This window comes from Nuphar pumila, chromosome 11, assembly GCF_984573655.1.
Source record: "Nuphar pumila chromosome 11, dmNupPumi1.hap1.1, whole genome shotgun sequence".
Taxonomy (NCBI): domain Eukaryota; kingdom Viridiplantae; phylum Streptophyta; class Magnoliopsida; order Nymphaeales; family Nymphaeaceae; genus Nuphar; species Nuphar pumila.
This window is the reverse complement of record NC_143259.1, coordinates 2,106,810-2,178,898: the sequence shown is the minus strand read 5'-3', so window position 1 is coordinate 2,178,898 and position 72,089 is coordinate 2,106,810. Positions and strand designations below refer to the sequence as shown.

The window sequence follows — 72,089 nt, the reverse complement described above, 5'->3', positions numbered from 1 at the left end:
CAGTTAATTCAGTGCTCAAATGGCAATGAAACTTTACGGGAAATCTATCAGCTTCTGTTACAGCAGCAGCAAGGAGCCCAGAATAGAAGACCCATCTTGGGAGCCAATGGAATAATTGTATCATGAGAAATGGGTAGGTGCAGAATTGATGTGCCAAATTGATGTGTTAAATGGGTTTTTCTGCTCTTTCTGTATTTTGTTTCACAGTTTCGATCCCATAAATATGTTGAACATGGATGTGTTTTCGATGAAAAAAATGATATTTGGAGCCTAAAAATTTTACAAAGATTTTTTAAGGTTGATTTTTCGAACCTTATAAAAACTCACACGTGTTGGAATAGAACATTTCAAAAGCTGATCCCTATATAATCATGTACATAGATCACATCTGTACTGTTAGAATTAAAAAAATAAAATAAAACCCTGAAAAACTCATTCAGCATGATTCATTTAACACCAATCATTCAAGTTCACTCTTGTATCAGCTGTAAAAGAACAAAAACTAAAAGATCAAGTGTAACATGTGCATCCATTAAATTCTCATTACAACCACAAGAAACTCTCTCTCTCTCTCTCTCTCTCTCTCTCTCTCTCTTGCAGCGCTTAGTTAGATGATTGTTTCTGAAAATCCGCACTCATTCCACATCTGATCATAAGCAAGGATGTGGAGTAAACATACCACAGCTTTAAGCAAATAACAATGGAATGATGGTGAGATGTTTTCAAACTTATCATGCAAATGAAACGGATTTGCGGCGAGAATGACGTCAACTTTTTCAAAATCTTAATGAGTTGATACCTTCTGAGTAGTAGAAAGTAGAAACGTCATATCTGTCTCATCAAGAAGGTGATGGCTACAGATCCAACCTTCTGATTACTTAGCAATTACCCTTTAAGATCTTCCACGTGAGAAGCTTTGCAACCACAGAGATGCAATTAGCCTAGAATTGTACAATGGTGATGCTACGAAAAAATTATTGCAAAAAAATCGGCTGTCAAAAAAAAAAGCAAGAGATTGCTGGGGAATTTATGAGAATGATAAATTAGTGACCTGGTCTCCTAGGCAGTGTTAGTTCTCCTATATACCGAGGGCCATTATTCGCACAGCAAATTAAAATTTAGTGTTCCTTGAAGCTTCTGAAGTGGTGCTTCAAATCAGAGGCTGCGTTCCAAATTCATAAATTAGAACTCATTTTTCATATGGGAAGTGGGCAATGAGCCTACATCACTGGATTTATAAGCCGTGATTGTATAGTATGTTATTATTTGGCTCAAAATTATAATTCTTTTGAACCAAGTTCCTTGGCAAAATTACCTTTTCTTTTGCTTAGTTTTTCAAAAGAAAAAACCCATTTTATAAAAAAATATTTAGTCCAATTTAATCACCTTTGAAAAACTCTGAGTTTAAAATGTTGAGAGTTGGCTTAAGGGCTTGGATCTTAGGCTTGTCAATTAAAACTTGGATTTAGATTCAGATTTGGTTTTGGCTTTGGCTTTGGCTTTCGATTCGACTACCTTGATTTTACTTTAACCAAACATTTTATCACTTATTTTGAACAAATTTGTACCTCATAAGATCACTTTATAGACTTTCATTTTCTTTTAACATTTTGATAAGGTCATTTGCGACCTTATCGAGAAGCAACACCTAGCCTTAGTGGCTAACCTCAGCCCATTGAGGATGATCGTTTGGGTCTTTATGGGTGCATGCTACTTATTTGGCCTGTTATGGTCTTTTATAGATCTATGCTTATTGCGGTCTATATAAACCTGAGTTGCCGCATGTTTTTCATTTGCCAGTTTTATTTTTCTTGTCTTCTTGCAAAGTTGTTCAGGGTAACCGTGTTGCGGTGACTAGCCTAATAAGAGCCAGGGTAGCTAGGCATTGCACATGTAACCCGTCTGGAGCAACTGTCGCTTTAAAAAAAAAAAGTCATTGTTGTACTCCAAGCTTCAGTCTCATCTATTACAATAAAAAAAGTTCTGAATTTTCAACATAGGACACTTCCCAACAAACTGCAGAAACTAATTTTTTCAATATATTCTCCTACCATGAACTATTAGGCCCGTTTTACTATATAGTACGGAATGTTGGGCTGCCAAGAGACATCATATTCAAAAAATGAGTGTAGCTGAGATGCGTATGCTGAGATGGATGTGTGGAAATACAATAAAAGATAAGATTCAGAACGAGGAGATACGTAAGAAGGTAGGCGTTGCACCCATTGAAAATAAGATGAGAGAGAATCGTTTACGGTGGTTTGGACATATTCGACGAAGGCCTAATGATGCTCCAGTTAGAAGGATGGAGAAATAGAAAAATATATTAGTTAAAAGAGGTTGGGGTAGTCCTAGGAAGACATGGATGGAGGTGATAAGAAAGGATATGAATGCTTTGAACCTCACCGAGGACATGGCATTGGATAGAAATGAATGGAGGAGAAGGATTCATGTGGAAGACCCATAATGATTTTCTTTGTTGATTCATATCGCCGACCCCAATTGTTTTGGGATGAAGGCGTAGTTGTAGTTGTAGGTGTTGTTGTTGTTGTATTCTCCTACCATGAAAAATCTGTAAGGTGAATGCTGCTGCATGTGGTGCAGCATGTCGATGGCTGGGCTTAAGAAATTAATAAGATTAGAAATGGATATATCAGAATGGGATTGGGAGTCGAGTCCAAACAGAACATATAAGTTAAAAGACTGTTGTTTAAGATGATTTGAACATGTTATACAGAGACACCTCTTACAATACCAGTATGAAAAGCTGACATGATACAGGAAGGAACTAGTTAAAAAATAAAAAAGATCTAAAACTTGAAAGGAAGAAGTCAAAAGTGATATAAATGAAGGATTGGAAAGTGACCAAAAAGATGGTTGACATAGGTGACAAGCTCCTAAGGTCGCTGGTCATCTGCACTAAGGGTAAATTGTTGGCTCTTTTTTTGAGTAAGTTGTTCATCTTCAGCATCCACAGATCACGGTATTCGGTTTGCACTCATTACCTATGTCACCCCCTCATCTTCGTACCCTCTTAAATCTTATGATGCAAGCTGTTTTGATCAGGTTTGTCTGACCCTCTAGATGAATTCAGCATGCTCGATTTAATAAGAATCAAACCTTGGATTGTATTCTTTCAGCAAAAAAAAATATGTTTTTTTTAAATCACAGAATTTTGTGTTTTGTCAACTGTTGATTATTGAATCACTAATTAGACCTGCACACAAGTCGATTTCAATGTCGATAATGAATGATGTAGATCGCATCTATGAAGTTCGATTTGATCAAAACAACTTGCATCGATGAAATCCGAGTATGATGATAGGGATGACTTTGGGGATGAGTGAAACCGATTTGAATTGTAAGTAATCTAAAAAGTCAAAACTGACTTGGTCAGCTGGGCTCGAACCATCAAGGCTCAGTTGGCTTCCCTAGAGAGCCAGAAGGTAAGCTGAGTTCAACTCAAAATGCTCTTTGCCTCAAGGCTCTAATTGGTCTTATGGCACGAATGCCACTGTCAAAGATTTGGATCCGTTATACCCAAAGGTTTTGTACACTTGGCTAGGTGGGTCGGCTTAAAAGCTTCGAAGATGAAGGACATCACAAGTTCGACACCTGGAGTATGTGTCCTTTGTTGCATGACTGAAGCTAGAAGTATTGCTGGGATCGTGCAGTGCACATTAAGCATTTTCTTGGTGGAGGACTGCGCTAGGGCCAACCGGGCTTTACCCCACCTGGTCGCAGCCGATGACAACCTGGTTTTCCTTTGGCTTAGGAGCACGACTTGACTGAGCTTAACTCAAGTCAACCAGGGTGGTTCAAGCAAACGGACTGCATACAAGAGCCTAATGAAAGATGCATGGAGTCGGTCACTTGAACATTGAGTTCCGAACAGATTGAGGTCCCTGTCTTAATTTAAACTGGAGGTCCAAATCGGGGTGAGTTTTGACCCCTTGTCGAATTGGATCAGACCCATATTGTTCTGACTTTCCGGTAGTACGTACAATCAGATTTGTGTGGGAGTCGAGCAAACAGATAGGGTCCGATCTTAGTAAAAAATGCATCTAGCCAACCGGAGAGAAGCCGCCTCACTTGCCAAATTCATTAGTGTAAAACACCAGGTCTCCCTTGTCCACTGGAGAGTGCACCCAGCTTTGACCACACCCATGGATTTCGAACTCATGACATCGATCCTGTCAACTTGAAGTTTACCATCCATACCAGGTAAGGAGAAGAGCGGATCGTATAAAACGGTGGGTGACATTATCCAATTTGCCATTTTGCACTGGAAAATTAGTACTATACCTTACCCATTTCCACGGATCTAGGACCAGAGTGGATTAGGGATCTTGGACTAGGGGAGCAAGTGGGTCGGATCTTGAACTGTCACCAACCCAGCTGATGGTAATTCAGGTGGGTCAAGTCCATAAAATTAAGATCAATCTCCTAAAAGGGTCGCGTTCAGAACAAATAGTGTCAGCTTCAACCGAATCCAGGTCAGAATTGAACAAGTATGTATGTTTGAATCAGGGTTAGATCTGGGTCTGACCTGACCCGTTTTGCATATTTTACAAGAAAACCCATGTACCTTGATCCGTTTTCTGCAGATGTAGTGTCAGATGGGATCAGATTCATATCTGGATCTGGAATTCCACCATATGTCCCGCATCAGATCCAGATCTGTAAGTTGGACCCCCTCATTGAAAGTCAGATCCAGTGTTGGGTCAACCCTGACCAAACTCGAATCCAACCTGTTTGCAGCCCTACTTGGATTCTACCATGAGTTCCCAATCCAAATCCAGAACTAGAACCAAACTGATTCATCAAAAGACAGATACATGGATCTGATCAAGAATGACCCGATCCATCCGACCCTTTTACATGCATATAAAATTTTAAACAATAACAGTAAGTATATGAGAGACGTGCTAATGGTATAAGCAAACTACTAAAGAAATGAAACAATATGGTTTTATGGGAAAATTTCACCAAATTTACAAGAAATTCACAAAAAAATAAACTTTTTTGTTTGTTTGTTTTTGTTCTTATTTTTTTCTTCCCTTGTTTCTTGCAAAACCAATATCATTTATACTTCAAGCCGGTTGATTCTCCTCTGGTGCTTTGCTGGGCTCATCTTCGGTCAAAGTCGACGCGGCCTTAGACCTGGAAGCTCGAGTGGACCCACCTGACCCACCCTTGGTCTGCCTATGGCGATGTCTCGGGATCACAGGGTCCCGAGACGGAGAGTCTGTTGCATTTGGGCCCTGAGTCGCCCGACGTCTTGAATGCCTCGACCCTTCAGAAGGCTCGTGAGCTGGCGAATCAGTTGGGGTGCAGGAGGACTGATGGCGCCTGGACGGTTTCTCTGAAACCGGAGAATCTCGCGACGGAGAGTCGAGCGGCACTCCACCCGACGATTGGTGGCGTCTCGACTGTCTCAGAGCTCTTGGGGAGCCTTGAACCGAGTGTTCAGCTTCTAAGAGATGTAAATCTGCATGTGCAGCACTAGTTGTTTTGAGTTTCACAGTCAAACCCCGTCACAAGGACACGGCTAGAAGGACATGGGACACACCATTTTTGTGCAACTTTTTATTAAAAATTACATACAAAGAGACACGACACGGAGGAAAGTTAATCAAATCATATTCTGATTCTTAAAATTTTGATATTGGACACCCCAAATCATGGGTGCATAACAAACACAAATAAGTCCAAATTTGAACATCCTGAAATAAGGGCATGTTGGTTTGCATCTCATGTGATTTCCAGTCATTGGTAGGGATGCAAACGGATTGGATCTGGTTTCAGCTAAATACATAGGAAAGTCTGATCCAAATTGAGTTGGAACAGCTAAAAAATCAATAAAACTTTCATACTGGATCCGGCCAGTTTGCATCCTCCCACAGCTACATTGAGTGCCAAAAAATACAATAACCTTGTAAAACTGCATTTTACCTTATCTGCTCTATCAAATAAGCGTAACACCAATTACGTAGTATAAGCAATTATTTATTTATTAGAATTACATTAATACTAAACTGCAGAAGTCCTTACCTTGAGGTGCAGATTTATGTCCAACCGATCCCATTACATTTCCAGTAGGGCTCAAAGGAGCAGAAGAGAATTCCCGGCCTGTTTTGAACTCATTCATCTGCATTAAGACAAAAAAAAATGCAAAAACATTATTTTTTTTCTTTTTTGATAAGCAAGCTAGGGTTAGGCAGACCCGTGCCATTGGATTTTGAACTTGCAACATCCCAACACAAGGTGACGTGCACTAACTGCTTTTACCGGACAAGCGACGTGCACTAACTGCTCCTACCGGAGAAGCGGAGCCCCGGTTAGAAATCATTACTTAAAAATTAAGTTGCAAAGAAGGAGAAATATTTGTTCATATCAACCTGACAGTCCGAATGAGCTAGAAATCACAGGTGCGAGTCATGTTTTTTTTTTTTTTTTGAGGAATAGTAAATTTTTATTGAGTTGAAGAATGTGACGAGGAATCACATTATATCATATCAGCTGGAATAAGAAAGGAGCAAAGTCAAGTCATGGTCTAAATGCTAGAGAACGGCTCTTGAATCATGTTCTTTTGTTTTTATGAATAATACGGTTCTATGAACCAACCGGGGCTCCGCTTGTCTGGTAGGAGCAGCTAGTTAACGTCACCTTGTGTTGGGATGTTGCAAGTTCAAATCCCAATGGTATCTTTGTAGGACTGGCAAGGGGTCTAGCCAACCCCAGCTTGCCTATAAAAAAAAATAATATGGTTCTATGAGCTGAGAAAATATCGCGCATCGTGCACCATTGATTTTTCAAAGCTCATATAAAATAGTGCTTGCATATCGTAATCTAACAATCCAAGAGCCTTTTACTATAAATTTAAGAACCGATTCTCAATAACCAAATCATGTAGATCACATCTATATGTTTAGTTTCATGAAAAATAACTAAAAAGATGGGAGGGGGGGGGGCGAACCCATCTGTATGTATTGGCAACCAGACCAAAAGTTAACCCTACTAAAAATTATAGGTTTATGGTACAAAAACAGGTAAATATTTGTTAGAAATTAGAATGCATACCCAGCTTGGTGTGTTCACTGAAGGGCCATCCAACCCTATATGTGCCACGTGTTTTACATCAGTTGGGTACCCAATCTGCATTTCATGTTCCTCCTCCTCCTCCTCCTCTTTCTCTATATAATAATCAACACAAATGTACAATTAGTGCAAAAGTAATTGAATATATGAGCACATTTTGTAGGGCAGACTTGAGTTTAGCCTAAATTCATATATATATTTGTGGATTAAAAATAAGCCTGTCTAAGAACACCCACACATCGTTTAACAAAAATGTACAATCAAAATCGAAGAGATTCTAGCATGAGTATAATATCATAATAATGACATTTTTACTTACCAAAAATTTGAGAAATATATCTCAAGCCTTTCAAGAGGCCTTTCATCTTGGTGGTCATCTTTTCTGTCACAAAGGGTGTAACCAGTCTAACGGCTTTATCTCGGGAGGTCTGTTGTCCACCAATTATTTGCAACCCTGAATCACCATCAAAAATCAAAACCAATGTTAAAAAAACTACCCTTCTCTTCATGTTCTTCGTTTGTAGGTAGGGAGCTGTGGGCTTCAAAGATCAGATTAGGTGACTTTAAGAAAGTGATTTAACATCTTCACCGTCCATTGCATCATCACACCAAGATCCACGGTCTTTATGCAATTCGTGGGTGGTGAGGATGACAAATCACTTTTGTTAAAATGATTTGACAGATCACCTGATCTGCTCTCTCATCTTTATTCTTTTTCTTTTCAATGACTTAGAAACCTTTGCCTAAGCACGGACGGATCCCCAAGGACCACCTTGCCTTACGTGTCCACCTCTAAAGAGTCTTTCGCTCACCCTTGGAGTTGGAGCCCGAGACATCAGAGGCCGTCACCAATGCAGCTGTTTCTACGTGATGTGCCGCAGCTGCTTTCGGTGTTTTTGACTCTCCGAGCATTCTGTCATATCTCTTTTCACAAAACACTCCTCTATCTATCTCTCTTCCTTCACTGGAAGAAAGAGAGAAGCAGGGAAAATGGTAGGACAAAGGCACAACAAGAGCTCTCTCAAACCAAATAAAGGTGGTAGCTTCGTATTCTTCTTCTTCTAATAGAGAGAAGGGGATTGGTGGGAAGGGAATGGGAGGGTGGTAATGAGAGTAAAGAAGGGAGGGAGATTCCGAAGAGCAAGGGACAGTCCGTTGGGAGGACACCCTAAAGGGAAACGAGAGTTGTAGGGGCTACAGCCAATAAACGAGAGGTGTAGGGCCGTTTTTAACGAGTCCCACCACGCAGCCTGTGAGAGAGAGAGGGGGAGGTGGTCGCGCAGAACCCCTAATTTCGTGGGGTCCAACCAGAGGAAGTTCTCAACCAACGACCCCAGACACCAGAATTAGTCTCTCTCTCTCTCTCTCTCTCTCTCTCTCTCTCTCTCTCTCTCTCTCTCTCAGTTGTGGACGGAAATAACTACTTAATATTTTGGTTCCCAAAAAATAAGTCATTGCTATTTTATTGTCCTCATACATGTTTTTGAAAGGTAAGCTGGGGTTTCCAGATATCTCTTAAGCCCCATGTGGCAGAGGGATTCGAACCTAGGCCTTCAGCTATGACCCCTCTTTAAATATCCTTGTCTTTTCATTGAATTAGAGAAATACCCACAAGTATTATATCGACAATTCATCAATGGAACTTGAGATGCAAATGGTTTGAATTTTGACCCCAAAATATATTGGAGAATAGGATCGATTCAGATTCAGAACAGCCAAATTTTGCAAAACCTCCTTCCTGAATCCGACTCATTTACTGTGTTGTTCCATTCACACGCCTGGAAAAATGGCCAAATTGAAAGGATTTAAATAAGGGGGGCATATTCTATCAATCTATGGTTTTAAGAGAAGCTAGGAACAGGGAAATGGGAATCAAGGGCAACTGACAATGACCATACTACATATTTCCTTTTGAAGGTTATTCATTAACAACTTCCCATATAATGGAACACCCTTGAATGGTGACTATTACTGAACTATACTTGGCTCACTCAGGTATCAACCATCTTTCTGCTGTTTCTTCTTCTTCTTCTTCTTCTACACCTTCATCCCAAAACAATTGGGGTCGGCGATATGAACCAAAACTCCAAGTGGTTCATATACTTAGGGTGTCACTAAGTTTTTCCTTTATCCGGGCTTGGGACCGACAGTGTATAACTAAACAGTTATACATAAGGTCTTTCTGCTGTTTGAATCAATAAAATCAAATGTATCCCTTCTTTCCCAGGAGATGCATTGCAATTGGGGAATTTGGTGATGGAAAACTTTACTTGAAAGGTTGAACTATATAGATTCTCCTAGCAACCGTGATGGTCATAGGCGGGAATGAACAATCACAGCTGAGAAAGCAGAAGCTTTGATTGTTGGTCACAAGATTCAAAGCAAAAACAACCTCATCTGGCAATCACAATCACAGCTTGTACTTTTCACATGTTTGGCTAACACTAAGAAAATCCAATAACCATATGGCATTGCAAACATACCGAAAAAGATAGATTGATGCCACCCTAAGCTCAATTTGGGAAGTTGGAAGGTTTTATGGCACTCAGTTCACCTTTTACTCAGATACCCTTTGACATTTCCTTTGGTGGTGATTGAAAATTGAAAAGCTTCATGATAATATTTTTTTTTTCATTTGATAACGTTTTCTTTCATACATCTCTTTGTATCCGAATCTTACATTTTTTACTGTCAAAATTGCTTTTCATAATCCTTTAAACGGGAGAGGAATGTTCTTTTCTTTAGACAACCAATAACAAAAAACGCCTCAATCGAGTTCACTGGTGTAAGATCACCGGTGGGATTTGAACTTGCGACGTCCCATCAGAAAAAGAATGTCACCAAACATACCATTTGCAACTTTAAGATAAAATATTATTCCATGAGTGACGTTCATTAACAAATAAAAAGCATTTGTCAAGCAGTACCGATATACAGCAGCTTCTTTATTAGCCGTCCATCTCAAAAATGGAATGACAGTGGCATCTTCTAGAAGTCACTTTCTGGTTGCTAGGGCTGCACACGAGCCGAACTTAGGTTGGCTTGACTGGTCTCCTTAAAAAAATCTGATTGTTCAAGCTCGGCTCAAGCTCAAGCTGAGATTGAGCAACCTGTCTCCTCGGCTTGAGCTGAACATCATTAGTATAAAAATATTTTTTAAATCCATATAAAAGGTTTTTTGAAATCTATTGAGCAATGCACTACCAACGTCTTAGCCATCTTGGTAATATATATATATATATATATATATATATATATATATATATATATATATATATATATATATATATATATATATATATAGGAAAATGGGTCGGTGCTAAACCCATTTGGTGCTAAACGGCATGTTAAATGGGTTTTTGGGGCTTCTTGGGTGCTTTTTATGCGATTCCAGCCTCATAAATGTGTTGGGCATGGTTGATTTAGTAAGAATCCACACTTGGATCATGTGTTTTCGATGAAAAAAATGATGTTTGGAGCTTCGAAAAATTAAAAAGATTTTGGACCGTTGATTTTTCGTACTTTATAAAAACATACCCATTCGTTGGAATCAAACACTTCAAGAGGTGATCCCTCTAAAATCAAGTACATAGATCACATATGTACCGTCAGAATTTAAGAATAAAATGAAAAAAGCCCGAAAAACACCGTTTAGCACCAAATAGGTTTACCACAGACTCATTACTCTCTCTCTCTCTCTCTCTCTCTCTCTTAAGCAAGTTTATCTTTCCTTGTTGCCATCCGAGATGAACTGGTTTTCCACTGATTGTATATGAAGCAAGGGGCCTGCTCCAAGGGCAAAAGCGTTGGTGTGGCTAGTGGTTCTGGATCGTGTTCAAACCCAGATTAATGTCAGGAAACGGGGGCTTCAATTTCTCAACATGTGTGTTCTTTGCAAGAAGGCTGTAGAGGACACGCCTCACTTATTTTGGTTTTTCTCGATAGTTCTAAACTTATTTTTTCAAACTTGGGGTGCACCATTTGTTCAAACTCGTTCGAGTTTTGTTATTTGGGACCTCTTGCTTGGTCCCATGATTTTACGAAACAAAAAAAAAATGAAGATTATTGTGGCGGGTATGGTTGTTTTCAACATGGTGGGTGATCTAGACTGAAAAAAATGATATCTTTTTCAAGAGCATCAAATTCAATTTTGGAAGGCTACGTCAATGGGTTATGTCTGATGTGTATCTGACTCTTAAATTACATAGTAGAGACGGGGGGTTGGATCTACTTGTCACAGTCACCATCTAGATGGTGGCTGTCTTACACTTATGTTTCTCTCTCATCCAATATTTTGTTGGATGTATTTTGAGAATGCTCTCTCTCTCTCTCTCTCTCTCTCTCTCTATATATATATATATATATATATATATATATATATATATATATATATATATATATATATATATATATATATATATATAAACTTAATCAAACATATCGAGCTTATGTGAACTCAATTGCGTGTTCAAGCTTGACTCATTTACATGTACCAAGCGGGGAGCCCTTATTCAAGCTTGAATCATTTATTTTCTCATACGAGTTGGAGACGAGTTTAAACAGGTCAAGTCCGAGCTAGCTGTTCTTCTGCCCTACTAAACACAAATTTGTGCAAATGAATTGGATTCAATTGGACCTCTGATCTGAATCCAACATATTATTTTGGTACATGGATCTCTAAAAGAATCCTCTGTGTTTGCAAACTGGATTCAGATTTATATGACAGAACTCTTTTTTTATATTAGAGTTGGACTCATAGTGACATTTTTTATTAGATCTATCTTTGGATTTGGATAAAATTCAATATCCTTGTGATCGATTTCCCATTGTAATCTGGCTTACAACATGGGCCTATAAAAATCATTTTGGGTCGGGTCTAACCTGTTTGGTTCTTTGGTTCAGTTCAAGATTGACATTTGACAACCAAGTTAAGGGTACACCCTTAGCTGCACCTATACCCATATAAGAAAGACAATCTGTGAATGAGAGCCCATCTAAAATCCAGGACCTACCAGATCCAGTCCGAAAAACTAATTAAAGGGACAAGTAGTCAAATATTCTTTTCGCAAAGCCGGTGTATTTGGGTCCATTTACAGATCCAATCCATTTAATTTCTTCAGCATAGGTGTACAAATATTCCAGATTCGATCAAACCTAAGACCTGAATGCAACAATTTATTATTCATAGATACGGATCCTAAAGTATCCAAATGGTCATTCAGATTGGTTTTGGACTTATATGATCAAACCTTTCCCCCAGGTTGGGACAGGAGTTTTCAATTGGATATGCACTCATGTCAGGATTTTGTACCCCTTGCCAGATCCAGCATTACCATATGACTACGGATCAGGGTTCATCTATTATACATTGGATATAGTTCACATATGGATCCAGATTCAGACTTGCTGCTTAAAAGTTAAAACTAGGTCTCAGATTTGGATCTATTATAATCCAACCAATATTTGACCCGTTTGTACTGGTAGTTTTGCACAAAGTTATGGGTGTAAACGGTTCGGATTTGGATGGTGAAAAGCTCAAATCAGATCCACTTTTTTACATGTAAACGGATTCAGATATCAAATTCGAATATTAGTCGGATTTGGTAGCAAAAATTCAAAACCACATCCACATTCGATTATAATCAGATATTGTTTTTGGCTTACCAAATGCAGCTAAACAGAATCAAATTGGGCCGTATATCAGATAAAATCCGATTCATTGGCATCCATTAGCATAGTGATTATACTGATTAGTGACAAAAGTTTAAAACCGCGTCCAATTATTCTGAGAAACCGATTTTTTTTATTTTTTATCGTGTTGTTATTGGCAAAATATCAGCAAAATAAATAAATTAAAAAAATGAACGCATGTTTGTGTCTTCCTATGAAAAAATAAAAATAAAAAGTAAATACAAATAAGGTGACATATTTCCCGTTAAATAGCTGGTACAACGGAAAATACCACGATAAATTAGTGACATATCGCAATGTTTCAGATGTTTCAAGCGGTGATCAAGACGCTGCACTTTGGTGATATTTTCAAAATATCGCCTATATCTTTTGCGTTAATAATAGGGGCATTTTAGCGATTTTGAAACCTGCAAGGACCCTTTTTATAAATACGAACGTACCCCTAAAATCCGTAATAAGAAATGCCCTAGATCGAACGGTTCTCGTTTTTCGCATCAGACGCTTAAACCCTCAGCCTCAGTCTCCTCGTCGTTCTCTCTCTCCTCGAACTAGAAGCCGTCAACCATGGTGAGAAAAACATCCTAAAACCCTAGAAATTAGTTTTTCCTCCAATTTTCTATTTGGGTTTTCGTTATTTTCCTCGCCCATTTTGTTATCAGAGAGCAGATCTACCGCCATTAATTTCCCGTATTAATTATTTATTTTTTCGTTTTTTAGCCTTTCAAACGGTATGTGGAGATCGGGAGGGTGGCGATGATAAATTACGGGAAGGAGTACGGCAGGCTCGTCGTCATCGTCGATGTCATCGACCAGAATCGGGTAATTTTTTTTGTTTTTTTATCCTATCGATTTTTGGTGTCTTTATCCTTTTTTTGGTGTTTCTCTAAGATTGTCCTCTTTTATCTTCATCAGCTTTTGTTGAGCTTTTATTTTTTACTTTTAGATTTTTTTCCATTGTTTTCCTATTTCTGTTGTTGTTTAGTAGTTTTAGCGAATCTTAAGAAGATGCGTTCACGTTTAGTGGTTAGGATACACTTCTGTTGATTGATAGACGGATGAAATTTTAGGGTTTTACATTATCTTTCTATTCTGTTATATGCAGAGAACCATGTGATAGTTTGTTTGTGAAAACGAGTCTGTAGAAGATGAATCTATATGGCATGAATAGTTGGGTTTTGGTTGATATTGAAAAAAAGGTTAAAGTCGGTTTGTTGATCTTCTGACAATTGGTTTGCGAAAAAATGCATTGCCATTGTTCTGGTCCCTGTTTAGCCATTCTTATCCTAAAGACTTACCAGACTTAAATTATGTTGACACCATAAGAAGCATATGTGCCTTCCATATGATAACAAGATTACAAATTCCTATCCACCTTTTTCTTTAATGTTTTACTTATTGTTGTTCTCTATCTTTAAATATTTGTTCTTCATGTTGTGGCCAAGTTTTGCACAAGTTCCATGTTTTCGGTAATAATTGAACAGAAGGTGGATGTTTTGGCTCGTTCTGAAATTTCGGGGCTTGTTCATTTAGATTGAAATCAGTGAGAGGTTCAGGCTGTGAGCTGGGCTCCTCTCCTGCTCGTGCACAGCAACAGCAATAACAACAAGTGGCAAAATCAGAGGATTTTCCAGAAAAGGAGTGTGTTAAGATTATAAGAACTCGTAAAATTAGAATGAAAAATGGTAGAGTGTGAGTGTGAAAGAGAATATGCATCAGTAGTTTAGCATAAAATGAAAGAACGATGTTAACAAGAAATGCATGTATTTTGGGATACTGTGCTAGTTTCACTAGAATCTCATTATGTCATCTTGGATAATCTGTTTATATTAGCTTTCTTTTTCCTCCCAGTCTCCCACATATTTCTCATCCTTCTGTTCTCCATTGCTGGACAGGCTCTTGTTGATGCACCTGATATGGTGAGGAGCCAGATGAATTTCAAGAGACTTGCCTTGACTGATATCAAAGTTGACATCCCGAGGATCCCCAAAAAGAAGTCCTTGATTGCAGCAATGGAGACTGCAGGTATAAAGTTAAATGTTGTTGTGATGCTCCATATTATAACCACGGCCTTTTCTCAATGTAATTTGACATTGGATTAGTGCAGCTTGGGTCTATTTAATGTTTTAATTCCTTCCTCAGTGATGGGGCTTGTCACCCTATCCTCAAGTTGGATTTGATTTTTATGTGATATTAAGTCACCCTTTCTTATTTTGCTGTGTCTTATAATACAATGCATATGGATCACAGATGTCAAAAACAAGTGGGAGAACAGCTCATGGGGTAGGAAGTTAATTGTGCAGAAAAGGAGAGCTTCGCTCAATGATTTTGACAGGTTCAAGGTTATGTTGGCAAAGATCAAGGTTTGTTGATCCACGTTTCTCATTATCTAATTCATTTTAGATATCTGCTTTTGCTGTGACTTCAGAGCTATTGCTGCCATGCACGCTGCCTTTGCTTATATGGACTTGCATTTTTTCTAATTTTTTGGGGTCTTTTGTGTGCAGAGGGCTAGCTTTATCAGGCAGGAACTATCAAAGTTGCAAAAGGAGAGTGGGGCGTGAAAAGGGATGCATATCAATTTTTGATTTCTTGGTTCTTTTTTAGTTCATAGGGAATGATTATGGAGAGCTGGACTTGTTATTTGTTGTGTTTTTGCTTCAAATTGAGTATTAGGGTGCTTAGCAGTAAAATAAATGGATGATTATCTCTCTATATTTCGGTCTGCCACTAATTCAATTCTAGAAACTTTTGTCTAACAATGCTTTTATAGTAATGAATCTACAAGACTCGTTTCAGATATAAATTGGGCATGTGGTATAGCTCACTATGTCATCATTTTGTATTTGTGCATAAACTGCAGAGTTACCAGAAGCTTCTTAGATAGGTGGGAAGTCCGCTTCCCGGAAACTCTTTTGGAAGCGTGATACTTGTTTCCAAAACTTGATGAGAATCTCGATTCTTCCACGCTTCTCCTATGCTTTCCACATGCTTCATCTATTTTTCTTATATGTTTTTTCACTGTACTTTTCATGTTTTTTATGTGTCATCATTTTTAGATTTTGTTAAAAATTAATTCTTATACTAAAAAATCATGAAATTTAAGAATAGTCATATTTATTTTAGTTTTTATTTGTGTTTCATTTCTATTCCAATTTAATTCTTATATTGCCTTTTTTATTCCTCACTTCCCACTTTCTATATAGATTAAAATGCATTGTTTCTGGCTTCCGCTTCTCGTGTCGTTTCTCGCCTCTGCTTCCTAGTCTGGCAACCTTGACATAAAGTATGTTACCTTACATCGACTACAGAGATTGTTGCATGTTAAACAAGCGAACATGTCGAGATAAATTTGCACAAAAATACAGTAGTGGTGGGATAGGAAAATGGAAACTGATAGATTGATTCATTGCAAGGTTCTGACCTTTGGAGGATCCTGCTCCTGCTGACTCGAGTCTCCAGTCCTTGTGGCGTCCCATACTTTTCTTGTGAGTTGTGTTTGTTAATTGACCTAGGTCTATGTTTATGGTCGCTCATTTGATGGTATCCTATTCTTGTGTTGTGTCATGCTTTTAGACTTCACGCAGTGCTGCTGTATATGCCTCTGTATTTGGGTAACCATATATCCAATATAGGATGAACACAGTAGCATGGGGGCAAGGATGATCTCAACCATGTGTGTTCCGTGCTTCATCGTTGCACTGCTGTGGATAACATTCGGGAGAATATATCAACCATGAACCTCTTTTTTCAACAGTTTAATAGGCTAAAGAAGGCAGAGCGTTCTCTATTGTGAATGCAAAGTGGTTTGTCTCACAAATGACTTGAGGCCCCATCTGAATATGAAGAATTAACATCCTAAGTTTATTTCCTTTTGAACAAGGTTGAAGCTGGGTGCACTCCCGGGTGGACAGGTGGGACCTCAAGGGTTTTACCAACTGGAGGCCGGCCAATGTGCCGTAGGTGATAGGTTTCTTTTTCCCTTGGCTATCCAAAAAAAGAGGCCTAACTACTCTTGGCGATGACAGTTGATTTGTCCAAACAAAAATTTGTGTTTTGAAATCACCATCCATCACTTCAATCACCACCATTCATTGTAAAATGATGACATCATCACTTTTGATGGACTCCACTTCCTGCACAATGAATGGTGGTGATTGAAATGTTGGAAGGTGGTGATTTCAAAACACAAAAAAAATCTGTTTTGTCAAATTACTTTATCCGTCCTCCTGGCTGGCTGAGTCCTAACCATTTGTTTTTCACAGCTGAAGTGAAACAAAAAGAGTTAGGAAGACATCTTCTAGGCTAGAATCTTATGTGTTTGATGAGAAAGTAGCTGATCCTTAGTCCAGGGTGGTTTTCTGAATCTCATTACTTGCTTGACACAAAATAGCAAAACAAAAATAAAGTATTGGATGGTTTGATCTCTAATGGAAATTTAGTTTGGGCGCAACCATGTATGAGTTGAGAGGTCTGACTGTTCTCAAGACCTGAGGCACTTGATCTTATTCTTTTTGTCAAATGTAATTGGATCCTAGACAGATCTGGGTGTCATGGAAACCTGGATTAAACAATAGTGGAAACGGATCGTGTCCATATTCCCTTCCAGCCCAACCTTAGGATTTGATCAATAGATTATTTGTCCATGGAGGAACGCAATGTAATGAAACTAGTGTACAATCTTAAGCTCTGTTTGGATGGGAGTTTATGCATTTGGTAGATACAGGGTCAAACTACCTTAGTGGTGGGTGTTTGGAAACTGCTAGCTGGGATGGAAGTTTATGCATTTGCTAGCAGAAGTGAGACTGTTACCCTTTTATATTTGCACTAATTAGTGGATTTGACAGCTACCATTTTTTCAAATGCATAAACTCCTTCAAACTACCAGTTTCCAAACAGGGCCTAAAGCACGTTGACTCAAAGTCCACGCTTTAAATTTTGAAGGGCATGACCATAATGTTTCTGCCTTGGTGCATCAGTATGTACTAGGTTCCAACCACTAGTGACCTTGGTGGCATCTCTAGCCATGTTGCAATCAGGCCAATATTGATTACGCCTATTAAATAACTCTTTTCAATTTCTCACTCTGAGGGTGTCTGTAAAACTTGATCCCCTTTTCTCATACCCAGTTTTGTTCCATCTGTTCAGAGAAAAAAAAGTGTTTTTTTCATAAAATTGACCAACTTTCAACTAGTACAAAAATAAATACCTTTTTACCCTTCAAGAATTACAATATACTCTTTGGTCTTACACGCCAATCTGAGTTTGTGAGGCCAATGAATTATGTGGGTTTTGATTATAGATCCTCAACTCTTTTTTTTCTTTTAATTTTCTGTCATTTATTTATCATTAAAGTGTATTGATATTAGACCACCATCGTCTACATGCAACAACAAATTGGTTCACCTTATCCAAAGAGAGTTTGAAGCTTGAAGGAGAACGAAAAAGTGCTTAATGAATCTTTGAATTATATTTGATATTTCTAAATTTAATGCCAAAACTGTCTATGAACTTTTTAATTAACCATAAAGTTTAGGAGCCCTTTTGAAAACTGAAAACCCAGGTGCATTTTTGAATTATGCTGAAAACTTAGGGTTCCATTCTGGAAATTACTCAAGAAAATATCTACATAAAAATCTCTATGGACAGACAGCCAAATCAAATGGGCGTTTAGCTTCTCCGGTGGCGCTGTAATCCAAAGGAGTTTGACATAGAACTCCAAAAACAAGAGAGGATGAGCAGCCTGACTTTGCATTTGTACCAAAATTCAAAAATGTTGTTTAAAAAAGAGCCCATCAATGCCACAGTTTAGTGGCCTTGAAGGACTTGCGAGTAGGTGCACCAACTCGAGACACCTTCCAATGCAACATGATGGTACACAATTCAAGATAACCGCAAACAAACCCATGTCAAAAGACCCCAATTGTTGAAGAGGAATCCAAGGCCATATTTAGCAAAAATTATCCACCCATCTGAATATGCCTAGCGATTTCACTCAGGCAAGCATATATCTCTTCGGTTTTGGGGTGTGATTTATCTCTAACAATGAATTCATTGACAATGCCATTCACCTCAATCAAACTGCAACCAGGGGTTTTCTCTATTCCTCTATCCTTCATCATCTTCCTTGCCTCGGTTGCTTTGTCCAACATGTTGGCTTCCACATACAAGTTAGCCAGCAAGACGTAGATTCCACAATCATCAGGGTCCAACTCAAGCAGTCTACTAGCAGCGAGCTCGCCCATCTCAACGTTCCCATGAGCCTTACATGCGAAAAAAAAAGCTCCCCAGACCACAGCATCTGCCGTGGTAGGCATTCGCTGTATCAACTCAAGGGCTTCACCCAACAGCCCAGCTCTTCCTAGCAGGTCTACCATGCAAGCGTAATGCTTCGATTTCGGTACAAGATTAAACCTCAAGGTCATCTGAGAGAAATAAAATTGACCCTGGTCGACCAAGCCATTGTGGCAACAAGCACTCAAGACCCCAAGGAAGGTAACATCATCCGGAAGAAATCCTCGATCGATCATTTCCAGAAAGAGGGATATGGCATCTTGTCCGTGTCCATGGCTAGCTAGACCAGTTATCATTGCTGTCCATGTCAAGGCATTTTTCTCAGGGATTTCATGGAAAACTCGCAAAGATCTTTTTATGTTGCCGCACTTGGCGTACATGTCGACCAAAGCAGTCCCAAGCTCAACTGTGTAACATATTTTGTGTTTGTCAATGTAGTGATGAACCCATTGGCCTATGTCTAGAGCTCCCGACTGTGCACATGATGAGAGCAAAATAGACATGGTGACTTCATTAGGCCTAACAGGTGCTGACTGCATTTCATGGAATAGAGATAGAGCCTCCTTAGGGCACTTGCACTGAACATAGCCGGCAAGCATCGCATTCCACGGCACGATATCTGTCTCAGGCATTTCATCAAATACTCGACGTGCCTCAGACAACAAACCATACTTACTATATCCGACGACCATCGTCGTCCAGGAAACAACTGTCCTAATAGGCATTTCATCAAACAATTTCTGCGCAGCTTCCAAACATCCACATTTAACATACATATCAATCAATGCATTACAGAGCTTCGTCGTCGGTTTGATCCCCTTCCGAATTATGAAGACATGAACCCAATTCCCAACGTCCAATCTTCCTATCTGCGCACATGCAGAAGCCACACCGATCATCGTAACAACGTCCGGCTCAACATCCACTGCCTCCATTCCTCTGAACAACCCAAGAGCCTCTTTTGGCTGTCCGCACTGAATGTACCCATTGATCATAGAGTTCCACGAGACTAAATCTCGTAGAGGCATTTCAACAAACAGTTTGCGAGCGTTCTCTAATTTCCCGCAAGCACAGCTAACATGAATCAAAGCATTCTGTACATACACATCCAAATCGAAACCCAACTTCAGAACATGCCCATGCACCTCTTCCCCAATGCTACCCACGAACCGAAACCTTCCGCAAGCCTTAAGAACGAACGGGAAAGTATAATTATCCGGCCGAATGTTGTCCATTAAAAGCATCCGCTTGTACAATAAAACCGCTAGTTCCGGATCATCATTATTGGAAAACCCTCGGATTGCAGCGTTCCAGACCGCGCTACCCGAGCTCTCGATTTTGTTCAAGATAGTGAGACAGTAGTCGAAGCCGCCGGGCAATTGCGATGCGGCGAAGAAAGCTATCATGTGACTTGCTGCGAACCCATCTCGGATCGAGCCGGTTGTGATCAACTGAGCCTGGATTTGCTTCAAATGGCTCATGGTGGTGCAGTTCTCTAGAACGCCAAGCACAGGATGGGTCTGGATGGAGCTGCATTTCGCATTCCATGCGGGCTTCTGATGGAGGTGAAGGGAACGCGCTTGAAGAAGAGAAGACAACGATCCGGGTGGCGATTTGATTGTCACCGTTTGGTTAAGAAAGAAACGGATCATGTGAGGTTTTAGGCGCCGAGTATGTTATGGAATTTAGCAAGCGGTTTCTTTTCTAATAACAAAATGAAGTGGTGAAATACCCTTGGGAAAGTTTTGACACCGAACACGGGTTTTCCCTTTGACCGTGGCAGTGCCTTTTCATGGGAAAGGGGATGCCCTTCGAAAAAGCACCGGGGCGTGCACTTTTCCCCGAAAGGGCTTTCTCCACCCTCCCACATACGAAACGGCTTCTTCTGAGGGAAAAAGTGGAGCCCGGGACTGTGCTAGTGCCACATTGATGCATCCATGGAGGCTAGAAAGATCTTGGTTGTCTATATTTTTTTATGACGAGGAATCCTCTCTGAGAGCCACGTCACTTAACGGACCTGCCCCCCAGCAAGGCAAACCCTGGGTGGAGCCCACGATAACCCTGCCTTATGTAACCCACGTTCCAAAGCTATGGATAAACCCGTGCGCCAGCAGGGTTTGATCAAGCAGCTTCATCTCAATGCCTTTGTAAACCATCCCGCTGGCCATGTGGGCGAACCCCATGGTGGTGTTCTTGGTTGTCTAAATGAAGAGAGCTTTTCATGTTCGTACAAGTTTGTCAGATACCAGCTCACCAACTTTCCAGCTTCACCGGAGTAACACAAATTTTAATAGCCAAGAGTAATATTTGAATCCTGGGTCGATCACAGCAATACTCATTTCAGATATAACAGTGTCTCCAAATCATAGTAGCAACACTCTGGAACACTTTTCTATTTTTTCCATGAAGGATGGGGAAACCACTCTCGGGATCAGAGACCTAGCTGCCATACTTACAGTCGCTGTCCGAATGGTGTAAACCAGCGGTGCACCCCTTGCCCTCAATGAGTTCACCAAGCTTAGGCTGATCAAGGGCTTATCACTTTAAAACTCGGAAAACTAAAAGGAAAAAATGAGACCACCTTTTTCCGGAACGCAGCTAAAAGAGACCCCTTTTGAGAGATGTTTAGAACATGAATAATAATTCTTAAGAAAAGGCTCATACAAATCCAGTTTTATCAACCGTGAGGTTTTGATGCAAAAAAAACTCGATACAAATCCAGTTCTTTCTTTTAGATATTTTTTGTTCATGTTACTAAATACATTTTTTTTTAATTATGTATTTATTATTTAACGAGGTCAGGTCATTCGCTATACCGGACTCACGTTATAATCGAGAGTTATCCTTTACTTTCATTATTGTTATGGAGCATCATTTCATCTGCGCAATTGCAGTGCTTTTCTTACCTTCGGTTTTTGACTAGGCCAAGGAAAAACTCTAATCACCTACAGATTGGCAAGCATCTGGTTGGTAAAACCCTTGGTCCCTCCTGCCGACTAGGGAATACACCCAGCTTTGATCTCGCGGCAAGGGATGCCCCCTTGGCCTTAGGTTTCAAACTCATGACGACCTGTCAACTTGGTGAAGTTTAGAAGTGGCCCTACCTTGCAGAAATAAGTGGATCAATTGACTAATTAACTGCAGAAGACAGTTACAGTGGGTTGAGAATCCTTCTCATTCAAATGTTTTTCCTTCAAGTTCCACACAGCAGGAATGTGACGGTATCAACCTCTATATGCCACCAACACTTTGCAAGTTGGGCACCTGAACTTCCATACCATGACCACAGATTTACTATTCATCATGAAGTCTGGAAAGCCAAAGAATTTAAACGTAGTAAAAAACATACTCTGCACAAAGGAAAACTCGAGAGAAATGCAGTGTACCACTTCTGACATCTATCAACATTTCACAAATTCTTTTAAAGAATGCAACTTTACAGTACAATACAGATTGATCTAGCACATCCTGCTACATGCATGCCAATCGATGTCGATCATGAACCTTCTACGCAAGACCACATTACGTGGAAACAGACATGTAAATCAGGAAGTAAAACGAAAAGCAGCATGCAATCACTCTGACCTGTGGCTATGGACATCATCCTAATCATCCTACTTCTTGCTTCGGAATGGTGATAGCAGAGAAAAGGAACGCGATGCTGCCACAAGGAAAAGTAACTTGAGCATGATAATAAATGGAATTTTGAACCAACCATTTTCTGCAACTTAATGAAAGGTCCAACATTCTCACCCTTATGTGGCGTGCTGTCTTCGAAATAACTATCATCTCGAGAGATGAGATCCTTCAATGAATGAACTGAAATGTGTTTACAAAGGCATCAGCAGACAAGTTCGCTAATGTAGTCTTTAAAAAGAAAATGCATTATCTACAGGTTTAGATATTACTCTTGTATGTAATCTTTCATAGGACTTTCAAACTTGACAGTCTTCATGAAACTATTTATTTCTACAGTTTTCCAGCTTCAGTCAAACACTTATTAAAGTCGACAAAACAAAAAATTGAGAATTGAAGCCATTTCTACAGTTTCCTGGCTTTTAGTCTAACACTTATTAAAGCTGACATAACAAAAATTTTATAAATGAGATGGTAGTCTTTTGTTGTAAGAGCATCAATAAGTTTCTTATTTCTATATTCGTATTAGGGGGATTTGGAGTTTTTTAGGAAATGAATTCACTCAAAGAGAACCTAATTTTAAGGAGGGGTATAGAGTCAGGACTCTGGTGGAAGTTTCCATTGCTTTACAAAAAAATAAAGGAAATGGCATGCAAGCCTTCCACTCTTATAACATCATATAGTCTTTTTGTTTTTATTGAAGGCATTTAGGAATGAGAGAGAGACAGATTGCAACTTTGAAGAAAACAAAGAGTTGGGCTTTCTCTCACAGCCTCACGTTCTCTTCTCTCATGTTTGTTGTTTCTTTTTAGAATAAGTGTTGCTTACCCAAATATACTATTGTAAAATTTGTTCCTAGAAACCAAATCACCTTTTTGATTTGCAGTTCGGGTTTAAAAAATATATTTCAACTTTCTCTGGTTCTCTTCTACCATACTTTTTTCTTTATTTCTTTATTTTCCGATAGGATCACAAATTTACTAAAAAAACAAAAGGTGCATTGAGCTTGACCTACATAATCAACTTACTATTTGATTTTGGTGCCTGAGAGGAACCTATATGATGAATGTTTCTTGGGGTCCATGAATAACATGGTCCCAAGATAAACACCCTCACTTTCATCTGTGTCACGAGGATACTTCAGCTTACACCTGCGTTGTGTCCTTTTATATACTATACTTGATGGAAAGATACACAAAAGCAGGGGCAGAGCTACATACTGGCCAGGGTGGGCAAGTGTCCACCCTGACCTGAAAATCCCTAATAATGCTGTGCCCTTCCCTCCCTGGCCCCAACCTCTCTCTCTCTATCTATCTATCTATATATATATATATATATATATATATATATATATATATATATATATATATATATATATATATATATATATATATGCCCACCCTAACTTGGATTTATGGCTCCACCCCTGCACAAAAGTGACGTGTTCCATGTCCTTTTGCATATATCCGTGGCATAGTCTTTCATGGTTCATTTCTCATGCAAAAATCTATAAAACTTGGACAAGAGCTGCATCCCACTTGACTAGCCAAATAATGATCCCCAATAACTTTTGATGTGGCCATTTGATAGTAACTAGGGGAGCAGACTCCACTAAAAGTTTGACACTGACATGAAATTATGTGAGAGAACTTATAATTTACCTTGCATAAACAACTGTTTCTCCTTTTGGCATTCCCTCAAAAGAAATTCTTTTATGATTGATTTTATGCAGAATATAACGTATGTTTGGGAGCCTTGAATCAGAGGTTGTGTTGTGGTTTCCCACATGCTCTCATACTCTCTTGCTGTTTAGGAGCAGTGGTGTTGTTGAAACAATGCATTGGGAATGGTGTTGGCAGCCCCAACACCACATTTCAACACCATTCACAAGAGGATGTTTTTGGCAACTCCATCTCTCAACATCACACTGGCAAAACAATATTTTGGCGAAGAGGTGTTTCCATCCCAATGCAAGGCTCCCAAACATAGCCTAAAATCTAATGCTAAGTTGACAGTGCCATTGATGACAGTGAGGAGCTATAGTGTATGTCAGGGTTTATGATTGCAGCCTGCAGGTGTAGTGTATTACGCTTTTACTAATCAATATGCTTTGAAAAGTTTCAGAAATAGAACATTTAGCCTAAAAAGTTGAATATCTAATCCAGATCCCTAAGATTGTGACAGAGGATAGTAGAGCTAGATCAGTCTGTGCACTGTTTGGGATCAAGGTTTAGCATTCGATTCTTGTTTTCACATTTTCAAGCATCAGACAAGCCAGGACCTCCCATTTTCTACTTCAGATGGAAGTTTGGGGACTTACCTTCATAACCAGAGTTGGTGTTTAGAGCGCAGTCATCAAGAACATCACCCTCTACCTTCTGTTGGTCGGAATCCTTCTTTTCACCCGAGGCAGAACCATGATTCTTGCGCCCAAACTTCAAAAGACGTTTAAACCCTTTTGACTCTTGGACAAGAGGCTTTTCTGATTCATCAAGAATCTGTTTTGATGGACCTGACCATGAAGATTCAGGCACATGTGCCTTCACAGTTTCTATAGCCATCGAAGCTTCTGAAATTAGTGGCAATGCTTTATTGTATTCTGAATTACCAGCATATGGGTCTTCCAAAGATGATTTTCGAGCATGGGGTGCTTGATATGGTTCTTCATTGAGAGTGACTGTTGGGAACTTTGACGTCATCTCTTCTACAGCAGAATCTACTGCAACCTAAAAGCCAGAAAATACTTGAGCATGTCAGAAGATTTATGCTAAGGTTAATATTGCAGTGAGATCCAAAAAAGGAAAATTAGACACAGAGCAACATGGAAACTTCAGACATAATGTACCATAACCGTTAATGTTATTGTATTCTAGAGACAAGAACTATTAGGTATAACTTGCAAGTTCATAGGATGGTTCTAGATACCCAGCAAACTTCCCGAATATGCTCTAAGTTGAAAATGAGACAAGGGCAGATGGTGACCGATGTAATGAAACAAGATGGAATACAAAAAGAGTGCCTTTAAGGGCTACAATAGCACAAAAATACCCAAATACAAAGTGCCACTTATGAGCAAAATACAAGTCCACAAGGAGTCTCACAAACACAAGCCACTAGAGGGTCACAACATAAAAAAACATAAATATTATTGAGTGGGAAAATGCTTGAAAAAGCATTAAATTTACAAGGGCAGGAACACCCCTATTTCTACACACACACCATAGAGCCATTGGGACCTTCCCAACGGCTAGAAATAGAGTCGTTGGGGAGGTTCCAACCACTCTAAGGGTCTATTATCTAAATGCCCTCAAGCTTACAACTTAAGTACTAAGTTATAAAAATAAAAGAAAAAATTATGAAAGACTGTTTTGCTCCCAATGGGCACAACTTATTACATGACTGAAATGACCAAAATACCCATGATGGGTATTGCTTATTACAATCATATAAAACAATACATATATGTTAATATATATACGGATGTACAAACATATATTTTAACACCCCCTATGAAACTTACGGTGTGTTCACCGAAAGTTTGTTGAGAAGGAACAAAAAACGAGGTGCAAGAAGAGCTTTCGTATAGAAGTATGCAAGCCGAAATTTCGATATAACATACGAAAATTCAACAGTTCCTCTCAAGAATTCATCACAAACATAGTTGTAGTCAATCTCTATGTGTTTGGTGCGCTCATGGAAGGTGTAGTTGTTGGCAATGTAGATTGCACTTTTGTTGTCGTAGCACATTTTCGAATGTGTAGAGGTGACAATACCCATATCTTTAAGAAGATTTTTCAACTAAACAAGCTTTATAGTTAGATGATAGGAAAACTTTTTGTTGCTTCTTAATCTCTATGAAATTAACGAGTCTTCTAAAAAAAGACAAAAACCAATGATTGAGACTTTATCATTGGGATTCTCTCCCCAATCTGCATCAGTATAAGCAAGCAAATCTAAAGACTAAGATGAGGATAAGAAAAGCCCTTTATTTATGTAGTTCTTGATACATCAGACGATTCTTAAGGCAACATATATGTAAATTGTAGGTGGAGCATGCTGAGGACATAGTAAACGACATGGGCTATATCGGGTCTGGTGATTGATAAGTGAGAGATCCAATAAGTTGTAAAGGCATGACATCTTCGAGAAGAGTTCAATCTTCAAGTCTTAACTTTACATTGACCACCTTTGGAGTCTTCACTTTTTTATCATCAGATATCCCAGACCTAGCACATATATCAGTAGCAAATTCCATCTGAGACAGAATATACCTTCTAGGAAAGTATGCAACCTCAACACCTAAAAAATATCTCAGAAAACCCAAGTCAAGCATATCAAAATTCTCTCTTAAAATAGATTTAACATCCCTAACTCCTTGTTTGTCATTCTCAGTTATGATCATATCATCTACGTAAAACAGAAGGATAACAACATTAATACATGTACTTTTAACAAATAAAGCAGCATCAGTATAACAAAAGTGAAAATCCAAATGAGTCAATGCATTACTAAACTTATCATACCCGGATTGTTTAATACCATATAAGGCCTTTCTCAGTATTAGTATTTTACCCTTTTCAATATTGAATCTCGACGAAGGATCCATAGAAACTTCATTTAATTCTCTATTTAAAAAAGCATTCTTGACATCAAATTGATATATGGGTCATTTTTTTATAGAAACTACAGCTATGAGGATCCTAACACTGGTCTGCCTAGCTACGAGGGCAAATGTTTCTTTATAAGCAATCTCATATTTATGGGAATACCCTTTGGCAACCAACCTAGCTTTATATCTTTCTAAGCATCCGTCACTCTTAGTTTTCACTTTATATACTCATTTACAACCTTTTTTTTTCTCTCCTAAGGGCAAAGAAATTATTTTTCATGTTTTAGCATTTTTAAGGGCATCTAGCTCTAAATTCATAGCTTCAATCTAATGAGGAAAGGTTTTTGCTTCATTGTAATGTGTTTCATGATATGAATTACTATTAAGCAAGCTCTATATTTAGGTGATAGAGATTCATAGGACACTATGTCACATAGGTGCGTGTGCGGGTGCGAATGCGGTGATGCAGTATTTAAAAAAAACTTGGGTGCGGGGGTGCAAGGAGGGTATATATATAAGTTAACACTACATGTACGTGCGTGCATTTATGTATTTATATATAATATAGATAAAATTGTACTTGGTTAGGGTTAACTGAATCTACTTTTGGACATAAATGAACCTCAATGTGGTTGACTTAGGAAGTCGTGTCCAAGTGCGACGGGGTATGGTGCCCTGTTAGAAGAGTCTGTGTTACATAGATAGAACACAAACCTATTAGGTGGGATAGAGACACGACTAGATCTCCTAAGAAAGGTTTCTTCTACAAGAGAGTCATGTGAATATTTTTCTATGGCATTAGAAGGGTGACTTTGATCTTGTCCGGTGTAAACTTGAATCTCTTTAGATGGTACTTCAACAATATCACTATCACTTTCATAAATTACTAATGATACATCATTAGTTTGATGTTTATTTTTACTAAGTAATATGTCATTATCAATACTAGAAGAATCATTTTCTCTAGGCAATAAGTCAAATAAAAAAGAATAATCTACTTCCGCTTTATTATTATTTTTATTAAATTCATTTTCATTTTCTAAGGTCACATCCTTAAAAACATAATGATTGTTGTTCTTAAAATCAAAACATATATAACCTTTTTTTTATTTTCTCTATATTGAAAACCCATTCAATAGCCTTTGAAGATAATTTATCTCTTTTGTGTAAAAGAGCATAACATTTACAACAAAAACTCAACAATCTTTTGAAGTCTGGTGATATTTGCAATAATTTTTCATAAGTGTAGGTATTTTGCACCGAAGATGATGACATCCTATTTATCAAATAAGTGGAGGTAAGAATGGCCTCGGCCTAAAAGTTTTTTTAATATCCTTAGAAATAAGCAAAGTTCTAACGGGTTCATAATATGTCTATCTTTTCTTTCCGCTAGCTCATTTTGTTGGAGAATCCGAGAACAAGATTTTTTATGACAAATTCTATTTTGTTTTAAATAACTTGATTGAGGAAGTAGATCCAAACATATCTCGTATAATCATCAATAAATGACACATAATAGGAAAAATCTCCTTTGGATATCACCGGAGAGGAACCCCATACATCATAATGCACTAACTCAAAAGGTCTCTTGGAGAAAAAGTCTTAAAAGGAATAGATTTCATTTTTTCAAGAATACAATATCTGCAAACAATATCTTTTTCATTACCAAAATTTTCACCAAAAGAAAAAAGATACATCTTAGGATAGCTTGGATGTCCAAGTCTTCTATGCCAAGTAATAATATAATTTTCTTAAACAGTTAACAAAAGATTTAGGAGGAAGAAGTAAAGAGACTATAAAGTAAAGATCCTTCCTCCTATGATCATGCCCAATTTGCTTCTCGAATCGGAGATCCTGCACGAAGTAACCCTTAGAAGAGAAGGAGATTTCACATCCATGATCGAAGAATTGGAAAACAAAAAAAAGATTTGAATTTAATTTTGGAACAACTCTAACTTTTGGGACAAAAAAAATTAAGAATTGTTAGGAGATAAAGTTTAAATGTTTTGATTTTTTAAAGAAGTACCAACGACAATAGACACACAAGATACTTTTGAGTTAGTGGCATATGTTGGATAAAGCATTCTCATGAGGGGTCATATGAAAAGAGGCTCCTGAATAAAAAATCCAACACATACCTGAAAGTGAGGGTGAAGCTATAGCGGCACCCAAAGTTGATGAATTCTTTAAAAGTTGTTGGAGTGCTATAGTTAGTTGATTTAGGCTTATTGAGTTTTCACCTTTATCCTTGCTAGCCTCCTTTTTCTTCGGTATGGACTCATCAACGGAAGCCACTTCGTTTTTTAGTTTGGGGCAAACCGGTTTAATATGCTCCAACTCATTACAAAAGTGGCAATTTTTCTAGAGCCTCCATTGTGGTATTGCCTCCCAAAGTGAGGAGGCCTATATGTCATGACATTATTACTGAGCCTAGAAACCTCCAACACATCATCATTCTCTTTTGTCATGCCAAGACGAGTTTCTTCTTGGCAAACTTGAGCAAGGACTTCCACTATAGGCAAGAGTTCTAATGTAGAATAGATGTTCTTATTTGTTTGTATTCAGGACGCAACTCACGCAAAAAATTGAAAGCAATGTTCTTTCTCCACTTGTGCCCGCCTAAATTCCACATATTCGGGAGCTACCCACGTAGGTTCCAAAAGTGACAACTAAACCCATAGAAGGGACAAGGCACTAAAAAAATACCTCACTCATATCTCCTTGTTTTGTAGTTCTAATTTTGTCTTACAAGTCTTTCATAAATAGCCATACCTCATTTGTCTTTCTAAAATTGGCAATATTGGCACAAATCTTAATATCGACATTGTTCATGAACCATGAAAGAATCTTGTCATGGTTGTTCTCTCAATCTTCAACTTTCATTAGATAGTCATAAATAGTTGTTGTTCTTTCATCTCCTTCAAGAGGCTTTTAGATATCTCCCTCAAGCTTGGTGAGCATGAGTTGGGGTTCAAGAGTGGTGCCCATAATGTATCCCTATAATTTCTTCCCCTTGAGGTGGTTTTCCATTGTGGCAGACATCATGTAGTTGCTCCCATTAAGCTTGAAAGAAAACTCAATCTTCGAATCATGATCAATAGAGAAAAAGGAAAGATAGAAGAGATAGAAGGAAAGAGAAGAATAGGTGGGGAGATCACCAACACGTCCTTAACACCATAAGCACTTGGTCCCTGTAATGAATCAAGAGTCTTCAATAAAAAACAAGTGTCCACCAAAGATCCAAGTAGACAAGCACAACAAGTGTCCATTGAGGGCACATCAACGAAGCCCACAAAAAGGCATACACAATAAGGCTTAAATATAAAATAAATATTTTATTCATTCAACAAAATGCAATAACAGTTGTCACGGCCTTTTTTCTCTAAGTCTTCCTGATTGCGCGAAGAGAGAGATTAACGGGTTGTCTGAGTTGTGCGGCATGCAACTTGCCTTAGGCGAAGAGCTACGTAAGTCTAGCAGAAGCGAGTTTAGAATCGTGCATATCCCATGCACGCTTAACACAGCAAAATATCGAAAGCGACAGAGTCCAACGGGTCGATAGAGCGGGGCAATGCCAGTTGTCAATACGAAGCAAGTTCAAGCCGACGAGAAATTGGTGTGTCACCTTCCTGTGACGAGCGCACGAGGGTCGATATAGCCAGCTACGCATCTGAACAATTATTACAGGCATTAGAGTGAGCATCGAGTTATAGAGACGCATCGAATGAGAGGTATATTATATTTCACCACTTGCAGGCCTTGCGGAGCACATCGTGCGCCTCACGAGGAACCCCCCGCTACGATGAAGAAGACCTTTTAGCCCCCAACCTAAGCCAGTTGTTAATTTGACGTAGTGAAGCTCCCTAGCCAAGAGGAATCAATGTCGCTCGACATGCACTCGCCAAGCCCCTCGCAATGGTGCAAGTTTAGGTGGCAAGGCGGGTGGCCAGAGCGGGCCCCTCGCATGCTTGCCGATGCTCATGAGAAATTTGCATACTCATGAGCACCCCCATGCACTCCTATGTACTACTCACGAGATATAGGAGTTGCCCACTTCGGACTGCAGTGGTGCAAGAGGAAGGTCTCCTATATAGGTGTTATGGGCGTTGACCCCTCACCAGTAGAAGGAACCCTAATATCCCTTAAAAACGCACCGCTTTTGTTCCTAATGAAGTTCCCAAACATAGACTTTGTATTTAGTTGAAACGATCACACTGGGGTCTTTGTCGCATATGAATGTGTTGGCGAGATTTCAATCCTGGCTTGGTAATTCTCAGCGTGCAAGAAAATACGAGGCCCCGAAGTTTGGGCGAGCCCGCGTGGGCATTGGCGTGGCACCTCTGGATGAAGTAGCTTCGTTCTGTGATATGACTTCACAGACGTGTTCCCCACATATGATTGTGCGAGAGAATACTTGACCGTGGCACATGAATTCCATATGAAAGGCTTTCGTTTGAGGGGTTGAAGTTGAGACGGGCCGCGGGTGGTGTAGCACCCCGGAAGCATGGCACATGAACGCGGGTGGCCGGAGAGAACCCGAGATGCACTTGAGAAGTAGTGTGCACACTTAGGCTTGCTTGCTAAATTTGCTAAAGAGCAATGTTATGTTGCCTCGTGCCACCATCACATGCCATAGCCAAGGCATGAGCTTTCTACTTAGCAACGATCGTCACCATAGGCCCCACCACACCGCATACATGCGTGCACCCCTTTCAGCCGATGACGGATAAAGTCTGGCACATTCTCCCCCACTAGGACAAATCAACATCCTCATCAATACTTCTCCAATTGGAAGGCAACTGAAGCCAAACCACAAAAGTTTGAGTAGAGCAAGCATCCTTCGAAAGTGTGTGTGCAAGGTAGAAGAGCAAAGTCGAGTTCTGAGATGGAGCTCAGTGTCAGTCCCTGAGAGCGTGGTGCCTGAAAGCCACCAATTAAGCGTGATGTGGGAATCATCACCCACTAAGATACGCAACGCAGAGAAGCCGTCAGGGAGTTCCGATGTAGAGAAGGTGAGGCCACTGAAGTTGGAGGTAATCTAGTCCTCCTGAGGAGAGCAGATGTTTGGCACCCGAGGTGGTCCGTTAAGTAGAGCAATATGACCACGAGCAGACATGACCCAGTAGCAAATAAGGCAAGGCCACTGTGGAGTGTAGGAATCGTCACTCACGAAGATATGCGGCGTGGACAAGCTATCATGAAGTTCTGAAGTTGGAGGTGGTTCAGTCCTCCTGAGCAGAGCAGGTGTTTGGCACTCAAGGTGGTCCGTTGAGCAAAGCAACACAACTACGAGCAGACGTGACCCAAGCAATGCAGCGACATGGCACATTCTCGCTCTAGAATAAACAAAATTTCTTTCATGAAATGTTTATCTCTTCATTTTACTAAGAATACAATCTTTACAAGTAAAATTTTCATAATTACAATTTTTTCCAAACTTGAAAAATATTGGATTTTGGATACATTACAGTGACCAAGTTTTTTGTGCCACATATCCAAATTCAATTTTTAAACATTATAATAAAAGGTATCCTTAGGTATTTCCAAAAAGTCCATAAAGTAGAGGCCTCCTTTATGGCCTTCCCCAATCAACTTCTTTGACTCGCGATCGTATACCCAACAACCATCAGAAGAAAAATAAACATTACATCCATAGTCATATATTTGAGAAACAGATAAAAGGTTTAAATTTAACTCAGCAATATATCTAACTTTTAGAATAGTAAACTTTTTGAAGTTTTGAAAAATACTTTCAAAATTTTCTATGTTTATTTCAAGAGATATACCATCGGCAACAAAAACATTTGACACACTTGAATTGGTATGGCATTCTAATAAAATATTATCATTGGGGGTATATGAAAAGAAGCACCAGAGTCAAGAAACCAAAGTGATTTACAGGATCAGAGAAGGATGAAATTGCAGCTCCAGTTGAAAAGGATGCCCCTTTAAGAAGAGGTTGAAGCAATTTCATCAGTTGAGCCAAGGACACGGATGAATCATGAGGTTTACTTGTATCATTTGACTCTTATGGTGAACCAACCGAAGCCACCTTTTTTCTTAATTTTGGACATTGAGGTCTAATGTGTCCCGATTCATGACAATGGCGGCAAATTAATTTGTTCTTGTCTTATTCATTGCTTTGTCTTCTGAAATGATGTGGTTTGTAAGTACGTATGTAATTTCTCAGTCTAGAGATGGCTAGAACTGAATCATATTATTCTTCGAAGTACACCTTTTTAACATATTCTCCTGCATACTTGACTCCTCAAGTTGTTTTTGGCGGAACTCGATATCTTAAGGGCAATGCCACTTAAGCTCAAGAAGAGCCAACTTTTCCCAAAGTTCGGATTATAATATTCCCTAATACTTTTGTCACTTTGGGTCATAGTATGAACTTTGTCTTGCAAATTACACACATGTGAATATCCTTAAGGGAATACATATTTTTAAGGTATTCTCAAGCCTTATTAGCAAGTTCGAATTTTACAAGGTTAGAACATTTTTTAATACCAACGCTATTAATTAGTCAAGACATAATCTTGGCATGACCTATTCTCCATTTCTATTTTTTCTCATGTGGTGAATACCTTAGTTTTCTCACCATCCATAAAAGGAACTTCTCCCGCGTTCTTTACCTTTATGAGAATTAGTTTAGGCTCAAGATCGGAACCATTCACTAGTCACCACAACCCCTTTCCCCAAATATGGTGCTTCATAATTGAAGACCACATTACATGGTTTGTATCATTAAGTTTCACGGGTATAATGGTGACCTTTTCATTGTCATCCATTTTTACAAAGACTGAGAGAGAGAGAAGGATAAAGAGAATATGAGAAACGAGATGAGATGAGAAAAGAAAATAATGTAGGAGAGAAACAAAAGAACGAGCACTGCACCACAAATTTTGAGTAGAATTAACTAACACTCAAGCCAACGAACCACGTTTATCTTCAAATGCACAAGCGCACTTACACTTGAATCACCAATGAACAAGAGACTTCCTCTTGCTCCCACAAGCATGAAAAATGTGATAATCAATCTTCAAAGGTCCAAGAGCAACGAGGCTTTGATACCATGTAATGAATCAAGAGTCCTCAATCAAGAACAAAAGTATCCATCAAGGATCCAAGTGGACAAGCACAACAAGTGTCCACTAAGGACACACCAACAAAGCCCACAAAACGGCATACACAAGAAGGATCAAATATAAAATAAATATTTTACTCATTCAACAAAATGCAAGAAGCATAGTTACAATGTGAGGGGGATCACCCCTATTTATATACAAGAGAGAACTCAAAGGAGAGACACAAATAGAGTCGTTGGAGCTAGTCCAATAGCTTTATTTATAGCCGTTGGACTAGCTCCAACCTCTATTAAACTAGTCAACGATGTGTTGACTAGTTTGAATCTAGTTCAAATAGAACTAGACAAAAAAAAGAATAAATAAATATATATATACATATATATATATGTATATAATACATGTACATACATTGGTATGTACACACACACACACATATATATATATATATATATGCAATTTTAACAGTCCCTTGATCAATCACGTACAATATGCTCTAAGGGTCCCTAGTAATGATACCATGTAATGAAACAAGATGGAATACAAAAAGAGTGATTCTAAGGGCTCCAAGAGTACAAAAATACACAAATACAAAGTGCCACCTATGGGCAAAATACAAGTCTAGAAGGAGTCTCGCAAACACAAGGCACTAGAGGGCCACAACCTTAGTTGTCAAAGGCGATGCCTAGGCAACCTAGGCGCAGCCCCACCGCCTGGGCTTTTGGGTTTGGGTGGTGGGGCCCTTTTTTACTGCCTAGCTCGCCTAGGCTGAAAAGTCTTTTTTTTGACATTTTTATAATTTGGTTGACCACTTGGTCAACCTTTTCCAAAAATGGTGGTATAAAAAGAGGAAGGGTGGTGCTCTCTCTCTTTGTTTCTTTCTCATTCTCGCTCTCTCTCACTCTTTCTTGCTCTCTCTGTCTCTCTCTCTGTTTCTCACCTTTTCTCGCTCTCTCTGTTTTTACTGTTTTTTTTTTCTTTTTTTTTCTTCTCTTTTCTTTTTTCCCTTTTTTCTTTATTTCTTCTTCCTGTTTTTTCTTCCTTTTTTTCCTTCTCTTCTCTTTTTTTTTCTCTTTTTTGTTCTTCTTCCTATGTTTCAGTTATATTATATGTATATGTATATGTATATATATTATATACACTGTATTTCAGTTATTATAATAATATTCTGTGTTTGTGTGTTTCATTTATATATAATCTGTTCTACTGTTTCTGACTTATATTTCTGAGTTATGTTTGTGAGTTATATACTTATATTTCTGAGTTATATATTGTGTGTAATAAATATATGATATGTTTGACTGTTCTTTTTCACAGTTCACACCTAGCATGCATCCACACATATCTGTGTATGCAATTTATATATAATCTGTTTGACATTTGTTATTTTTCATATATGATCTGTGAATTGTGAGCTTTGTGATGGATTGAACGTATCTAAGTTTTTTGGGATATTTTCGAATAGTGCAAAATTGTTAGTGCTTCTTATTAGAGTGAGATTGAAAAAGACTGCATCCATGTTATCATTTTTTTTCATGAAGTTTGGGCTTTTTAATAGATTTGTTAATTTCTGTAAATAGATTGAATTTTTTAGGTTATTAGCTAATGGTAAAATAATGCATCACATCAATAGTTTATGGCTGTGATTTTGTTGATTTACACGCATGCACACATGCACATGGGCACACCCACACACACATGGACACTTACAGTCACATACAGACACTTTGATTTGAAAATTATCCATAAATGAGTTCTCACCCACACACACATGCACACTTACAGTTATATATGTGTGTGTGTTACTGTGATTCTGTGATTTTTTCTTAAAATGCTAAATTTTTATGTATATAATGATTTAGTATTATATTTTCTGTGAAATGCTGAATTAGTATTATATTTGTTTATGTGAATTCATATTTTGTTGATTATTCTGATGCATTAGAAAATATATATGTATATACAGTTATATAAATGTAATTATATATATTCTACAATATAATTTGAATTTTTATTAGTTAAATTTTTATTTTTCTGTGAAAGCATGCATAGTTAATTTTGTTGATTTTCTTTCTGTCTTTTACAGCCTGAAAGCATGTTAATTTTGTTGATTAATGTTGTTGATGTATGCATAGTTATTACTTTCTGAATTTTTATTTGTTTATGTAAATTTTTCTATAAAAGCCCAAAAGCATGTTTAGACTATTACTTGTTATGCAATATATATATATATATATATATATATATATATATATATATGTCAATGTGTGTTTCTGAGAAAGGCTGAATTCATATTTTGCTGATATGTTATTTGGCGAATTTGCATGTTTCTTTTTTTCACACTTTTATCATTTTGTAGAACAACAATGGAAGGGGGCTTATTTGGCAAGTGTTAGCGGGTCGCGGGTCCATTCCAAGTTCGACATTTTTAAATTTGGAAGATATGCAAAACTTCAAGCAGAAATCAAGTGATCCAGCATGGGAGTGGGCATATATTAAGGATAAACAAGATATGAATTCTGTGACGTGCCTTAAATGTGGAAGAACTTATAAATGAAGCATAAACAAAATAAAGCAGCATCTACTTGAGATTGGAAGAAAATTAAAAGCTTGTGATAAAACTGCAAAAATTAAGCAAGTACTTTTTAAGTACAAGAAGGAATCCAAGAAGATAGATGAAAAAATAAGATAAACAATTAATATACATGAAAGAAGTGAAAGTTTGCTCTCAGCTTCAGATTCTGGAGGACACATTGCAGTTTCACATATAGAGAGGCAATCGAGTAGTACATTTGGCTCGAGACCACCACAAGCAAAAGGGCTTATGGATTTGTACTTTCGAAGTAATCCAATAGAGAAAGGAAAACAAGCAAACCACGTTAAAGAATCGCTTCAAAAAGAAAGAAATAGAAACAATGTGTGAGTACATTATATAATGGTAGAATACTTTTTAATACAACAAAGTTGCCTTCAGTTTAAAATACGATTAAAGCTATAGGCCAATTTGGACCAGGGATGAAGCTTTCATCATATCACAAGCTGCAAGAACCACTTTTGAAAAAAAAAATGAAAAAATAAAGGAGTTCTTGAACCAATACAAAGTGCATTGATCTAAATATGGATGCAACATAATGTCAGATAGCTGGGACTGATACAAAAGGGCGTACACTCACTAATTTTTTGGTTAATTACTTTTTGAGAACAATATTTTTTAAATCGGTTGATGCATTAAATGAAGTAAAAGATGCAAATTTGCTTTTTGCATTGTTGAATGATATTGTGGTTCAAGCTGTTATCAATAATGCCGCCAACTACGTCAAAGCGGGTAAATTATTGATGGATAAGAGAACATTTATTTTAGACTCCTTGTGTTGCACATTGTATAGATCTAATGTTAGAAGATATAGGAGAAATGAAAGAGTTGAAGAACATTCTTGAAAAAGCAAGGCAATTGGTGGTATTTATATACAAACATACTCAAGTGTTGAGTATGATGAAAGCACACACACAAAAGGACTTACACAGGTGTGATGAGATTTGCTATTAGATTTTTTACTCTAGAAAGCATATATAATTACAAAAAAGGCCTAAGGTACATGTTTATTGAAGATGATTGGGCAAAAAGTAGTTTCTCAAAAATGTGTAAAAAATATGAAGCCATGATTTTGAGTTCAAAATTTTAAAAGAGAGTGAGTCGTGCTCTCAAAACAATGGCCCATTTGATTGGCATGCATCAATTGGTTGATAGCGATGAAAAGTCTGTTATGGGTTACATCTATGAGAAAATAGACCATGTAAAGGAACATATAAATGTATAATTATAAATTATTATTTTTATATTCTACTAATTATAAATTTTGTTTTTAAATTTCAGATTAGCTTCTATAATAGTTACTTTTAATTTTTTTACTTAATAGGTAAATTTGTGCAATGATGAACAAAGATATGGCCCAGTTTGAGAGATAATCGATAAAAGGAGAAGTAATCAATTGCACAAACTTTTGCATGCAAGAGACTTATATTTGAATCAAGTCATATATTGAGTATGGAAATATTGAGTCCAATAAAGAGATAAAGAATGACTTATATGATTGTGTCAATCGTCTAGTTCGAAACGAAGAGGATCGAGACACACAAGTAGACCAACACATAAGATATAGAACTGCTAGAGGGCCTTTGGGGATGAAGTTAGCAAAGAAAAAGAAGGAAGTGCAAACCACAGGTTTTATGATTAAATTACATATCTCCCTTTGCATTATTTTTATAACTTATATACTTTAATTACATCTAATTTGATCTTTTTATAGTGGATTTATTTTGTCATTGGTCGTCCCCAGCTCAAGACCTTTGTTTTTTGAGTCTTAAGCCTCACATGTAGTGAGGCCAGTTGAATATCACTGGAATACTTTTGAAGCGGTAAATTATTATTTACTACTAATTTCTAAATTAGTTTGTATAGATTTTAACTTTATATATATTTTTTTAGATTCATAAAAAGAAAATAAATTGACTTTTGCATAAAAAGTTAAATGATTTGGTTTTTGTGCAATATAATCGGAGATTGAAGCGAAAGTATGAAGAGCGAATAAAAAAAGGAGATCTTGACTCCATCGCCTTCAGAGAAGTCAATGATAACGATTTATGGCCAAGTGAAGATGAGGCAATCTTCAAAAATGACACATCACTTACATGGAATCCTGTTCATAAGACATCTTAAGCATCAAGACATAGGGCGGGGGCAAGAACATATGTTACTAAAGACCTAAGAAAGAAAAGGTCTGACAAAGGAAAGAAGGTGATGAGGGTGAAAGAAGAAAAGGAAGAAGTTAGCTCTGCAGATGAAACTGAATAAGAAGAAGAGCAATATAATGATGAAGATGATTCAGAAGATGATGATGGACTTTCAAGTTCATCATCTAAGGATTAAATTCAAGTTATTATTGTAAACTTATTATAAACTTATTGAGGTTCTTTAACTATTTGCCTGTATTTTTATTTGGTGGTTAATTGCTTATATTTTAATTTTTTGTTGTGTTTTATTTTAGATTTTCCGATGGCTCCTTCACAAGATGATCTTGCATGGCAATATTGTACAAGCGTTGATAATAGAGGGTTAAGCTTGAGATGTGTTTTGGGATTCTATTATTAGAGGTATACTGCATAGATTTAACATATTGCAGGTCTACGTCAAAATGTACATCCATTCTTTCCACTTTTTGTACTAATGTTATTATTGAACTAGAAGCAATTTGATGAAGAAGAATATTGCAACAATGCAAAGAAGAAAGACTTTCAACCATTGTTCTAGATTCTCAAGATGATGAAAATGATGATGATCCACTTGCCAAAAAAAGTAGCCCAACATAAAGAGATCATCGAGTGGCAATTGGATGCAGAACTGAGAAAATATTTTCCTGATGTTTGACAAATAGGCTCTAGAAGCTAGTTTTTTAGTTATCATGAACTCTTCGTAGTTTAGTTATGACTTATATGACATTTTAGTATGACTTGGATGTGAATTTAATATTGTTAAGGCTTTAATTGTGTTTAAATTATCTAGTTGCCTACTTGCCTTTTATTTGCATTGAGCAAGTTAGTGCCGGTTATCAATTGCATGGTTTTTTCTTTATTTGCATTAAGCAGGTTACCAATAGAATGGTTTCTTCTTTATTTGCATTGAGCCGGTTGGGCAGGTCACCACTTTATTCACATGGTTAGTTGGATGGTTTGCTTAATTAATTACTCATTTAATCTTAATTTTTTTGAGCAAGTTATCAGTTACATTATGGTTTACTTATTTAATTATTCATTTCTTCTTATTTGTCTATTGCTTGTACTATTTCTATTGTTATTGACATGTTAATGTTTTTGCATACATGATTTTAATTTGTGTATATTGTTCATTCACATTGTTAGCTGTATGGTTTGTTTATTCAATTGTTAATTTATTATTAATTTGTTTGAGTAGGTTATGTAATATAATTGTTTTGCAGTGTTCGACGACATATTATTTGTTTGTTGCTCATTGTTGATTGATTTTATGTTCTATACATATTTCTTATTAAATTTAGTAGTTTGTTTACATATTTTGTATGTTTTTTTAATTTTTTTATTTGAGGCACTGCATAGGCCTTTTTAGGGGGCTCACCGTCTAGGCTCTACCTAGCGCCTATGACAACTAAGGCCACAACATAACAAATATAAATATTATTGAGTGGGAAAATGCTTGAGAACACATTAAATTTACATTGTTAGCTGTATGGTTTGTTTATTCAATTGTTAATCTATTCTTAATTTGTTTGAGCAGGTTATGTAATATAATTGTTTTGCAGTGTTCGACGACATATTATTTGTTTGTTGCTCATTGTTGATTGATTTTATGTTCTATACATGTTTCTTATTAAATTTAGTAGTTTGTTTACATATTTTGTAAGTTTTTTTAATTTTTTTATTTGGGGCACTGCATAGGCCTTTTTAGGGGCTCACCGTCTAGGCTCTACCTAGCGCCTATGACAACTAAGGCCACAACATAACAAATATAAATATTATTGAGTGGGAAAATGCTTGAGAATGCATTAAATTTACAAGAGGGGGGAACACCCCTATTTGTACACAAACTCACACCATAGAGCCATTGGGACTTTCCCAACGACTAGAAATAGAGTCGTTGGGGAGGTCCCAATGACTCAATGGGCCTATTACCTAAATGCCCTCAAGCTTACAACTTAAGTACTACGTTATAAAGATAAAGGAAAAATTATAAAAGATTAGTGTGCCCTAATAGGCACAACCTATTACATGATTGTGAAATGGCCAAAATACCCCCGATGAGTATTGCCTATTACAATCATATAAAACAACACACACATATATACACACATATATACATATACAAACATATATTTTAACAACTGAGATATTGTAAAGGATTCATATATACATGCAGACATACATCTATCAATATATGGGTGAGCATTTAGATTCATGTCCATTTGTGTTATTTTACTCATTATCAACTAAGTCACAGGGACTCAGCAAAGCAAGTGCCGCACCCGCGTCGACGTGACGCGATGCGACGCGGGTGCGCGTGCAGCACCGGGTGCGGTCAACACGACCTGGGTGCGGTCAACGCACCCAGAGTCATTTTCGTCCATATTTCGGATGTTAAAAAAAAACTCGATGAAAAGGAGTGATTAGGGCAAAAATTTTTTTTTTGCCCAAATCACTCCTCTCCTCTCCTCTCCCGCGCAGCCCTCTCCTCTCGACGCCACCTCCGAAGCTCCTCCTCTCCCTCGTCGCAGGTACGTCCCTCTCGCTCTCTGCTTGTGTCGGCATGGGAGGGGCCGAGCCCCCCCCCCCCCTGCACCCTCTCTTTCTCTTGTTGGGTCGGCAGGGGAGGGGCCAAGCCCCCCTGCGCCCTCTCTTGCTCTTGTTGGGTCGGCAGGGGAGGGGCCGAGCCCCCCCCCCCCTGCTCCCTTTGTTTTTGGTAGGGGAGGGGCCGAGCCCCCCTTCTCGCTCTCTTGTTGGGTCGGCAGGGGAGGGACTGAGCCCCCCCTGCTCCCTCTGTTTTCGGCAGGGAAGGGGTCGAGCCCCCCCTCTCGCTCTCTTGTTGGGTCGGTAGGGGAGGGGCTGAGCCCCCCCTCTCGCTCTCTTGTTGGGTCGGTAGGGGAGGGGCTGAGGCCCCCTGCTCCCTTTGTTTTTGGCAGGGGAGGGGCCGAGCCCCCCCTCTCGCTCTCTTGTTGGGTCTGCAGGGGAGGGGCTGAGCCCCCCCCTGCTCCCTTTGTTTTCGGCAGGGAAGGGGTAGAGCCCCCCACCCTGCTCCTTTTGATTTCAGGGGAGGGGCCGAGCCCCCCCCCCCCCCCTCTCGCTCTCTTGTTGGGTCGGCAGGGGAGGGGCTGAGCCCCCCTTCTGCCTTTGTTTTCGACAGGGGAGGGGGTCGAGCCCCCGTCCCTGCTCTCTGTTTTTGGCATGGGAGGGGCTGAGTCCCTCCCTGTTTTTGGCAAGGGAGGGGCAGATCCCCCCTCCTTGGTGATTTTATATCAAGATAATGTCAGTCTGTATAATTGATTTAAAATTTTGAATGTATTTTTTTTGTGTTTTCAGGATAAAAATGACAGATAAAGGGAAATGACTTGCGTCATCTTCATCCCAACTTGTGAGTTCTGCTGCTAGTTTTGGTGATAGTTGCAGTGGGATTGATGATGTGGGGTCACTATGGGTACATGTAGATAAACTTGCAAAAACTGGAGAAGGAGGTGGTGGAAACAAGAGATTTCGATGCAAGCTCTGCAAAAGAGATTTTGTTGGGTCTTGCACAAGAGTGAAGGCTCATTTGTTGAAGATACCAAGACATGGCATTTCAGCTTGCAGAAAAGTTGATGAGGCAATGTGAAGACAATACAAGAAAATACAAGAAGAATATGAAAAGAGAAAGGCAATGGCCGATTCTTGTGCAGCTAGTGTGCCATTTGCAAGCCACCAAGAAGATGCTGAAAAAAAAAGTCAATGTAGGAGGTAGAGGAACGATACAAGCATCATTCAATACATATGGAAGAGAAGAATTGGATAGAAAAGTTGGGAGGTATTTTTATTCTGGTTCACTCTCATTTAATGCGGCTAGAAATCCTTATTGGAAGGATTTAGTAATATCCTTGGCAAATTGTAATTTGAGTGGTGACGTGCCTCCAAGTTCAGAAAAAATATGAACCACACTTCTTGCAGAAAAGAGGGCAAATGTGGAGAGGTTGATGGAGATTAAAAAATATTCATGGGAGCAAAATGAAGTTTCTATTGTGTCTGATGGATGAACAGATATTCAAAGGCGTCCATTAATCAATTTTATTGTGTGTTCGCTTAGTGACCCAATATTCTTGAAAGCAGTTGATGCATCTGAGAAATATAAAAATGCAGAGTATTTGAAAGGATTGTTTATAGAAGTAATAAAAGAAGTGGATGATCAGAAAATGGTACAAATCATTACAGACAACGCTCCAGTTTGTAAAAATACAGCGTTGAGTTTGGAGAGTGAGTACCCTCATATTTTTTGGACTCCCTATATAACACACAGCTTAAATCTAGCCCTAAAGAGCATCTGCAACCCCAAAGAACAAGAAAATTCACAAGCATATACTTTATGCTCATGGATTGAATATTTAGAAAGAAATGTCAAAAGCATTAAGAATTTTGTTGTTAACCACCATCGTGCTAATGCTATATTTAATAGGCATTCTAACTTGAAATTGTTGAAGGTCGCTAAAACACGTTTTGCGTCCATCATTGTGATGGTGAAGAGGATTAAAAGAGTAAAGAATGCTTTGATTAACACGGTGACTGATGAAAATTGGGCATTCTATCGTGTTGATGATGATATCAAGGCTCAATAAATCAAAAAATTCATTCTTGATGATGAGTTTTGGGACAGAGTGGTATACTTCCTTCAATTTACGCAACCTATTTGGGAAATGTTAAGAGAAGTTGATAAGGATGAGCCCATGCTTCACAGAGTTTATGAAACGTGGGATAATATGATTGAAAAAATACAAGATATAGTTTTCAAGCATGAAGAAAAAAAATCCTGAATTTGATGATTCAGATTTTTTTAATCATATTCATTCAATTTTAATCAGAAGATGGGATAAGAGCAACACTCATTTGCATTGCATGACACGTTCTCTTAATCCAAAATATTATGCAAATAAGTGGCGGGCTGGTGGTATTGGTCGTGTCCCTCCAAATTTAAACCTAGAGCTATCAATACATAGAAATATGTGTATGACAAGACTTTTTCCAGAAGCATATCTTACATCAAGTCACACAAGAGTTTGAAAAAATTTCATCTTCGAGATTATATGAACCAACATTATTCGTGAGAGAAGAAGATAATATAGATCCTATCACATGGTGGTCAACATTTGAATCAGAAACACCTCTTCTCCAACGTCTTGCATTAAGATTGTTATCGCAGCTTGCTAGTTCATCTTGTTGTGAAAGAAATTGGAGCACATATTTTCAAATCCACAACATGAAGAAAAATAAACTCACCAGCAAGCGTGCAGAGGATTTAGTATATGTTCATTCAAATCTTCGATTACTTTCGCGAAGCAATAATGAATACATGTACTAATTTGCTCTCTTAGTTATTTAATTATTTCTTAGTTTTCATTTAAATATACTTATATTGTATTTAACATTTTCAAATTGGGTTTGTAACGCAGACAAGGAACATCCAAATTTTGGAATGTAAACCCAGAAGAGTGTGACTTCGAGGGAGAGCATGATTTTAACATAACAAACATGGATTCAGCTGAGCCCAATATTCCTTCTAATGATGCATTTGATGATGAAGAAGAAAATTATTAACATCCATTACTTCATCAGGATATACTTTGGTATGTAATTTAGTTCTTTTATGCTTTACTTATTTGATTGATATTTAGGTTGATTTATGTAATTGCTTTACTTATTTGATTGATAATTTGATATTTAGGTCGATATACTCCATGCATGATGAATGATATTATGACAGTCTTAAAACTTCAAAATTATATATATATATATTACATTTTTGCCCCTGCCGCACCCCCGCACCCGGGTTTTTTGGAAGTGCCGCATCCCCGCACACATGTAACATAGATTATCAACTAGAGTCATCTAATCCATTTTTATATCCAATCGTGTATTAGATTGTATTCACCTTATCAAACAAATAGATCAATCATTTTTTAAGATGCTTCAAATGTGCCATTCCTTCCAATTTCCAAATCAGACATCAAATGCAACATACTGGGCAGTACTTAGAAACGTGAGGCAAGTTCTTCACAATATCCCTTTTTTTTTTCTTTTAAGGATATTTTAAACTTTTAAAGACTGCCTAGTGCATTTAGTGCAACTAAAAGTCCAGAAGCATCTTTTGGACTTACAGAATGGAAAGCATTTTTAGCCAAAAGATCATCTGATGTAACAAACTGCTGCAAGTTTCAACAATCCTATCAACAATAAAATCATCAGTTATCATCAATAAATTCCAGCAAACCTAGAGTATCACAGCCTCTGTTACAATTCAAGCTCTCCATACAAAGAGCATACACAAATCTTTGGGATACTCATGAAAATTAAAAAACCACCTTATTTTTCCAATCCTTGTGTGAGTTTGAAATATCTAGAGTTGGTAGAAAGAGGATTGGACAAGATTCATATCATTAATTTTCAAGCTAATTCGATAATAGTTCGATCAAGTTCCTGTCACATAGAAAAAGCTGCAAACACGAAGAGCAAAATACGATGTCATATCCAATGAAAACTTACTAGTACTAAAAGGATGCAAGACAAGACAAAACACAAAAAACTAAAGCTGCATACAAGGGGAAGGTGATGCAGGCCCACTAGGCGTCAATTTTTCCATCTTTGGTTACTTATCTTAGTGTCCAGAGTCCAGACAAAATAGTAATCAATAGTTTCCATTGATAAAACAGCATTATGCAACTTTAAAAAGTAACCTCTACAACTGCTTATATATATAGCATATCTCAGAAAATTTAGATTGCTTCACCTGCTTGATTGGATCTCCTTTTGTGTCAATATCATCCATCACCACCATGGAAGGTGGAGCACGAATCGCTGCATACTCGGAGACCATCTTAGCCTTCTCATTTGCAGTATCTTTATCATGTGACCTGCTTCTGAGCTCTTTGCTTTCTTCGGAGGCTTGAACAGTTGGAACAGGCATCTCATGCTCAATAGTCAAAACACTCTTGTCAATTACCACACTATCATTTATGTTACTTGGGCTCGTGCCATTGCCATCAATCTTCTTTTGCTTAATATTGGAACTCAGAGATGCATGGCCTTCTGAACTTCCAACAGTGATCCCTTTAGTCTTCACTCTATTTCGCAGAGGACTTGGAGAAGACCTTGAACTATTCCTCAGACTTGTAGCTGCAGAAGGTTTTATTCTGTCAAGTTTACTCACTGGAGAGATCTTGTTTCCCTGCCCATCTGATTCTCTTCTCTTTGGAGTTGGCTTACTATCAGAAAGATGGCCATTGAAGCTTTTTGGTTCTGAAAGCCTTCTCATTCTGGCCAAGACTGCTTTCTTATCAGAAGAGATAGCATTACTCTCTTTCTTGATCTCTGGTAATGATGAAGCAGATTGAGTCAATCCATTTCGAACGACATGAGTACCATTTGAGGTGTTTGATTTCAAAGTTTTCAGAGAGGAAGCAGAACCCACAGAGCCACTTCTGGCCCTTATTTTAGGTATAGGAGAAGGTGAACCAGTTTCCGAATCACTAAACTTTGAAGATTTCAGTTGACTAGGAGAAAGCTTTGTGGTCAACCGGGATTTTGTCGGTTGAGAAGGTGATGGTGACTGCATAGAGTTAGACCTTGCAGCAATTCTCTTTTGCCGCTCTCTTTTCAGGGCTTCTAGTCTTTTTATCTCCTCACCTTCCTGCATATGGAGGATTTCCAGATAAAAATAGTGAGAAGATGACCAAACCAACAGCCTGGAGAACAGAATTGACCAAGATAAACAACCATTGCTTAGAATACAAATACAAGCACAGGTACAGAATTTTTTTCTTTTTATGTTAAATGTGATAAGCACCACTAAACATTTCACTTATCAACAACAGGAACCCATTGTTCGGACTGAAATGAGCAACATTTCTCGATATATGCAGCAATTTTTTTCAACACTAACATGAAGCTTAGAACTTGACCCTAGCAATGTTGTGATGTACAAACATAGCCATATGTGAGTCCCATCCATCGAAGGGCCATGCATTAAAGACCATCCTACAGTCTCCTGGTAATCAAGCAGAATGGTTCAGTGCAAGCACAGATCCCAGTGCTCTAGTAAACCAGATATTTGAAGGCAACCCTGTCCAATCTAGCAATGGATGGTTGCAGCTTGATGGTTGCCTGAAAACAAGAAAGAGAAGAGACAGAAGAGAGAAAAAATAAAGAAGAAGAAGAGGAAGAAGAGACACATATGCATGCACACACACATATATGTGTATTAGATGATCCTGCTCTAGCAATTTTGGCCTAGTGAGCCATAACCATTGACCTTCTGACAGTAGTTGGCCCTCGTATTCACAAGAACATCTCTGTAACAAATGCCTAGTATCCTTATGATGAAACTATTTTACATCACAGTTGCCAAAACAGGTTGGTTTAGCCACAAATAAGTATGGGCCTGAAACCTATCATAAATCACTGTACAATTTGACCATACGATATGCAGCATCAACATAATGGAAAATGTTTGTCTGACTACAAAGAATAGGTTAAAAAATTTGCTGGAATTTTGCATTGCCGCCTGTAAAATGGTAGTGTATTTTTTCCATAAGTCAACTACCCTTTGACACCCGAAGGGGTTTGGTGCAGTGGAGGGGGCCTTGGCCACTAGACAGGTGGTCAGTGAATGTCAAACCCCTTGCATTAATGAGGGCAGGGGATAAACCCTTGCTCAGCCAAAGCCGGGTGACTCCTTGGGGGCAAGGGATGCACCACAGGTTTACACCATCAGGAAAGCGACCATAAGTACAACAGGCTTAGCCAGCACAACTAGGTCACTGATCCCGAGGGTGGTTTCCCTGTCCTTCATGGAAAAAAAAAACTACCCTTTGACCATACAAACATGGTTGAACCACAATGTTTTGTGCCTTGATCTTGAGATATCTTTCAGAGCCAGTGTATCACTACACTTGTGATTAAAGCTGAAAATTTGAAGGAAAAAAAAAAACCTGCTCCCTTTTCGCTTTCTGAAGATCAGCCTTGAATGCTCTCAGCCTCTCTGCACGTGCTTGTGCCTCAGCCAATGGACTCACTTTTGTTGGTTTTGCCTTCCTCACAGCATCAGCTTTCCTTTTCTCCATAGCATCCCGTGTAACTTTTGACTTCTTGTCCTCGTCGACCACTTTTTTCTCTTGTTTAACAATTAATTTGTTCTTATCCCTTGTGTTTCTGGGCAAGGTAATACCATTTGCACTGAAGGACATATCTGCTTGCATCTGTATTTCATAGTCTACAGCCAGACCATAAGAGCTCTCCGTTCCACGCTCTGGCATCATGCTCAACTCATCCGGTTCATAGCCAAGAACCTTTGCTGTTTTAATCTTACTTGAATCATCCATCTCTTTTAGATCTGATGAGAAAACCGAGTCCATTGCAATGGCAGTTCTACCATCTCTGTCAACTTGATTGCGTGAACCCGACCTCACAGGAACAATGAAAGACTCATCTGTAGGTTCACACACTGCGCTTTTATCAGCAAAACCAGGACGCCCAATTTCATTTCCAGCAAGAGGATCGGACCTAGAACCAATAGCACTTGCTTGGTTTTGATGTCCGTACATCAAAAAATCATCACTAGTCATCCTTCTTACTCCCCTGTACCTTCCTTCTGATTCAGAAAATTGGATATTTTGGTGATCCCTTAACTCCCTTCCAGCATTATAAGGCAAAGCTGTGACTGATTCATCATTTGATCCCTTCTTACTGACTACAGACACATTACTACTGATAACATCATGTTCAGTCATCCTCTGATTAGCACCAGTGCCCAAATTTCGATCTGGCAGGATAGAATCTGCACCAGTTGCAGTCTCCCGCCTACTCACGTGAATGTCATTATGAAGAGGAAACATGTCTCTGTCAGCAATGTCTTTATCTTTGCTCAACAAGAAATTCTGAAATGCCTGCCAATTTCCATTATCAACATCTGTACTTTTAGATGCATCTGCAGCTTGTAGATGATTCACTTCTTCACTGGATGACCTCACAAAACCTTTATGCTTCCTTTTCTGAAAATTTATCGGTACTTCAACTTCCTCCTCTGTTTCAGAACCTGAACCTGAATGAGATTCGCCATCTCCAGCATTGTGTCTGTTTGAAGTAATATAATTGATGTTTCGAATGACTAACATCCCTGAACGTTTTTTCCCTACTCGACCACCCATTCTTCGTGACTCGTGATTATATAACTCCTCTTTGTCCATTTCCAACTGAACATTTTGATCACCAGAATCATGTGATCTTGTAATGGATTCAGAATCAACATCTCCATCTTTACCATCCATGGAATGCCTTTTGTGCATAATCCTTTCACCTGGGCTGAAGCTAGTATTATCCGCTTGAGGATAAGGATGCGGGAAAAACTGACCACCTCCAGGATAGTTGGGATAATAAGGCATTCCTGGCATAGGGTAAGCAGGAAACATTGGAGCACCTTGGGGAGGGTGAAGTGGCCATTGCATGTACATGGGGTGCTGAAACTGGCCTTGAAAATAATTATTTTGTCCTAAAGGCACCTGATGATCAACGGGAGACCTTTTATCTGCGTGCAACCAAATAAAATCAACCCATTTTAAGAAGCTACAGAACTGCTCCGAAAAGATAAAATAGCTACAAGGCCATGAAACTCAACAGTCAACAAGGGGTCAAGGAGGCATGGAAAAAAGAAAAAGATGCATCCTGAACGTTCTGATGGAATAAACCACCAGTTTTCAGAAAACAAAAGAAAAAGCAACAATCATAAATGAAAATTTTCTATTGGAAAAACAAATAAGGTCACTTAAGATGGTTTGTGCAAAATGCTAGACTACAGATAATATTCTGATTTAAAGCCTCCACTCAAGATCATGGACAAGAAAAGGAAAATGGTTACACTTTTTAGCACAAGTTTTCAAATGAGTATCTGTTCTTTATCAGAAACCAGAAACACCCTGATCAAAGACAGTTCTGTATCACTCTAGGTCTGTTTGCAGTCACCAAAAATTTAATTCCATCAGGCAAAATGGATTTTTAAGCAAGCTTATGTTTTTCTTTTCTTTTTCTCCTCTCCTTAGAAATTGCATAGGAGCTAGGGACATGAGCTTCAGTAGTATAGCAACAGGGCATTTCGTCTAGGACAGTTTTACTGACATGGATTTGTTAAAAAAAAATCTTTTTAAAAGAAATCAACAAGATTTCAGAAATAGATTTTGTCATGTGGTTTGTACAAGGTGAATCACCAATAGAATCTTCTATCTTTTAACTTTACAGGATAATCATTTGTATCTCCAAAAGCTTCCTGACATTACAATGGATTGAATTTGCAAAGTCTATAAATATCACATCACTCTGAGGAAAACCTTTAAAAAGTAAAAGAAAAAAAGAAAAAGTGGTCTTTGTATCTGATGTCTAACCTCTACTAGGATCTGGCATATGCTCAGTATTACTATCTGAACTAGTTTCTGTCTGAGTTTTAGTACTATTTTCCATGCACATATCACCATATGCAACAGGCCATGGAACCCGTAAATCTGTTTGGCCTGACATTCCTCCTGCAGCTTCCATTTCCATTCCTTCAAGCCACTGGATAGTTTCATGCTTTCTCTTCCATAATTCCACAAATTTTAAGCAAGCCTCCCTGTTGTATAGTGGATAAAAAAAGGACAAACAACTTTTACCTTTTGTCAGAATAATAAGAGAAAAGATGATTTCCAGAAATTTCACATAAGCTACCAATCTGGTAGAGAAATTGTTAACTTCAGTATACAAAAGTGCAACACCTTTACCTTAGGCGTGAAGCCCCAAAGCAATCAGCAAATGATATTAGATCATCCATGCGGTCCATATCAAAACCAGCAGCAACAGCTCGTGCAAATGCCATACCTTGTTCTTTCTGCAACACTGTTTTGCGTGTCTCCAAAACCCTCAAAAGCTTAACTCTGATGCAATGTGGTACAAGATAAATCTTAGGGTCACACACACACACACACACACACACACACACACACACACACACACACACACACACACACACACACACTTTTGCCAGACCTCTTAAACAAAATATACCTACGGGATGTAATCACATGGAGAAATGAAGCGTGCTAATACTAAATTGACAGTTTTACAATGGTACAGTTTGCTTAAATACGTAGAACATATTTAATTGATTAAATAAACACATATTCCAAGTCTAACATCGTAATATTGACCGCTCAGATATGGTAAGAAGAGAAGGAAAATGTAAATGTTAACCATGGTTTTTCCACCACAAATGAGAAATCATCATCATAAAGCTCTGGCTGAATACAGATCAGTCAGCAGACACTGATAAAAGAAGGGATAGAGAAAAATCGTGGTCAAGAAGATCAGCATTACTTTGAGTTCTCCTCCTGCGTAGCAGATCCATCTGATTCAGTTTGTTGTGTGCCAGGCTGACAAAGCATGAACAAGCATCAATATCTACTTGAAACCCTTGAAGAATGTTGACATAACATGATAATCAATTGCCCTGTCAATACCTTATAAAGGACAATTGCCTTTTCTGCCTCGGCATCAGGAACATACCTAATACCTGCACATAATTTACATAACCATACTCAAATGTGTAATAGTTCATTAACACTATCAAAGATCGTTTAATCCAGAAGACTACAAATGGAGTGACTTGTGACCAGGACCAGTGGACAAGGAAAAAGAGAAGCAGAGAAATTGGATGTCGCAACCCAAGGTCCATAAGATATTAGGACTATACAAGTGAAGATCAGACAAAGGACTACAGATGGTTGAGGCATGTTATGATGATACTATTTCAGTGCCTTCAAGATATCGACCAGCCCCGCTAGCATGGTGTGAAATTGTCTCCGATGACACCTCTAAGTTTCAGTTGAGTCATCTTGACTTGGACAAGTCAATCACTGCTAAGCCAACTTAGTTATATTTCTACCTGAGGGAACCAAGACATATGACCTTTGGTTAGTTTATTGAGTCAATCACAGTTTTTAGAATTGTTTCTAGACTATGCACGGTCCATCATTTTATCATTATAATCACCATCATAATCAGGTTTGTCCTATAGACATGGATGGCTTTACAAGTTTTAACTCTGAATATTTTCGTATTTAAACCCCAAACCCATGTATCATCATAGTCTTTCATGGTTTTCCCCTTCCGGCCTTTATCATCTTTGAATAGTTCCTTGAACCTGAATCATGTAAACCTTTTACACTGGTGCAACTTTAGGTACGCACATTACATTGCCAAGACCATCTCAAAACACACCCCATCTGACCAGACTTAGGAAAAAGAAAAGAATAACGAGAAAGTCTCAACTACAATAATGTGTGCAGAGAGAGAGAGAGAGAGAGAGAGAGATTTCGAATTACCATCATTGCTTTCTGGGGTTTTTGTCTGATGATCTTCAACCTGCCCCATGAAATCAAATTAAGCAAAGAAACTCAACAACAAGGTATATATGCTGCAAATGAGCCATCTACCAGAAGAACCACTTACAGTGCTCAACCCTAAATTTGTGTTGCTTTGAATGGCAATTGCTTCATCAATCTGTATTATCTCAGATTCTATTGTATTAACCCGCTCCAATACTTCCGGAGTGCTCACAAATCGAACAAACCTACATAATTGAGAAAACAGAGTTCAATTACCAAGCATGAACCCTAGCATAACAATGCAACTTATAAGGACTCAAAGTTCTCTGCGCAAATCGCACAAATCGCAGAGCATCAAAAGACCTTTCAACTGTGCCCTTTGTGAACCAACAGGCAGTGTTCTTGCTTTCAGGGCCAGGCTCTAGCACTATCGAATATCCGCCTTTTGCAATTTGATCTTGGGCTGTCTTCAAATGAGAAAGAAAAGGGTCCAACAGCCCAGTAGCTACTTTCTCCTTTTCTCCATTAGCAAAGATTACCAAATCACACCTGTCGATAAAGAAATCATCCAAGGAAAGCTATCATTCTCCAAGCAGAAAAAAATTATCAACCAAGCTTAGTCTTATAAGAAATATGTTTATTAATGCAAAAAAATAATTTCCTATTAAAAAAACATTTTTTCATAGCACTTCCTAAACATCGATCATCCTTAATAAACTTTGTTCAAAACATATAACAATGTCTAGAACATGAAACTTGCATCTTCATTTACAGTATGGTGAGGAAACAACGAGTTCAAACAGACATTATCTGTCACAAGAAAAAATAAAATACTGTTTACTGAATGAGAGACTAATTAGAAGAAACATCTTTGTGGATTGAACACGATCCATGGAATTATTTGATAAGCTGGCTCATATTTCAAACTTATCAAACAAAGAAAAACAACTTTGGAAATAAGAAAATAAAGGGGCAGGAAGATGAACTTCAAAATGTTAGCCCGGAAAAAAAAGGACGATGAGTCAAATTCTAAACAAAACCACTATTGGAACACATACACGCCCGTTTTTTCCTGAGTTCTAAACGTTCATAGTTCCATCAGAGAAGCATCTTACTAAATGCATGAAAAACTTAAAATTTATTACAAGAAACTCATTGGTTGCCGATTCCATGTGAATAAGCTAGTAACAACTTCTCTGGTAGATCGCATATAAAGCAAACACCCTCGAAACAATTGTGATGAATATGGAGGAAATGAACAGTCCTTAACGCAATGAATTCACACAATCATTCATACAAATTTGAACTTCCCTATAATCGGACCACAGGTTTCAAACTTCACAGATCCTTCTCAAACAACATTCGTTTTAACAAGTGCCACTGTTATGAAAAAGGACAACCGGATCTTTTTTTGCATAATATGATGCTAAAAACATCAAACCTAGAAATGATAACGAAAATTCTTAGAATATTCATGCACGGAATGCAGTCCTTACTACTCAGGAAAAAAAACTCTAAAAGCAAACACACACACAAAAAACCCCGCGAAAGTCAACATCGTCAATGACAACATGAGCATTTTCCCAGCGAAAAAACTCACTTAAACACGGAACAAATGCAAAGGATAGACGTAGAAATAAAAAATCTAAGAAATTCATTCACTTAAACAAGGAAAACATCAAAAAATGCATAATATTAAAAAGATCACCAAGATCCAATCAAAAAAAGAAATTCCACATAAAACGGAGAAAAAACAAACATAAATCAATGAAAACGACAGATTCACCAAAATATGAGCAAAAAAACAACTCAAACAAAACGCCATTGCTGAAAGCGAACCGGAGAACATCTACACATAAAATCGTTAACTGAACTCATTCTTATCACACGAAAACCAGAAAAAAAGAGAAAAGAGAAAAATCACGCTACATATAGTTACCTTGTTCTCGTGGGCGTGAGCTGAAACGTCGCCGAATCTAACCTCGTTTCTGGCTTCATCGCAATCGTAAAAACCGAAAACACGACGTAAAAACAAGCGATTTATTCACACTCACCAGAAACAGAAGAAAATGGATCTAACGCGAGAGAGAGAGAGGAATTGTTCTTAAATATTTCCAATAATGAAGAAAAATATCTGAAGAGGTGGCGTCGAGAGGAAGAAGGAGATGGAGGACGAGAGGAACTAAATGAAGATGGCAGAATTCTCTTTTTCTTCTTCTTCTTCCCAAGGAAGAAAACGACGTGAGCTCCCAGAGATCCCTCTCACACGAAATCAGGAAGCCATCCGCTTTAATGGCGAAGAAATTCAATGAAAAAAAACAATAAATGATAAATAAATTAAAATTTATCAGAGATTTATGCAGCGCGTTTCACGTCCGGCTTTGAGTTCCGGCGGCCTCACATCGGAACTCTTTCTCTCTCTCTCTGAGCTGCAAGAAGCCTTTAGGTGAGGAATTTTTTTATATATTTTTAGTAAAGCTTTGATTGATTGATTTATATTTATTTGGTAATTTTCAAATGACCGCCAGAATTTTGTCTTAATCAATATATCTACCAAATTTTTTCTCATTCTTCAAATACACGGCTCCCCAACTTTTAACCTAAGAAAATATGTCAATAACCTTATGAAGTTATGAAGACTCGCATTAAGTTTATAATGTCAAAATGACCAACTTATACAAAAATAATCAAATAATATTAAGCTCTAAAGACTCCCCGCACTTGGCTAATTGGGTTGGCTTAAAAGCAAGTTTAGGTTGAAAAACATCACGAGTTCAATACCTAGAGTATATGTTTTTTCTTTATACTTATGCAGAGAAACCGCATAAGTATCCAAACAAATAAAATAAAATAAAATTTTACCATCAACCTTTTAATTCTTTGCCTTGGCTGTTTATAAAATCAATTGAGAAATAAATTTAAATAAAACCTCATCTTTCTCAGGTAATTGTTATGCTTGACATGGACATTTTTTTTATGTCTAAAAAATTAATTTACATTGAGCATTAAAAAAGTTGCAAATATATATATATAAGAATAATCGACATATAAAAACCTTGTCCTGCATTGGTAATACTTTGGTCCCCGGGAGCAGTGCTTAATGTTTTAAAGATAAAAAAAATATATCCAATATCGAACATAAAGGAAATTTTGTAAACATATTTATAATTTTAACTCCATAATCATCGTTAACCCAAGATTTTATTCAGGGGTCTCTGAGCGTTGAAAGGGTTATTTGCTTTAAGGTGCCAAAAGTATGGGTTCTTTTGAAAAAATGTGCAAAATTATTGGGCATAGTAGTTATTGTAAGAACTTTGGTGGGTATCTGAAAATTGCTCTTATTTTTATTATAGGCATGCATTCTACCTGCATGTGGAACCAGTTAATTTATTACTTTTCTCCTTTATTTTGGTGTGTATAATTAATATTTTAAATATAAAATAACCAAAATACCCCTGAAGTTGAAGAAAACAACAAAAAGCGGCTGGTATCCCAGTGGAACGTTCCACTAAACTTTCTTTACTTTCAGTAAACGCGATTAGGCAAGAACTATTATTAATTTATTATTGGTGATACAATCACTAAAATCTTAGATTTTTTCTTTTAATGGACTTTAATGGTCTGGATTTCTGCACAATTTATGAACTTGTCCTTCATTACACGATTGATTTGGATTGTGAGCATGATTGGATCATAGCCGCACATCCAAGACCACGACTCTAGATCTTATTTTCCTCAGCATGGGGAAATCTACTAGAAAAAGAATTTAAATAAAATATTTATATATTTACAGCAAAAGATATAAGCTAAATAATAAAACATGCCGGAGTGAAAAATTAAAGATATAAAAATCACTAGGTATTCAAATTAACGTTTTGAATTTCTCACAATGTTACTGAAATTTTCATATCATCCACATTTATAATAACATAACAAATTGGTATACCTTAATATTCATTTTCACTTTTTCGGCTGTCATCAAATTGTTACATTTTCAGCAGAGCAGACTTTTGTTATTTGTACTCTAATAACATGTGAGGAGTCTGGTATATACTTCTTCAACATTGAGATATAGAAAACATTGTGGATGTAAAAAAATTAAAGCAAAAATGGTACCCTGTATGCTGACTCACTAAATCCGTTTGATGATCTCAAAAGGTTCAAGTTACCAAGGACTAAGTTTCACTCTTTTTTTTTTCAAATCTTAATACATTCTTCGTAAGCGATGTCCGAACAAACACGTGATCGACCACTGTAAAACTAAACTCCCTATGCTATCGATTTTGTGCAGCAACTAACTGCTTATGAATCATTTTTTTCAAATCTTAATACATTCTTCGTAAGCGATGTCCTAACAAACACGTGATCGACCACCGTAAAACTAAACTCCCTACGCTATCGATTTTGTGCAGCAACTAACTGCTTATGAATCATCTTTATCTAACCTGAATAGTTTCTGTACTGTTCTAACTCCAACATCATCCTAACACAATGGGGATGGGGATCTGTATGGTCTATCCTCATCATGTGAAAATCTATTAAAAAAAGAAATTAAATAAAATATTTATATATTTACAACAAAAGTTATAAGCAAAATAATAAAACAGGAACAAAAAATGGAAAATATAATAATCATTAGGTATTCAAATTAACGTTTTGAATTTCTCACAAAGTTATTGAGATTTTCATATCATAACATATGTGCACATTTTCCCTTTTTTGGCTGTTAAAAGTATTAGCATAAAATTGTTAAATTTTCAACATATTGCCATTATTTTTGCAATATGTAGAGAAGGGATTCGAATCTCAGCCTTCAGCTTGGCACGGGACCCCGCTTACCATATGGGATACCACCCTGGTGCAGGCCCAACAATAAGGGAAGGAGTTTATATTCATGTACTAACTCTATGGTTTTTTGTTGGGGCACATAACCGTTCCGATTCGGATTGGATGTGGCCAATGCCATATTTGATCGACTACTTGGATGCAAGCTAAACAGATTTGAATTTGGATTCAGATAGATGGTGAAAAGTGCATAACAGATCAGTTTTTTTTTTACATGTAAGCAGATTTGGATATCCATCAAATATGAATATTTGTTGAATTCAGTCACAAAAAATCAAAACCATATCTAAATCCAATTATAATAGAACATGATTTTGGCTAACCGAATGCAATTATCCGATCCATTGACATCCCTTCTTACACGACTTAAGCCAATGGGACTTAAGAGTTGAGTTTGCAAGCCATTCACTCGAGGGAGTAAAGGCACAATTATTGAAATCCCCTGTATTGATGCCTTGTGTTGGCATACTCATAAGGTTTTTTGTCCAAGGAAATTTTTTGAAGTTGTTTGATATGAAAGTTAGAATGTAATTTTGAAAATTGTCTATAAGAACTTTACCTGGAGAAAAGAAATCAAACTAGTGAAAGTCATGTAAATGAACAGCTTTATCCAAGGAGATTTTATTTCATGCTTGTTTATAGAAAAAATGAGCAGGCCCCACATTTTGTTGGCAACTTTTACTGTCTTGACATTTTCCTCCAACTAATAAAATGGCACCTTAAATGTTTTCCTATACACTTTTTTCTCTTTAGACAAATTTTCCATGAGAAATTTGTGAGATATAGTAAATATTGGTCATTTTATTTAAAAAATAATATTTTTTTAATAATTTTGTGCAACATTTGACAGGCTTTAGTAAGTTATTTTTTAGCAATTTTATTCATTTTCATAACATTGTTCATACAACCAAACGAATCTTAGATCATACCAAACAAATGCTCACTAAGCTAATTATAGAATCTATCAAACAGTTTGAAGAGCATTCTATGTCCAAACACTTGCTCTTATTGAAACGACATGTACTGTCCTTTAAGGTGAATAGTTGAAAGTAAACAATAAGAACTGCCGTGGGGGTTGTGCTCGCATGGCCAGCGGGATGGTTATGAGGATGTGCTGAGATGAAGGCATAAGATCAAACCCTGCTGGTGCACCGGTGTATCCATAGCTTTTAAAGGTGGGCCACATAAGGCAGGGTGATTGTGGGGCCCCATCCAGTTTTTTTTCTCGCTTCGGTGAGGGTTCCTTGTCATAAAAAAAAGAAAGTAATCAATAAGACAAGTGCCACTTGGACTTAGGGATGGCAGTGGGGCGGGGCGGGGCGGGGGACAAGGTTTCCACCCCCGCCCCGCCTCAAAATTTTATCCTCCACCCCCGCCCCGCCTCCGCGGCGGGGATGGATTTTATCCTCCACCCCCGCCTTCATCCCCGTTTCATGTCCTCCACCCCCGCCCCGTCCCCGTCCCCGTCCCCGCCCCGTCCCCGTCCCCGTCCCCGCCCCGTCCCCGTCCCCGCCCCGCCCCCGCCCCGTCCCCGTCCCGACCCCGCCCCCGTCCCCGACCCCGCGGGATGAGCGTGCTCGTCACCGGCGCCGCTGGCTTTGTCGGCACCCACGTCTCGCTCGCCCTCCGGAAGCGCGGTGACGGTGTCGTCGGCCTCGACAACTTCAATGACTACTACGACCCCTCGCTCAAGAAGGCCCGCCGTCGAATCCTCGGCGACCACGGCGTCTTCGTCATCGCCGGCGACATCAACGACGCCCGGCTCCTGGCCAAGCTCTTCGACCTCGTCGCCTTCACCCACGTGATGCACCTCGCCGCCCAGGCCGGAGTCCGGTACGCTATCGAGAACCCGGCGTCCTACGTGCACAGTAACGTCGCCCGGCTCCAGGGTTAGGAAATTAGGGAAGGGAGTTAGGGTTAGTAAACAGTTCATCTGAGTTGGGGGCGGGGATGGGGCGGGGCCGGGACGGGGATGGGCCGGGGGCGGGGCGGGGATGGGCCGGGGCGGGGCCGGGGCGGGGCCGGAGCGGGGCCGGGACGGGGATGGGCCGGGGGCGGGGCGGGGATGGGCCGGGGCGGGGATGGGGCGGGGCGGGGCGGGGCGGGGGAACGTGCCAGTCCATCCCCGCCTCCACCCCCGGACGGGGATGGATTTTAACCTTCATCCCCGCCTCCATCCCCGTTTCATACCCTTCATCCCCGGTCCAAACGGGGCGAGGCGGGGCGGGGCCCCGCTTTCCCCCGGTCCACTGCCATCCCTACTTGGACTCACCCAACCCTATCCAGTAAAGTGGTACAAGATGGGATATTGCATTATATTACAAACAACATCCCACCTTACCAGCCTACCAAAAAAAAATGCAAAAGCCTGCTTTTTCTAGATAAGTTGATGCTCTTTGTGTGTCCGATTGTGAGTGATACGGCTTTTCAAATATCCAAATAAGTGTATGGTAGGGTTTTAGTGCACAGTCATCAATGTTGTCGATATTTGGAAAGTATTGTAAATTTATCGCAATATCTTTGAAGTTCAATATTATACCCAAAAAAGTGTGATATTTTCGTAATATTACATTTTTGAAAAACATTACTTTGAACATGATGCATAAACAATAAAAAAAATTTATAACAATTTTATTACTAATATTATATATACAAACAACATGCATATACACAATTTTTTTTGTTTACTTTTATATATACAATCATTTCCCATAATTTTTCTAAACAAAAATAGCTTTTCACATTGTCATTGTGCAAGATTTTTCTCTGCTAACATTTTATTTGAGAATGAAAATTTTTGCCTTCTTGTGAGGATCGTATTTTTTTTGTTTTTATCATATTTACATCTAAGATCAGATACTTACCTGCCTACCGTACTTACGATTTGAACCTAGACTGCTTGCCTAGCGTCCTAGGTACCATTCCCACTACACCAAACACCTTTGGGGCTTGTGGGGATTGGTTTTTCTCAACAATAATCATATATTTTCCATTAATATTCATCAAAAACTTCTTTTTATATTTACATAGAAAAACTACCCACAAGATTCTAGAACTATCTGCCCTGACTTTGTCTGTCCTGCCTTGGGTCGATGTCCTGACAGTGTAAAACTCAGTGGGCTTACCCCTTGCCTCCAAGGAGTCAGCACGCTTCAGCTTGCACAAGGGTGACACTCATGGGATTTGAATCTAGACCACCTCGGCAGTGGCCTAGGTATCAACTCACTATGCCAAATCCCATCCCACTACGCCAAACCCTTTTGGTGCCTGTGGGGATTGTATATTCCCAACAGAAATCATATTTTTCCATGAATGTGCATTGCAAACTTGTTGGAAAGTGGAAACTAAATATAATTTGTGGTTCAATTATAAAAGAAAAGGGATTTTATAAAACGTCCAATTTTTGGCATATTCGACATAGGCCTAATGATGCTCCAGTTAGAAGGATGGAGAAATGGGAAAATATATTAGTTAAAAGAGGTCCGGGTAGGCCTAGGAAGACATGGATGGAGGTGATAGGAAAGGATATGAATGCTTTGAACCTCACCGAGGACATGGCATTGGATAGAAATGAATGGAGGAGAAGGATTCATGTGGAAGACCCAAAATGATTTTCTTTGTTGGTTCATATCGCCGACCCCAATTGTTTTGGGATGAAGGCGTAGTTGTTGTTGTTGTCCAATTATTGGCATATGGGAATAATGTTGATGGGTTTCCAATTTTTGGCATATCTCGAGGCCCATTGTCGAAATCATCCACAATTTTTTCTTCCTGTGCCTAATATTCAAGAAAATATAAAAGGTAAAAAGGGGCTGTAACATTTGAGTCATTTTTTTTCTTTTTTATTATACTTTATGGTCACGGAAATATTTTTATATTGTCACACTTCCTTTTGGATTATTTGCACTCATTTTTATTGATAGGCAAGCTGGGCAAGGCAGACCCCTACCAGTTATACATACATACCATTAGGTTTTGAACCTGCAACGTCCCAACACAAGGTTACCTGCACTAGCTGCTCGCACCAGACAAGCAGAGCCCCACGCATATGTGGGTGTTGTTTTGTGAAACTTGTTATTGAATTGATTATTCAAATCCACGAGCCATTGTTTCCCGACATTCATCAAAAAAATTGAAGCTTCTCACTCCAGCTACATTGCATTTTGGGGTGTCAACGGGACGGGTTTGGTTCGAACCCAGGTGGAACCAGACTTGGACTCGATTTTTGGGTATAATATCGGGTCTGAACCCGAGTCTGCTCGGGTCTACTATAAGAAAAACCATACCCGGACCCGATAAGAACTACATGAACCTGTCCCGGACCATACACAGTAAAACCATAATTTTTTTTATATATCATTTTTACATTAAAAATTTACGAGTCTTAATCAGAAATCGGGTCGGGTTCGGGTCTGGTATAAATTTTCACAAACTATACTGGGTTCATGTATTAATCAGACCTTTGGTTCTGGACCTGGGTATTAATCGGGTCTTATTATTTATCACCATACCCGGACCCTATAGGGTTTGGTTGGGGTCAGGTCTAATTGCATGTTATGATTCTTTTAACTTTTAAAGTTTAACTTGATTGCCCAAGTATATTTACTAATTTCAAACCATGGCCTCCCCATACTCCAACCTACAACTGTTAAGGGTTCCAATATCCAACCCATTAGGAAATGGGTCTGCTTAAATCCACTTAGATAACATACAACCAAGTTCGGATTTAGGTTTGATCAGTCATGCAAGGTCAATAGGGAACACGATCCATACCCGACAATGAACTTCAAATACTGTCTAATTTATTCATTTTTTCTTAATGTATAAAAATACCCAAACATACACCAGATCAGGATGCCCAGTGAAAGCAGGCCAAGGAAGAAGGTGCTGACCTCTTTGTCTCAGGTTGGACTCCCATTGGGTGTGTGATGCCTTTATCTAGTGGGTTCTGTACCGATGACCCCATCCGGAGTTTACCTTGCAGGAGGCTGCCCCATTAAGTGATCTTGTTCTCAGCTAGAGTTTCTTCATTAACAAAGAAAAAGAAAACCTCAGACATCAGGTAAGTATTTTTGTGCCCAATTCCAAAAGTTTGGGTTCAAGTCGGCTCGGATACCGATTACATATAGGAAAACGAATATATATATATAATAGCTTGGGAATGAAAACCTACACACTAAAACAATTTTCCGGTGTTTTTTAGAAATTCTAACCTTAAAGATGTGTTCAACATTATTGATTTAATAGAAATTGACACTTGGATCATGTATTTTGAATAAAAAAAAAGTATTTGAAGCCTTGAAAAATTATAAAAATGGTAGGTCGTATATTTTTTTTACAGAATGTTGGGCTGCCAAGAGACATCATATTCAAAAAATGAGTGTAGCTGAAATGCGTATGCTGAGATGGATGTGTGAAAATACAATAAAAGATAAGATTCGGAACGAGGAGATACGTAAGAAGGTAGGCGTTGCACCCATTGAAAATAAGATGAGAGAGAATCGTTTACGGTGGTTTGGACATATTCGACGAAGGCCTAATGATGCTCCAGTTAGAAAGATGGAGAAATGGGAAAATATATTAGTTAAAAGAGGTCGGGGTAGGCCTAGGAAGACATGGATGGAGGTGATAGGAAATGATATGAATGCTTTGAATCTCACCGAGGACATGGCAATGGATAGAAATGAATGGAGGAGAAGGATTCATGTGGAAGACCCAAAATGATTTTCTTTGTTGGTTCATATCGCCGATTCCAATTGTTTTGGGATGAAGGCGTAGTTGTTGTTGTTGTTGTTGTGGTAGGTAGTATATTTTTAAAACCTTAATAAAAACATATCCATGCATCAAAATCAAATTGCACAAAGAACTGTAAGGTTAGAATTTCAAAATAACACCTGAAATCGATGAAATGTTTTTTAGTGGGTAGGTTTTCATGAGCTTGTTCAAATAAAAAACAAATCAATTTGTTTGGACGGATTGTTTTTTTTTTATACAAATAGCTTGTACAACGGTCAAGCTGAGATCCAGTTGAGAGTGAGTTGAGTCTACGCCGAAGGGGCAAGGATCTGGCATCAGTACAGTAAGGGACATTTCTGGCATTGTCAATAATAACATGTCTGTCCCCGTCATTCGATACTCCATGTCGATGATCATCCGAGTTGGCATGGTGGGTGGGCCCATGTCGGTGCCAAAAGGTTGACAATTTCAGTCGGCAGATGCGCCGTGTCAGCTTCGAGAATAAGATTCGAATGATTCATATTGCCACATGGCAACGTATTTAAACGTTGGGACCCACGGAAGTGATAAGAGCAGCTACAGTGTTAACGACTAGACATCTAGGTTGGTTATTATACTTACAACCAGAAACATAGGTTGGTTGATAACTTGGTATTTCATAAAAGGGTGTACATTTACATTGTTGCCACCAATAATCTAGGTTGTTTCCTTCCTCAAAAAAAAAAAAAAAAATCTAGGTCGTTTTTATATGTGAATTGTATATGTTTACTGCATCCAAGATCTGACAATGAATAGACACTTAAAATATAGGGCAATTTAAATATTTCTGCCTAACTTATCATCTATTTATGAAAAAACACCAACTTTTCAATTGCTACAATTTATCTGCCTGAAAATTTTTTCATTTATGTTTCAAGGAATGCTTGAATCCAAAATCATTAAGTAGAATTTTGATTAGTTAACTAAAAAGAACTTAAATATTCTCAATATTGATTTATTTAACAAAAGAGCATAAGTTGATCGTTTTACAAAAAAAGGACAAGCATGTCATTTTGTACTTCAGGTGGATATTTGAGGGGCATTCAGATAAAGCGTGCAATTAAATGTAATAAACACAAAAATTAGCTGTTTTTTTCACAAATAGCTAATAAGTTAAGCGATTTTTTGCAAATTATTCTCAACTTTAGAATATCTCGGATTTTTGTCTTCTAAGAAAAAACCCGTTAAGTTTTGTATTTGGTGGCATTCAAATGTTCAATGAGTTTTTCTTTTCAAGAGAGGTTGGTAAAACTTTATAAAATCAATCATTTTTGTTCGTGTTATTGTTCGGTGGGGCCTGCAAGGAACGATAGAACCATCATGATTATGAATAATTGCAAGACTTCGAATAAAAATATCCCTTAAGGGACCCCATCCTCTCTCTCTCTCTCTCTCTCTCTCTCTCTCTGTTTTCCTGTACTCCCAAGGCAATGCTTACATGATAATTGGTAGCTTGTATGATTGGTGTAAGGAATTTGGTGATGCAATGAGGAATGCTTATTGTGAATGAGCAGGTAATGTGAAACAATGTGCTCCACCAACACCATGAGGTGGATGAGTTTATTGTTGGTAGGTATTTTTAATTTTATATGTTTGATTCTTGAAAGAAATGCTCTTGGGGAGCGACCAACTTTACCTCACAAGTTTCAAAAAAGTTCTTTTTTTAGTTACAGTAAATGATTTACCAGCATCACCATTTACAGGCACTAACATAGCGTTCAAGAAACTTTTAATAACACTAATTTAGTGCCAATAAAGCTCAGATTTTTTGTAGTGTAATGATACCAATTAAGGGTAGTACCCTAGAAGGTCCTCAACTAATTGTTCTGAAAACAGACCATGGTGGGACATTTGCATCCCTTCATTTTGTTGGATTTGGGCACCCTTTTTGTTCCATAATTTCTTGTTTTAATAGGATTTCGGACTACCAAGACAAACCTGCAATTCATCCAACCGGCTTGAAAAGGCCAAGTATCTATAGAAGACACAATGACATTGCCATCAGACTAAGCTTGGACAGTTTGATTGATATAGAAAGCAGTATACATCATGAGTTTGGTAACCTAAGATTGTCACAGCCTGGCATCCCTTGGCTTGGGGCAGGTCTAAAATAATTACTGAAAATGAAAGTGGTGCATCACACAAGCCAGTGTATAGTTAATAAGACGCCTTTTCTTAGGGCTACCTGCCAAAGAATTGGACGTGAACATAGTCACAAATATGGCTGATATTTATAAAATATTTTGCACTTGACATTACATTTTCAATGGCTGATTTTGGTTTAAAAATGCAATATTGAAAAAAATAATTATGAAATATCATGTTCTTAACATACTAACATATGTTAAAATATTATTTATATTATTTTCCCCCTGAATGGGACCCATTTTCCGAACGACAAAAGTTCATAAAAGTAAACCTACATGTTACATGTTGACTTAAGAAATAAGATGAGAGGTCATTTTTTTATGCAGTGGCGCTGCATACTTAAGATGCAGCTCCATTACTGCTAATCATTTATTTAGATATTTCTCTAGATAGACATCACACCCATCTCAATAAATGCCAAGATAGTTGGCTGTCATGCAGGTCACTATTCTCCATATAATGTAAAGTCATAAAATAATCCAAAACTTGGCCCTTTCAGACTATTCAACCTTTTACCCACCTAATGTGCCAACACAAACAGGAACTTGGTGGGACAAATTCATCAAAAAACGTGGGGCTTTTTTGTTTTTGATATTTACACAGAGAAACCGCGCACAAGATCAGAGACCTAGCTATGCTGGCTCTGCTTAACGTACTTACGGCAACAAAAAAACTCTGTGAGCTTACCCTTTACCTCCGGAAAGTCGCCATGCTTCAACTTGTGCAAAAAATGACAGCCAATGAAATTTGAACCTAAACCTCCTGCCTAGCGGCCTAGGCCCTATTCCACTATGCCAACCCCTTTGAGGCAAAAAAAGGTGGAGCCTTGCGAGGCATGCAAACGCACCCCGGTACTCAGGAGTCGGAATTACAAAACAAAATGATCCAAGTGCCTTCAAATCAAACCTTCTCATCATGATCCAACAAAATCATTGCGTCCAATTTTTCCTGCTATTATTTTTATTCATTTGAGTTCACCTATATTGCCAATCATACCAGACCATTCAGTTTTATCCTATGTCACAAAGATAAGAAGGAAGACACGTGTTGCACGCCCAGTTTTTTTTTCAAAAGTAGGTTGTAATGAAGACACTATTTTTTTTTTAAATTTTAATAGATAAAACTACTTTTTTGAAATTTAAATACTTTTTTTGAAAGAAGATATTTTAACAAAAGATGTATTCTTATTGAAATATTATTAAAAAGTAATAATAATATATTAAAAATATTAAAATAAATTTTGGTCCATTCATGTTGCCAGGAGTACACGACCAAAATGGTGTATCTCTAGGAAACAGGTTTTATCTGAACTTTGTTAGGAAAAGAAAATAGTGACAACCAGTGATGGAGCCACATTGCGGTCAGGTTGGGCACTTGCCTACCCCAAACAAAAAACTCCCTAAGAGGGGGTTCAGGTCAAAGGCAGACCCAATGAAAGAAGGATCAGAGTGACAGTGCCCCACACTAATCTTTTATGTGCCCCCCCCCCCCCCTCCCCAAACCCAATTCTCTCTCTCTCTCAACCCAAAAATTCCCCCAATGAAGAGGTTCACTAGGGTTGGTAAATGAGCAGAGGGTGGCTTGTTAAGGCTACACCCCTGCTCTTTGCAAGCCAATCACGAGATGACTTGTCTTATGAAAAAACTATCTTTTAAGTATTTTTTAAAGCATGATAATATATAAATATATGTATAATGCATATAAATATATGTTTAATCCATGTACAAAACATATATAATATGAATTTTATGCATATAATATATGTATAAATATATAATATACAAGTATATATAAATATAGAATATGTAAAACGACCTATACTAGTCAAGCCAATTGAGCTTGCCATGTTTGTACATGACATTTACCTAATTAAATGAGCTAGCTAATAGCTTGGCTCGCTGAGCTCAATTTCTAAGTGGAGCCAAGCTAAGCCAAACGACAAGCTGTTCATCTCGTTTCCTAGCACTAGAGTTTGTTCCCACCCTAGTTCATATTTCTCTTGGTGGCAAGTAATGATTGGTCATCGAGTTCTCATCTATTTCGTTTATCATAATCCTTTAAAATAAAAAGATCATACTTCTTTTGATTTTAGAATAACAAAGGATCATATCTCTCTTTATTGACTTGAAACAATTTGCCTTTTAATAGCATGTGCTGTAGGAATAAATGGTCATAAGACAACCATTGGAAAGAGCCTCCCAGCATCCCTTCATGTGATTGGCCATCAGGCCTTATATAACAAAACAATTAATTAAGATAATCAAATTACATGAAAAACGTGGTTACATTGTTTGTCTCAAGGGTTGTAACTCTTGGGGTGAAGGGACACTTTTTCATTGGACATGACCCCGGTCCTGCCCCCTTTTAGGTTAATATATAGCCTTGTGGGCGGATTTACAAACACAGAAGTGAATTAATTCACAAGAGAAACAAGTGTTTACAAATTTTTGGATTTATAAAAATCATGACAGACAAGAGGCTGTGATTTAGAGCAAACTATCTGTGACGATTTTCTGTGTAAGAATGCGCTCCCAAAACCCCGGGTTCACTCTTTTGCACACACTGATCGACTCTTTCGTGTGGCACCCTATAAATCAAATAGGGAATCAACCAATGGCCAGCTGCACCCACATACCATATTGCAAAATAAAGTATTACCATTCATGTGATATGTCCACTACCCTTGTTTCCTTTGCAGGCATATACTATCAAGAGATGATTATAATATGTCACACACGTACAAATTGATTGTATAGCCAACCAGCGACATGGTCAGGTTAAGCTATGTTTTTTGGATTTGAAAGTTTGAAGGTTTTTTATTACTTACCGGGTTAATATTTGGTACAAGTCAACTCGATCCGACCATATATAAATGTGTTAAACATAATTTATGGGTTAAAGATAGGACATTGGATCGTAAAGTTTTTGTACATTGTGAGCCATTGATTATTGAAGCATATGAAAAAACTATTTACATGTCACAATCACATAATTCAGAAACTATTTCCCACTAAAAAAACCATGTATATCGCATTTGTAGAGTACGATTTACAAAAAGAAAATGAAAACATATGAAATGAATGTGATTTCTACTCAATAATTCCATACTTTTCACAGTACCCAATATTTACCATTGCCTACCAAAATCATGATCGTGATAGTCACAAATGTCACCAATATTTTGAAATATAACAATATTATAAAAAACCAAAGCCATGCAAGCCAAAAATTTAAGGGGCACCTCTTTTCCAGCCACATATATGCCTTTAAAGCTTGTATTTCCAACATGCACTCTCCTTGCATACGTTGTGACATTGCACAAAAGCAATGTAGCACTGCACTTGAGCACCCTCCATCTGGTGTTGAGCCTAGGGATGCAAAAAGGTTAGGATTCCGGATCAGAAAATACATTGGGGAGTTGGATTGGTTTAGATCTGGGACAACCAAAATTTGCAAAAAACCCATCATAAATCCGACCTATTTGCAACCCTAGTTGAGACCCACGCTTCACAAACTATGCCAGAAAGATGGAGGTAGTTCAGGTACACTTGCAGTCAATGTTAAAACTTTGACGATATTGTCGTGTATTTTACCATTAAGTAGCCAGCTTAAAATTTTCATGGTAATTTGTTGTCCATGTAACCCCATTTTCTTCAGTAGAAAGGGACAAGGGATCCCCAAAATCACCAACACCAGGACGTGCACAAAACAATCAGTCGTTGCACATAGAGATAACCCCATTTTCTTCAAGACAAAAGGTCTCCAAAATCACCAACATCAAGATGTGAACAAAACATTTTTCGAGATGTTTTTTGCCTTCTGGGTGGATATGGAGGGGTGTAACCGTGTAAGTAAGTGGTGAAACAAGGATTGAGCACTCGGGTGCAGGGGTGTCCTATGTTTAAAATGGCCAGCAAACTAGAGGAGGTGAAAATCCTGTTGAAGAAATAGAGTAGGTCTAAATGGAGGCCAGAATCTCTTTCGGTTTCCTTTGTGAATTCATTCAAGCTCCACCTAAATAGGCGTTGGCTCAGCCAGGTGATGGTACAATTTGTCCCTAAAAATCAAAATTATCTGGCCCGAGCCTTGGCTCACATGGCCAATGGTGATACAAGCCGCCACTGAGAGAACAAGTATCCAGATTGGGATACCAACGGGGCTCTGCTTGTCTGGTAGGAGCAGCTAGTGCACGTCACCTTGTGTTGGAACGTTGCAGGTTCAAAACCCAATGGTTTAGTTGTATAACTGGTAGGGATCTGCCTAACCCCAGCGTGCCTTTCAAAAAAGAAATATCAAGATTGGGCTGCCTTATATGTAATATATTTGTACATATGTAAATCATTTTTTGGTAATGCACTGGTAGGGGTCGGGCTAACACCAGCTAGACTGTAAAAAAAACACTCTTCAAGATGTTTGAAACGTCTCCCGCAACATTCTTTATTGGTGGGCGAGAGGCGTATTATCGTTTTGCAGGTTAACCAGTGGGCAAATAATCACGTCGAAACAGCATAGCATCCAGCCAAAGGACAAGGTCGAATGGACAAGTCAAAAAGCATTCAGGACCACTTCATTTGGACTTACAATGCCGTCACCATATTGAATGTCAGTGGTGGTTGGAACTGGGCCATCACAACTGATAATGTATGAAGCTGGTAAAAATTTTCATACAGAAATTAGAATTTCCATATCAAAAGCCTGAGACTCACGGTCAGACTGTAAACACTTGTCCAAGAAAAATTTCTCCATTTGCAAGAAAAACTTCTCCACCTCTTGATATGAAGTCAAAAAAAAATTCCAAAATTATTTTGTTGCTTCCAAACTTGTTATGGGAACCTATTTTAAATAGGGAAAAAGAAATGAATCCTACATCCTCAATCCACAGGAGTATTTCTCTTAACCCTCTTACAAAGACGCAACCTAACAGCATAATCAAGACTGAACACCAATTGCCAAATTGAGTATCCAGGTAAGCATAATTATCAAACGGCACCTTTTACAAATATACCAAAGACTGCTTTTAGTGTTAAAGACATGCTTTATTCATTCGGCTTCTAAAGTGAATATGACAAGGGTTTAAAATACTTTAATTCACTGAGTAGCATATTATGTTCACCACCGTCTATCAAATATACAACCTAAAGCAAACTTGTTAACAAAATTTAGAAGAATGACATCAAGGGCATGTTCGGCTGCTCCCAACCTATGAGATTTCAAATCTCATGAGAATCAAAATAATTTGATTTGGAGTCTCATGAGATTTCATTTCTCATGTTCAGTTGGCTTGAGGAAAAGAATCTCAAAAAAATGAGATCCATTTTCTTTTGTTCAGTTACTATGACATGGATTCATTATTTTTTGTTTTAAAAAATTGGATTATGGATTATACCTAATTGGTCATGGATTGGATCAATGTTTTTTTTTGGATTTAATGATTATGTATTGGATCTAATGGATTATGGATTGGTTCGGTGGATTTAATGACTGGCGAGCACCACCACATCCACATCCACCTCCACCCCCTCCCCATCTGCAGCTCCTTCAGAAGCTAGTGAATCTCACCGGAATCCATTCCGGCGAACTCCTCCCTTTCCCCCTGCTATCTCAGCCATGAAAAAAAATGTTACCAGTATTTTCCGATGAGCATGTACTTTCTCCGGCGACAAATTTGGTAACATGTAGTGGAGCTCCTTCCTGCATCGTCTTCCTCTACTGGTCTTCATATAGGAGAGAGGAGGAAGAAAGAGCAGTGAAGACCCATGTTTCATGGGTGTAAGGCAACCCGTGAGAATCAAAATCTCACGGGCACCTGTGATTTTGAATCAGAGAGATTTGAAATCCTCACTGCCTGAAATCTCATGTTCGGAAGAACATGAGATTTCAGGGCTGTTAGAATCACTTTCTCAGTGATTCTGTTCCGGGTGAACTGAATGTGCCCTTTAATAATGAACAAGAAAAATTCCACTCGCTGTTCAGGAAAAAAAAAACAGAAAAGAAAAATTCCACCAAATCATGGTGAATCAGATTGGTATCTGTCGTTCACATAGAGCTGTGTGACCCATAAGAAGAGCTGGATATGCACCAGATAGATCCATGAGACACCACCAGTCTCAAACGCCCTAGAATAGCCCTTAAATAATGAACAAGAAAAATTCCACTTGCTGTTCAGGAAAAAAAACAGAGAAAAGAAAAATTCCAACTCATGGTGAATCAGATTGGAATCTGTCGTTCACATAGAGCTGTGAGACCCATAAGAAGAGCTGGATATGGATCAGATAGATCCATGAGACACCAACAGTCCCAACTGCCCTAGAATAAGGACCATAATCAGGCTACTATACGTGTACAGGCATTCATTTACATTGCTTCTCGCCCACCGATTTACCTGATCACGCCTCGCCGCCTCTGTTCACACTCTCTACAGACTCCCTAACAAATACTTACCTCCAGTTTTGCGCTAACAAGACCCTGAGCAGCCACTATCCCTTCTTCCACTATCCCAATCTGACCAACCACCATGATATCCAGACCACACCATGGAAGCTGTATCCATGTTAAGACTTGGGAGTGTTTTTTTTTCTTTCATCCCTATGACGAACACTCAATCCTTCTGACACTATGGTCCCATATGTGGGAGCAATGCTGGAGCCAACTCATTGGCCCAATGTCCGGATAAACAAGCAGAGTTCTTTTTATATTTACATGGAGAACCAGCCCCCCAGAAACGGAGACCTAGCTGTGCTG

General features: G+C 38.3%; 3 protein-coding genes across 4 annotated transcripts; 1 reads left to right on the top strand and 2 right to left on the bottom strand.

Moving 5' to 3' along the window:
• Window positions 1-13,310: 13,310 nt before the first annotated feature.
• Window positions 13,311-15,588, top strand: LOC149821600 (large ribosomal subunit protein eL14z-like). Its single transcript, XM_089980818.1, has 5 exons — window positions 13,311-13,359; window positions 13,510-13,611; window positions 14,685-14,814; window positions 15,040-15,152; window positions 15,297-15,588. The coding sequence occupies exons 1-5, from the start codon at window positions 13,357-13,359 to the stop codon at window positions 15,351-15,353; spliced, it is 405 nt and encodes a 134-aa protein (XP_089836944.1). The 5' UTR covers window positions 13,311-13,356; the 3' UTR covers window positions 15,354-15,588.
• A 2,565-nt stretch (window positions 15,589-18,153) lies between these two features.
• Window positions 18,154-20,696, bottom strand: SLO1 (SLOW GROWTH 1). The gene has a single exon (XM_089981142.1). It carries the CDS (start codon window positions 20,562-20,564, stop codon window positions 18,750-18,752), a length of 1,815 nt encoding a protein of 604 aa, XP_089837268.1. The 5' UTR covers window positions 20,565-20,696; the 3' UTR covers window positions 18,154-18,749.
• Window positions 20,697-22,201: 1,505 nt separating this feature from the next.
• Window positions 22,202-55,013, bottom strand: LOC149821598 (COP1-interacting protein 7-like). 2 transcript variants are annotated; one of them, XM_089981308.1, is made up of 14 exons: window positions 54,520-55,013; window positions 52,944-53,129; window positions 52,705-52,825; window positions 52,578-52,617; window positions 51,714-51,766; window positions 51,571-51,626; window positions 50,979-51,131; window positions 50,607-50,830; window positions 48,165-49,756; window positions 45,965-46,864; window positions 25,040-25,445; window positions 22,837-22,902; window positions 22,669-22,744; window positions 22,202-22,393 (listed from the first exon to the last, which is right to left on the bottom strand). In XM_089981308.1, the coding sequence occupies exons 1-13, from the start codon at window positions 54,576-54,578 to the stop codon at window positions 22,698-22,700; spliced, it is 3,903 nt and encodes a 1,300-aa protein (XP_089837434.1). In that variant the 5' UTR covers window positions 54,579-55,013; the 3' UTR covers window positions 22,202-22,393; window positions 22,669-22,697. The 2 variants fall into 2 exon arrangements, with proteins under 2 accessions (XP_089837434.1, XP_089837433.1); XM_089981307.1 differs by having other exon boundaries at window positions 22,385-22,744.
• Window positions 55,014-72,089: the final 17,076 nt, after the last annotated feature.

What these genes read in the sequence shown, in the direction of transcription:
- LOC149821600 (XM_089980818.1), top strand. An exon ending in ATGTCATCGACCAGAATCGG is followed by an intron (nt 13,612 to 14,684) that starts GTAATTTTTTTT and finishes ATTGCTGGACAG; the next exon opens with GCTCTTGTTGATGCACCTGA. An exon ending in TGCAGCAATGGAGACTGCAG is followed by an intron (nt 14,815 to 15,039) that starts GTATAAAGTTAA and finishes TATGGATCACAG; the next exon opens with ATGTCAAAAACAAGTGGGAG.
- SLO1 (XM_089981142.1), bottom strand. Translation starts at nt 20,564, where the DNA reads ATGAGCCATTTGAAGCAAATCCAGGCTCAGTTGATCACAACCGGCTCG.
- LOC149821598 (XM_089981308.1), bottom strand. Translation starts at nt 54,578, where the DNA reads ATGAAGCCAGAAACGAGGTTAGATTCGGCGACGTTTCAGCTCACGCCC. An exon ending in CAAATTTAGGGTTGAGCACT is followed by an intron (nt 52,618 to 52,704) that starts GTAAGTGGTTCT and finishes TTCATGGGGCAG; the next exon opens with GTTGAAGATCATCAGACAAA. An exon ending in ACGCAGGAGGAGAACTCAAA is followed by an intron (nt 51,132 to 51,570) that starts GTAATGCTGATC and finishes ACATTGCATCAG; the next exon opens with AGTTAAGCTTTTGAGGGTTT.